The sequence below is a fragment of the Rutidosis leptorrhynchoides genome, chromosome 7 (genome assembly GCF_046630445.1).
Source record: "Rutidosis leptorrhynchoides isolate AG116_Rl617_1_P2 chromosome 7, CSIRO_AGI_Rlap_v1, whole genome shotgun sequence".
Lineage (NCBI taxonomy): Eukaryota > Viridiplantae > Streptophyta > Magnoliopsida > Asterales > Asteraceae > Rutidosis > Rutidosis leptorrhynchoides.
In genome coordinates, this window is record NC_092339.1 from 363,788,982 (window position 1) to 363,855,000 (window position 66,019).

General features: G+C 34.0%; 2 protein-coding genes across 3 annotated transcripts; one reads left to right on the plus strand and one right to left on the minus strand.

Annotated features, from left to right (window-relative positions):
- Positions 1-31,998: 31,998 nt before the first annotated feature.
- On the minus strand, positions 31,999-32,988 carry LOC139860470 (ethylene-responsive transcription factor CRF2-like). Its single transcript, XM_071849223.1, has one exon. The coding sequence runs from the start codon at positions 32,986-32,988 to the stop codon at positions 31,999-32,001; it is 990 nt and encodes a 329-aa protein (XP_071705324.1).
- A 2,058-nt stretch (positions 32,989-35,046) lies between these two features.
- Positions 35,047-36,483, plus strand: LOC139857107 (uncharacterized). Of its 2 annotated transcripts, XR_011762341.1 has the most exons (5): positions 35,047-35,159; positions 35,421-35,559; positions 35,835-35,934; positions 36,162-36,286; positions 36,454-36,483. XR_011762341.1 is itself a non-coding variant. In XM_071845831.1 (4 exons), the coding sequence occupies exons 1-4, from the start codon at positions 35,060-35,062 to the stop codon at positions 36,195-36,197; spliced, it is 375 nt and encodes a 124-aa protein (XP_071701932.1). In that variant the 5' UTR covers positions 35,047-35,059; the 3' UTR covers positions 36,198-36,381. The 2 variants fall into 2 exon arrangements, 1 of the variants encoding a protein (XP_071701932.1); XM_071845831.1 differs by lacking the exon at positions 36,454-36,483 and having other exon boundaries at positions 36,162-36,381.
- Positions 36,484-66,019: the final 29,536 nt, after the last annotated feature.

Here is a 66,019-nt window from a genome sequence, read left to right on the forward strand (position 1 = left end):
TTGATGTAACTTTGGTTCATCAAGCTACTTGCAACACTTAAATGAGTTGTGCTACATGTCTTAGACTTACACAAGTGTTATTATGGTCAAACCTTGGTTAAGATGATGCAAACACATTAACGAGTTGTACACTTGAAGCTATATGCATCAAGGATGAATACCGTGATAAGCATCGAGCACCAAGAACCCACCGGAACCTACTGTTTACTATTTTTTGGAACAGACCCAAATACCTGGGATACTGTAAATTTTATTTCAGTTAGCTCTGTTCGAGTAGATAATTTTTCATTTAAGACTCGTCTTAATCCGAGTTACGGTTTAGGATTTATGGCCCTTCGATCGTCACTATGTCCTTTTAACGTTGTGCTGAAAATTCTGACCTACTCGCACTTAGACCGTCACCACGGTCAAACGAAGACGAGTTTGCTTCCGGAATTTTTACCACAATTAGAGGACTCATATACGGAGCCATGTCCACTGGTCACACCTTATTTCAGTAGGTATAGAGGCCGTGGTGACTGATCGAAGTCAGCCTTTGTTTTAAACTCTTTTCATGAATGAAACTTACTTTACACCTTTTGTTTGATGATGAATGATGATGACCTTTAAGACCCAATTTACATACATTTAAACCTATTGGGACGACTTACTGACTTAGTACTTTTGACTTAGGTTGAGGACTTTCCGGACCTACATACTTGCTTACTTCCCGACTCGACTTTACTACTACTTTGCCACTGTGAGTTATAGCATCCCTTTTTACTTTAACTATTTTGGGAACTGAGAATACATGTGCATTTTACATTTTACATACTAGGAACGAGTACTTAAACTTTATATATGCTTGGGTTATACAACGGCATAAACATTCCCTTTAGCTCGGTAACGTTTAGTCATTGGTTTTTGAACCGGTGAACGCGAATCTTAGATATGGATCCATAGGGTTTAACATCCCCACTCGGACTAGTAGCGCTAGCATTTAACGGGTGTTTAATACTTCGTAAACATATGCACTCGCCAATTGTACTTTCAGGGGGTTATAAACGTTAAGTTAGTTACCAAGTGCCCACGGTTAAACATATACTTTATCATACTGTTTTAAAACGCTCTTTGTAGCACTGAAATCTCGTGGCCTACCTTTCATACTGTTATTCTTAAACTATAGCTCACCAACCTTTGTATTGACGTTTTTAAGCATGTTTTTCTCAGGTGCTTAAGGTTAGCCGCTTTCGTTTTTGTACTAGTCTTGCTGTAGACACCCGCAGCTTTAGAGATGTCACCGCATGAACGTTTATCTTGCATTCATAAACATTATTACTTTTGAAACTATGATTTGTAACGACCTAAGGGTAACGCACTATTATCTTTGCTTCTGTTCATAGAAGCATACTTTTGATGTAAAACATTCGACGTTAGTTATGACATCACCTTTTACCATGAATGCAAATGTATTTTGAAATAGCATATAGTGTTTGACCTTGTAATGATCCTGTTGTTGATGGTCCGTACATGATGAATTAGTACGGGGCATCACATTTGGTATCAGAGCATTGGTTGTAGGGAATTAGGTTGCATTAGTGTGTCTAAGACCGACCCGAGTAGGATTCACTAATAGGACTAATCTACAACTTGCTAGTTTACTTGTTTTCGCTAAACTTACTGCATGTTGTTGCTTAATTTAACTGCTATATGCCGTTTGCTATTACATGATTTCACTACTGCATGCTATTATTTGCTTTCGATTGCATGATACTTGTCGTTATTGCCATGCTACTTACTGTTACACATGATTTAGACTGTTGTAGTTACTTGGCCTAATACGTGCTTGCTTTATGACTTACTGACATGGAAAATTTATTTTTCCTTGTTCAGATGTCGGATATTTCACCTGCTATCATTTTGGGCAGTGATTCAGACACTTCAGCCACTTCACCTGCCACTGTTGCCGCTCCCCCGATCCCGTCAGCGACACACTCTAGTGACCCAGGCGCTTCGTCCTCCGGAGCTAGTAGTCATGTACCTGCCCCAGTGGTTACCTCTAACGGAGCCGAGGACCCCCAGGAGATTCCAGCTCCACTTGCCCCCGGACCCTCGGAGCCACAGCACCATCCCGGTGGTGCTGTGATTCCCGCGGATCTTGGGGAAGGTCCAGTCCGTAATGAGCATAACCATTGGTGCCGACACCTTCCTGATGGACGTCTCGTGCCGATCCCGCCTTTCAGATACCGACTGATGATGGCTGCCCGAGGAGAGCTAGTACAGCCACCCGTGCAGCCACCTCCACATGATTCAGATGACCCGTCATTCGATGACTCATCCACAGATGACTCTAGTAATGATGACTCTGACGAGGAGGACCCTGATGATGCACTTGTACAGCCACCCTACACCCCGCCGAAGAAGCGGTACCGTTTCGATGGTATCGTCATTCTAGGGATTAATGGAGGTCGAGCATTCACTGACGCATATGGTCGGCGTCGTAGGGTTACCGCCCATAAGCGGCTTGTGCCGTATCCTGCTGATCCCTTCATCCATAAGCCTTACCGCTTTGCAGCCTCTACTTCTGGAGCCGGACCGTCTGCACCACCAGCTCCACCAGCACCACATGTGCCAACTGCACCGCCTGCCCCACCATCCCCCTCTGTTGAGGAACTGATGAGGGAGGTGGAGATCCTCCGTGCTCGGGTAACTGAGCTCGAGGACCAGATGTCCCATGTATTGGACATCCTACACCCACCTTCACCGTAGGGCTTTTGTAGTAGATTTCATTATGTAATCTAGTTGTAGTTTTATGTATTACTTATGTATTGTACGAACCTTTACAGATGTATGCAACTTATTATTAATGAATGGAACTTTGTGTTGTTTACTTTTTGCACAAGTGTTCTGTTTACGTTACTGTACGATGGTTTTGTGATATCGGTATCTAGTTGCTCTACTTAATTAACATGTGTTGTGTTGTTTACATGTTGGTTGTTGTATACTGTATTATTATATATTGAATGCTGGATTTTGACTTGAGTCAAAAATTTTGTTTAGAACACCATGGCCAACGGACGATCCACACCTACCGCAGCCCAAATCGAGGATATGATCAATGAACGAGTCACCGCAGCTTTAGCAAAAAGGAACCTCCAAGCTCCACCGCCGCCACCACCGGTTATTCAGCCCATTCGTAATGGGTGCACGTACAAAGAGTTCCAAAGCTACAAACCCCACAACTTCAGCGGAACAGAGGGGCCGGTTAGTCTCACTAGATGGTTTGAGAAATTAGAATCTGTGTTTCGAGTTAGTAACTGCTCAGAGGCGAATAAAACCAAGTTTGTTTCATGCACGCTGTCTGACGGCGCACTAACGTGGTGGAACACGTTGGCTCAAGCAAAGGGTATCGATGAGGCATTTGCTACCCCATGGGAGGAATTTAAAGGGGCCCTGATTGAGGAATATTGCCCTAAAACCGAGATCCAGAAGATGGAGATTGAGTTTATGCAGTTGAAGGTTGTGGGAAATGACCTCGATGGTTACAATCGTAGGTATTTGGAACTAGCCCTGATGTGTCCTACCATGGTTACCCCGGAGTTCAAGCTTATGGAAAGATATTTGTGGGGACTTCCTAAGTCCATTAAGGGAAACATCACCTCGTCTAAGTCACCTAATGTCCCGGAGGCAATGCGCATGGCGCATACTTTAATGAACCAAATCATCAGCGATGAACCGAAGAAGGCCAAGTCTGAAGCGGGTAGTAGTGAGAAGCGCAAATGGGATAACAACAGGGGATGGACCTATGATCAAAATCCGGCGAAACGACATGAGGGTTTCAGAGGAAACAACAATGGTGAGAACTCCAACCCCAACTACAAGGGAACCTTACCACAATGCAAGCGGTGCTACAAGTACCATACTGGGTATTGTAACGTTGTTTGTGAAAAGTGCCAACGGACTGGACATATCGGTAAGGACTGCACGGTTACCACCCTGAATGTGAAGGCGAACCCCAATGGACCGAAAAAGTGCTACAAATGCGGACAGAAGGGCCACTTCAGAAATGCGTGTCCCAACAAAAGAAAGGACGGTGGACCACCGCGTGGTAAAGCTTTCAATGTTAATGCAAGGGACGCCCGAGAGAACCCCGACTTGGTGACAGGTATATTCACTATCAACAATCTTTTAGCTTCTGTCCTATTTGATACTGGTGCCGATAGAAGTTATGTATGTAGACACTTTTTCGATAAGATTAATTGGTCGTTAGTCCCTTTAAAAGAGAGTATGCTTGTTGAGGTCGCCAATGGAAAACTTGAGAAAGTTGACCATATTAGTCGAGGAGCTATTATCAACATAGCTGGTGTGGATTTCGAAATTGATTTGATACACATCAAATTGGGAAGTTTTGACGTGATCGTCGGTATGGATTGGTTGACCAAGATAAGGGCCGAAATTATCTGTGGAGATAAAGCTCTTCGTATACCACAAGGAGATGGTGAGCCACTGATTATTTACGGAGAGAGATGTACCTCGAAGCTGAACCTCATTAGTTGCGTGAAAGCGCAAAAGATCATGAAGAAGGGACGTCTTGCTGTCCTAGCACATGTGAAAACGGTAGAAACTGTGGTGAAGAGTGTGAACGACGTTCGAATTGTGAACGAATTTTCCGATGTCTTCCCTGAAGAATTTCCTGGATTACCACCGCCGAGAGCAGTAGAGTTTCAGATCGATTTAGTGCCAGGAGCTGCACCTGTAGCTCGCGCACCTTCAGAAATGCAAGAGTTACAGAGCCAATTACAAGAACTGTTAGACCGTAGATTTATCCAACCAAGTTTCTCGCCTTGGGGCGCACCTGTCTTATTTGTGAAGAAGAAGGATGGATCCTTCCGCATGTGTATCGACTACCGTGAACTCAACAAATTGATGATCAAGAATCGGTATCCTCTTCCCCAAATTGACGATCTTTTTGATCAACTACAAGGATCGAGCGTTTACTCCAAGATCGATTTGTGATCCGGTTATCACCAGTTAGGGTAAAAGAAAGCGATGTAATGAAGACTGCATTCAGAACTCGTTATGGTCATTATGAATTTCTCGTGATGCCATTCGGTTTAACCAACGCACCTGCCGTGTTCATGGACCTCATGAATCGTGTCTACAAGCCATACCTGGATAAGTTTGTCATCATCTTTGATAATGCTAAAAACGAACATATATTTCATAGCATTATTCCTCAAGAAAGACAAGCTTTTAGTTGCAATTGTCCTATTTACAAGTGATATTCGTTTAAATAATAAAAGGTGAAGACAAAAGGCAGATTCGACGAATTGAAGACGCAAACGACCAAAAAGCTCAAAAGTACAAAACACACTCAAAGAGGTTCCAATTATTGATAAGAAACGTCTCAAAATTACAAGAGTACAAGATTCAAAACGCAAAGTACAAGATATTAAATTGTACGCAAGGACGTTTGAAAATCCGGAACCTGGACCAGAGTCAACTCTCAACGCTCAACGCAACGGACTAAAAATTACAAGTCAACTATGCACATGAATATAATATAATATATAATTAATTCTTAAAATTAATATATATATTATATTATATTATAAAACCGTCGGCATAAAAAAACAAAGACTTTTGAGCCTCCCCAGCTGGCCATGCGATCGCATGGCCTTGAAGGGTAAAGCCCATGCGATCGCATGAGCCCTTTTTCCAGGCCTGTCCTATAAAGTTCGCGAGTTTTGGACGCAAAAAACACATCTTTTTCTTCTCCTCATTCATACGTAGTATATATATATTTATATTTTAATTTTAATTTTAATTTTAATTCTAATAATAAGGGTATGTTAGCAAATGTTGTAAGGGTGTAAGTCGAAATTCTGTCCGTGTAACGCTACGCTATTTTTAATCATTGTAAGTTATGTTCAACCTTTTTAATTTAATGTCTCGTAGCTAAGTTATTATTATGCTTATTTAATCCGAAGTAATCATGATGTTGGGCTAAAAATATTAAAATTGGGTAATTGGGCTTTGTACCATAATTGGGGTTTGGACAAAAGAACGACACTTGTGGAAATTAGACTATGGGCTATTAATGGGCTTTATATTTGTTTAACTAAATGATAATTTGTTAATGTTAATATAAAGATTTACAATTGGACGTCCCTATAAATAACCATATACACCTGATCGGACACGATGGGCGGGGTATTTATATGTACGAATAATCGTTCATTTAACCGGACACGGGAATGGATTAATAGCCACTAGAATTATTAAAACAGGGGTGAAATTATGTACAAGGACACTTGGCATAATTGATAACAAAGTATTAAAACCTTGGGTTACACTCAGTCGACATCCTGGTGTAATTATTAAACAAAGTATTAAAATCTTGTTACAGTTTAAGTCCCCAATTAGTTGGAATATTTAACTTCGGGTATAAGGATAATTTGACGAGGACACTCGCACTTTATATTTATGACTGATGGACTGTTATGGACAAAAACCAGACGGACATATTAAATAATCCAGGACAAAGGACAATTAACCCATGGGCATAAAACTAAAATCAACACGTCAAACATCATGATTACGGAAGTTTAAATAAGCATAATTCTTTTATTTCATATTTAATTTCCTTTATTTTATATTTAATTGCACTTCTAATTATCGCACTTTTATTTATTGTTATTGTATTTAATTGCAATTTTAATTATCGTACTTTTTAATTATCGCAAGTTTATTTTATCGCACTTTTATTTATCGCAATTTCATTATCGTTATTTACTTTACGCTTTAAATTAAGTCTTTTATTTATTTAATATTTTACATTTGGTTTTAACTGCGACTAAAGTTTTAAAATCGACAACCAGTCATTAAACGGTAAAAACCCCCCTTTAAAATAATAATATTACTTATATATATATTCGTATTTTTATAAATTAAACTAATATAGCGTTAAGCTTTGATTAAAAGATTCCCTGTGGAACGAACCGGACTTACTAAAAACTACACTACTGTACGATTAGATACACTGCCTATAAGTGTTGTAGCAAGGTTTAAGTATATCCATTCAATAAATAAATAAATATCTTGTGTAAAACTGTATCGTATTTAATAGTATTTCCTTGTAAAATTTAATAGTATTTTATACCCCTTAGCTTTAACTATCAGTCTTCATAGATGATATCCTCATCTACTCCAAGAGCGAAGAAGAGCATGAGCAACATCTTCGATTAGTGCTTGAACTCTTGAGACAAGAGCAACTTTATGTAAAATTCTCCAAGTGTGAATTTTGGTTGAAGGAAGTCCAATTTCTGGGTCATGTTGTGAGTGACCAGGGTATCAAAGTTGACCCTGCCAAGATTGAAGCTATCAGCAAGTGGGAAACCCCCACTACTCTGACGCACATTCGCCAATTTCTAGGTCTCGCCGGTTACTACCAAAGATTTATTGAAGGTTTCTCTCTGATTGCCCGTCCTTTGACCGTGCTGACTCACAAGGGGAAGAAGTTCATTTGGGAACCCGCACACGAATCAGCATTTCAAACCTTGAAGAAGAAGCTAACCACCGCACCTATCTTATCACTTCCTGAAGGCAGTGATGATTTCGTCGTTTATTGTGATGCTTCGAAAAGTGGTTTTGGTTGTGTACTGATGCAACGATCAAAGGTTATTGCCTATGCTTCTCGTCAACTGAAGATTCATGAGCGGAACTACACTACTCACAATCTCGAACTTGGAGCCATTCTCTTTGCATTAAAGCTGTGGAGACACTATCTTTATGGAACTAAGAGCACTATTTTCACCGACCACAAGAGCCTCCAACACATCTTTGATCAGAAGCAACTGAATATGAGGCAATGTCGATGGATCGAGACGCTGAACGACTACCATTGTGAACTCCGTTATCACCCTGGCAAGGCCAATGTTGTGGCTGACGCTTTAAGCCGAAAGGAGAGGACGGCACCTCTTCGTGTTCGGGCACTGAACATCACCATACATTATAATCTCAACAGCCAGATCAGAGTAGCCCAAGATGAGGCTCTCAAAGAGGAGAATATATCTCACGAACATTTGAACATTCTTGTCTCTCGATTCGAGGTTAGGGAAACTGGACTCCGATGTTATGTCGGAAGAATTTGGATATCTTGTTATGGAGATCTACGAAACCTTATATTAGATGAAGCCCACAAGTCGAGATATTCGATTCATCCCGGAGCGAGCAAAATGTATCACGATCTTAAGGAACAGTACTGGTGGCCGAATCTTAAGAAGGATGTTGCAACTTATGTTGGGAAGTGTTTGACTTGTTCGAAAGTTAAGGCCGAACATCAAAGACCTTCCGGGTTACTTCAGCAACCGAAAATCCCGTAATAGAAGTGGGAAAGGATAACAATGGATTTCATCACCAAGCTACCAAAGACGGTGGGCGGATACGATACCATCTGGGTTATCATTGACCGTCTTACTAAATATGCACACTTCTTGGCTATGAAGGAAACGGATACGATGGAGAGACTTGCTCAATTATACATCAAAGAGGTTGTATCTCGTTATGGTGTACCTTTATCGATCATCTCAGATCGCGATCCCCGTTTTGCTTCCAGATTTTGGCGTTCCTTACAAGAAGCCATGGGAACCCGTCTCGACATGAGTACTGCTTATCACCCACAGACCGACGGGCAGAGCCAACGAACTATTCAGACTTTGGAGGACATGTTGCGTGCATGTGTCATTGATTTTGGAAAGGTCTGGGAAAGGCATTTACCGCTAGCCGAATTCTCGTACAACAACAGTTATCACTCTAGTATTAATGCCGCACCTTTTAAGTTAGTGATAGTAATAAGGTTGGGTTAGTCGAGTATTTTTAAGTTCTATAAGTCATTTTTTTTATTTCTTATTTTTCGACGCCTTTTATTTTTTCGATCTTTTCTTTTTCGACCTTTTTCGACGCGCTCTTTTTCTTTCTTATTTCTCGCTATTCTAGTTTTAGGACATAGATTTTTTTTTTCTACTTCTTATCTATACTTCTTAAAATTACGAAAATTTATTTTAAGTGGTTCAATTGATAGACATCAAAATTTTATGGTTCGTAGTAATAGTTGGATTTGTACGTGGACCGGGTTATTGGAGCCAAACAGTCCTCAATTATATTGAGACCAAATGAATCCTGCCCCTCTGCTGCATCTTTTGGATATTCGAAACGTGGGCAAAATCAGAAAAGTCTATTAATTATATAACTTATATAATTTTTCTTTCCTTTTAAAAAACTAATAGGATATTCAGTGAATGCACCGAGCAAGACGTTCACCACATTTTGTACGTTCACCACATGTAACTCGATCAAGACATCTAGCTAATATTACCGCCGTTGATTTTTCTTTAGAATCGTCATCCAGTCGACCAAGTACTCCAATTCAAATTTCCGATAATCCATTTTTTGAACCCGACCTCACAATTGAGAATCCGGGGAATATTCAGGGACAATTCGTAGATCATGAACCATTAATTTTTCCTCCGGAACCACCAATCATTCAAACAGAGATTGTTGAGGAATGAACCATTAAATCAGAATCCTCTAGTGATTCTGATTCAACAAATTCAATCATGGAAAATCTGGAACCTTTAAGTATGGAAGACCGAATGAGAGCTAAACGCACTGGCCAGGGTCACGCAATTACTCATCCTGACATCAATGCGCCAGATTATGAAATCAAAGGACAAATTCTACACATGGTGACTAATCAATGCCAATTTAGTGGTGCGCCGAAGGAAGATCCAAATGAACATCTTTGTACCTTTAATAGGATCTGCACTCTATTTAAAATCCGAGAAGTGGAGGATGAACAGATATATCTCATGTTATTTCCCTGGACTTTAAAGGAAGAAGCCAAAGATTGGTTGGAATCGTTACCTGAAGGGGCGATCGATACATGGGACGTTTTAGTTGAAAAATTTCTTAAACAATTCTTTCCGGCATCTAAAGCCGTAAGACTTCAAGGAGAAATTGTTACGTTCACACAGAAACCAAATGAAACTCTATATGAGGCGTGGACAAGATTTGGAAAGTTATTAAGAGGATGTCCGCAATATGGTTTAGACACCTGTCAAATAGTACAAATATTCTACCAAGGATGCGACATCACTACAAGAAAAGACATTGATATAGCAGCTGGTGGTTCTATTATGAAGAAAACCGAAACAGATGCTTACAAAATTATTGATAACACTGCTTCCCACTCACATGAGTGGCACCAAGAAAAAGATATCGTTAGATCATCTAAAGCAGCTAGAGCCGATTCTAGCCATGACTTAGATTCCATTTCCGCAAAGATAGATGCTGTGGAGAGACGAATGGAAAAGATGACTAAAGATATCCACTCAATACGAATTAGTTGTGAGCAGTGTGGAGGACCACATTTGACAAAAGATTGTCTCAGTATTGAATTAACAATGGAACAAAGAGAGAATGTTTCATATCTAAACCAAAGGCCTGGAAATAATTATCAGAATAATTATCAACCGCCAAGACCGATTTACAATCAAAATCAAAATTATAACCGAAATATTCCATACAACAACCAACAAGGTCCTAGCAATCAACAAGTATCTAACAATACTTACAACCAGCAAAGACCTAATTTTCAAAACAAACCACCACAACGCGATGATAAAAAGCCGAATTTAGAAGATATGATGACGAAGCTAGTTGAAACTCAAACGCAGTTTTTCACATCTCAAAAACAAACTAATGAACAAAATGCTCAAGCATTTAGAAATCAACAAGCTTCTATTCAAAATTTGGAACAAGAAGTAAGTAACCTAGCAAGGTTAATAGGTGAAAGAAAATCGGGAAGTTTACCTAGTGATACAAATGCAAACCCCCGGAATGAAACAGCTAAAGCCATTACCACAAGAAGTGGTACAACACTTAAACCACCTGAAATACCTGTAACTTCTGATGAAGCTATTCCTACTCCACAAGAACCACAACCTGATCAAGATAAGGAAAAAGAACCGGTAGTTGAAAAGATTAATGAAGATAACACAGTTAAGGCTAAACCTTATGTTAAACCATACCAACCACCACTTCCTTACCCGAGTAAAATGAAGAAAGAGAAACTTGAAGCCGAACAATCCGAATTCTTGGATATGTTTAAACAGATAAATGTAAATCTTCCTTTCATTGATGTAATTTCAGGAATGCCTAGATATGCTAAATTCTTGAAAGATCTAATCTCAAATAGAAAGAAAATGGAAGAACTCTCGGCTGTTACTATGAATGCTAATTGTTCAGCAGTGCTGTTGAATAAGATACCAGAAAAACTATCTGATCCAGGAAGTTTCACAATTCCATGTTTTCTGGGTAGTCTTAGTTCAATAGAAGCATTGGCAGACTTAGGTGCTAGTATAAATTTAATGCCGTATTCACTATACACTAAACTAGACCTTGGAGAATTGAAACCAACAAGAATAAGTATACAACTAGCCGATCGATCAATAAAATATCCTAGAGGGATAATGGAGAACATGCTAGTTAAAGTTGGTACTTTAGTATTTCCAGTAGATTTTGTTGTTCTGGACATGGAAGAAGATTCTCAAGTTCCTCTCATATTAGGAAGACCATTCTTAAACACGGCTAAAACAATGATAGACGTGTTTGGTAAGAAACTGACCCTAAGTATAGAGGACGAGAGTGTTACCTTTTCAGTTGATAGAGCAATGCAACAACCGCAATCTGCAGATGATACATGTTATTATATTCAAACTATAGATTCACATGCAGAATTGTTAGAAGAATTTCCAGAATTACAAGGAACATGAGAATGTTCTTTAGGAGAAGGTAATGAACCACTTAATGAAGCTGAAATGTTAGCTACACTTATAGCTAATGGATATGAACCAACAACAGAAGAAATTCAAATGCTAAAAGAAGAAGACAGATATCGATACAAATCATCGATAGAAGAACCTCCGAAATTAGAGTTAAAGCCACTTCCAAACCATTTGGAATACGCTTATTTACATGGTGAATCTGAATTACCTGTAATAATATCGTCTTCTCTTACTGAAAATGAAAAATCACAACTCATTTCTGTGTTGAAAGCTCATAAACCAGTCATTGCATGGAAGATTCATGATATTAAAGGAATAAGTCCTTCGTATTGCACACATAAAATCCTTATGGAAGAAGGTCATAAAATGTATGTGCAACTCCAATGAAGACTAAATCCGAATATGCAAGATGTAGTTAAAAAAGAAATTATTAAACTGCTAGATGCAGGTTTAATTTATTCAATCTCTGATAGTCCATGGGTAAGCCCAGTTCAATGCGTGCCTAAGAAGGGTGGCATGACTGTCATTACAAATGAAAAATATGAGCTTATTCCTACTAGGACTGTAACAGGATGGCGTGTATGTATTGATTATGGAAAATTAAATGACGCCACCAGAAAAGATCACTTTCCCTTACCTTTTATTGATCAAATGTTGGAAAGATTAGCCGGAAACAGTTACTAATGTTTTCTTGATGGATTTTCCGGATATTTTCAAATTCCAATAGCACCCGAAGATCAAGAGAAAACCACGTTCACGTGCCCTTATGGTACTTTTGCTTACAAACGCATGCCATTTGGACTTTGCAACGCCCCTGCAACCTTTCAAAGGTGCATGATGGCGATTTTTCACGACATGATAGAAGAATGCATGGAAGTTTTCATGGATGACTTTTCAGTCTTCGGTGATACATTTGAATCATGTCTAGTTAATCTGGAACGAATGCTTATTAGATGTGAACAATCAAATCTAGTTCTTAATTGGGAGAAATGTCATTTCATGGTTAAAGAAGGCATCGTTCTTGGACATAAAATTTCAAAAGAAGGAATTGAAGTGGATAGAGCTAAAGTAGATGTAATTGCTAAACTTCCACATCCCACCAATGTTAGAGGAGTTAGGAGTTTTCTAGGGCATGACGGTTTTTACCGACGTTTCATAAAAGATTTTTCTAAAATTGCCACTCCTATGAATAAACTCCTAGAAAAGGATGCTTCATTCATCTTTTCAGATGAATGCATCAACTCTTTTAATATTCTTAAAGAGAAACTCACTAATGCGCTGATCATGATAACACCAAATTGGAATCTATCGTTTGAACTAATGTGCGATGCAAGTGATTTTGCAATGGGAGCCATTTTAGGACAAAGGATTGAAAAACGATTTCAACCTATATATTATGCTAGTAAGACGTTACAAGGAGCACAAACGAACTATACAACTACTGAAAAAGAACTCCTTGCTATTGTCTTTGCTTTTGGCAAATTTCGTTCATATCTCGTTCTAGCAAAAACGGTGGTCTATACCGACCATTCTGCTCTTAGATACCTATTTTCGAAACAAGATGCCAAACCAAGATTAATCCGTTGGATCTTACTCTTACAAGAGTTCGATATTGAAATCCGAGATAAAAGAGGAGCAGAAAATCTCGCAGCTGATCATCTTTCTCGTCTTGAAAATCCTGAATTAGAAGTTCTTAATGAGTCGGCCATACAAGACAACTTTCCTGATGAATATCTATTGAAGATAGATTATAATGAAATTCCATGGTTTGCAGACTATGCAAACTACTTAGTATGTGGATTCCTTGAAAAAGGATTATCGTACCAAAAACGAAAGAAATTCTTCAGTGATATAAAACACTATTTCTGGGAAGATCCACATTTGTTTAAAAGTTCTCCCGATGGAATAATACGTCGATGTGTATTTGGAGATGAAGCTAGTAAAATCTTAAACCATTGTCACATAGGACCAACAGGAGGGCACTATGGGCCTCAACTAACAGCAAAAAAAGTTTATGATGCTGGATTCTATTGGCCTACAATTTACAAAGACGCACACCTTCTTTGCAAATCCTGTGATGCTTGTCAAAGGACCGAAAAAATAAGTCAACGTGATGAAATGCCACAAAATGTCATTCAAGTATGTGAAGTATTTGACATTTGGGGTATTGACTTTATGGGTCCATTTCCAAAATCTCATAATAATCTCTACATTCTCGTAGTCATTGATTATGTATCTAAATGGGCGGAAGCACAAGCTCTCCCAACTAACGATGCACGAGTTGTAATCAACTTTTTAAAACATCTTTTTGCAAGGTTTGGAACACCGAAAGCTTTAATAAGTGATCGGGGTACTCATTTCTGTAATAATCAACTTGAGAAAGTTCTCAAAAGATATGGAGTAACTCATAAAATCTCCACTGCTTATCATCCACAAACAAGTGGACAAGTTGAAAATACCAACCGAGCTTTAAAACGTATTCTAGAAAAAATCGTAGGATCAAATCCGAAGGAATGGTCCATTAAATTGGAGGATGCACTCTGGGCTTTTAGAACAGCCTACAAAATTCCAATTGGAACCACACCTTTTAAACTCGTCTATGAAAAAGCATGTCATCTTCCAGTAGAAATTGAACACAAAGCATTTTGGGCTTTGAAGACATGTAATCTTGATTTACATGAAGCCGGACGTCTATGATTAAGTCAATTAAACGAATTAGAAGAATTAAGACATGAAGCATACAAAAATTCGTTAATCTATAAGGAAAGAACGAAGAAATGGCATGATAAATGAATCAGAAGTTCAAAAGAATTTAAAGAAGGAGACAGAGTTCTTCTTTTCAATTCACGATTCAAGCTATTTCCTGGAAAATTGAAAACAAGATGGTCTGGACCATTCATAGTCAAAAGAGTTTTCCCATACGGAACGATAGAATTAATAAATTCAAATGGAATTGAATTTAAAGTTAATGGTCACAGAGTTAAACATTACATAGATAATCCGATGGAAGTCGACAACGAAGTTAATCACAATTTCGATACCACAGCAAACTAAGTGTGGGGAGAATCAAGTCTTTAAAGGATAATATGTATTTCTGTTAGAGTTAGATTTTCTGTTTTCGTGTAGTTCTCGAAAATGGAACCCGAATGGTCTTTCCCTAGCAGACCCTAAAGAACTAGTCTTCTCCCCCCATTCTGAATTTTTATTTTTTTTAGGTTTTTACGAAATGAAGACTTCCTGTGAACTAAACCATGGTCTAATGCTACACGCTTTGATCAATAAACGTAATAATGACACACTTCAGAGTGAAATAGTATCAGAAATCAGAGAAAGATTGGACGGAGTAAGAAAAGAATCCAGATGCGAAGATAATAAGTTACAATTTGGTAAAGGAAAATCAAAATCCGCAGCGAAAAGAAGAGCACGACACCTTGAAAGATGTCACAAATGCGGAAAATGGTCACATGGAGGTAAATATTCAAATAATCAAACCTATTCAAATACCGAATTTGTTACTTTATGCAGAGATGGACCGTTCATATGTTTAGAAGAAAAAATACTGAATGCTCGAGGTTACGCCTATGTAGCTATGAAAAATCAATTAAACCGACTATCTTATGAATGGGATAGATCGTATCACTAAGAATACTATCTCACAGGTAATTCTGTAAAGTTTTTATTTTTTTTATTTTTATTTTTAACCTTTTGATAATAAATGCTAATTTGTTCGCTATAAAGTATTAAATTGGTATTGAATAAAATTAGGTTTGGCAACCGAAATTATTGATATCATACAAAAATTTATTACATCACTGCGAAATTTAACGTTTATTCTTAAGGTATAAATATCTTTAATCAATCAACCCAAAATATTTCAAAAATTCGTCATGAGTTAAATTAGGTCATGGAACCGAAATTACTTTACCGAAAAGAGGGGCGTATATTTTTGATAATATTTGATTGATTAAATTGGAAAAAAAAGATTTTTAATTTTATTTTTACCATGTTTTAAAATTAATATATAAAAATTAAAATAATATTGTAAACTTTTTAAAATTAATATATTTAAAATTGTAAATATTTGAAAAATTAATCTTTTTAATATAAGTTTGTATGTATAAAAACAAAAATATAATTTAAGTTTGGTGTGAATTTTTAATTTTTAAAAAAATGTGAATTTTTAATTTTATGCATATTTTAAATTTAAGTTGTGTGAATTTAAAAACAAAAATTTACTTTATTTCGCTAAGTTAAAAATATGATTTTTAAAATTCGTCGTGAGTTGAAGACTAGGTCGTTGAACCGAAATTGCTTTACCCGAGGGAGGGACGAGAACTTTTATTATCATTATTTTTAATCTTATTGAATTAAAGTATGCCAAAAACATTAAAAAAAAAAACCCCAAAATCTTTACTTTTAAAACCGCGCTTTGATTTGACAAATTTTAAAAATTTTGTCAAGGGACAGACTAGGACAACGATCCGAAACGCCCTCGCTCCTAAAGGAAAACAAAATTTTTAGAATTTTATTAATTATATGTTTTAGAAGTTATAAGGTTTTGTAAAAAAAAAATAAATAAAAAAAAAGGGCAAAGTACTGTACCCGGGACTCCATGCGATCGCATGGAGTTTGGCCTTTGCAGCCATGCGATCGCATGGCCCTGGAAATCAGGCCAGACACAAAAGTCTCAGTCGACCTGCTTCTATCTCACACCAACACACACACAACACATACGAAAATACTCTCAAATCTTCATCAAAATTCACCAAAATCCACCGTAATTCGTCATTTTTCTTGCTCTAATCATGCCTAGATTCTCATTCTTCAGCAAAATGGTAAAAATTACACCCCTAAACTCTATAAATTCCTAGTTTTTGTGATAATTATCAATTTTTTTTACCTAATGCAATTTTGTTAATTTCTAGTGTAATTAGTGTTAAATTGTTAGTATTTTATGCATGTATAACCTAGATTGATGCTATTTAACATGATTTGAAGCCAAAAACTTCAAAATTTATAGAAATCTAGGGTTAGTGTTCTTGAGCAATTTGGGGCTTTTTGATATAAACAGGTTATGGTCAATTTTTGTAATGAATTATTGCTAAATTGAGTAGTTTAACATGTTTAGATAGTTAAATGATCCAAACATTGATCCTAAACATGATTTTTGAAGATTAAAGTGGACTTTTTAAGTCCAAAATTCATGAACTTGATTAATTTGATGTAATTGCCATTTGAGACTTGTTTAATTATTAGTAATGACTATTTTGACATGTTATTTGAGTTAAATGCTTATGAACTTTGTATACATTTTCATATGTGCTTATTTGAAAAGTGTAGAATTGTGAAAAATTGTGAAAATGTGTATAAGTTTAAATTATGATTTAACATGTTATAGTGATTGTTTTAAGTTGTTATTTTGCTAACACTAATGCATATTTGGATGCACAAATTTTGTGTTTAATGTGTTTTGCAGAAAGCCGATACTGGAGGTTCAGGAGCATCATCATCTAGACGACCAGCACCAGCACCAGAACCAGAACCTGAAATGCAACACGAACAAGAACCACAACAAGAACCACAACAACAGCCTGATCAGCACATACCTTATTATGATCCGGTACAGTTTGTTGATGAATTCATAGTATTCCCAATGAGTCCGCCAGTAGAATTCCCAACGATTCCTGAGCACACTCTGCATCCTAATCTGAGATTTGATAGGAGATGGAGAGATTACGAGACATATCAAAGGAACAAATTCAAATTGGTAACAAAAAATGTAGAGGTGCCAAGGGTAATCGATTGGGCCCCTTTGGAAACGGTCCATCTAGCTGACCGTGTTAGACAGCTTTTGGTACAAAGGTATGGCAGTTCTTCTTTTACAGATTGGGAAAGTCTTTTCACCATTCGTATACCTGTATATAAGGAATGGTGTGTTGAGTTGATGAGTACTGTATCACTTGATACAAATATAGTTAGAATAGATGATAGAAGATTTCTTAGGTTTATCCTTGGCGGTAGGATGTACAGAATGTCCATGCTGGACATGGCCAGGGCCTTACAGATATATACTCCTGGTGAGTTGCTATTACCTGATTGTACAAATTTGATTCATTATGGTAAAAGGGTAGATAGTAACTTTGACGCTGACGCCATTTGGAGGCGTATGTCACATTTTGATGTTTTTACACGAGCAGGAGGACACTCCTATACACATATTGACAGAGCCGAGCTTCGTATTATTCATAGATTTTTGGCTAACTCGATTACACAGAGAGGTCACAATAAAGAAAAAATTACCTTACATGGTTTATTCTACCTAAAGTGTATTTGGGATCCTAGAAGCTTTGTCAATATCCTTTACTGTGTTGCTTTTTATTTATCTAAAATGGTAGAGGGAATGCAGGAAGGGAGTATAATAGGAGGAGGTATTTTTGTTAGTCTCATTGGAGAGTATTTAGGTGTTGATAGGAACCAAGGGGGTCCATTACAACTTTGTAGAGAACAGGTTGAGCCCTTAGGATTGAAAGTTTATGTGGGTGCTAAGGTATTGAAAAGTAGACGTAACCAGGCAGTACCCTATGAGGGATCTCATCCTCAGGTAGAGAGAGGCTCAGACGAGGAAATAGAGGAGGCGGAAGACATTAGGGATGTCTTTCGAGATGCTATTCTTATTCATGTTTAAACTTATGTTATTGAATATAGTTATGTAATCTTTATCATTTTTATTATTATTGTGTACTAATATTTCACATTTAGGATTTGAAAGTGGGATATTAAGTCTCATTTCAAATTGCCATGCATGTTTATATTTGTATGTATGTATGTATATTGTAAATTGTACAAAACAGGGTAAAACAGCGCATTTTCAAAGACTGTCATTAAGTTCAGCAAAAGCTACTAATTTTGACGACAAGATGACAAATAAATGTGATGTAACAACAGACGGAATGAATAAATGATATGCACCATTTATCATTCAGCAAACAAACGCCAATATGTTTGGAAACTTTAGTAAAATTTAATCATTTCTACGCTAATCACCCTCAATAATTTAAATTGTTACTGATTTCTTGCAAATGAGGGCATTGCAAGATCTTAAGTGTGGGAAGGGGTAAAATTCTTTCGGATTTTTAAAATTTTTATCTTAAACACTTGGTTACCATTAAAAATACTAGTAACGTAGTAGTTGTATTAGAATCTAGTGCTCTCTAATAATAAAGAACAGCCCTAGTCTTATATACTGACTACCCAATTCTAGTAAAAATTTTCAAAATTTTCAATTAAATGAACTCAAAATCATGTTTATACATATTTATGAACGATAAAACTAGGTGTTAACACCGAAATTATTGTTACCTCGGAAAGGACATAAATTGAGAAACAAACCAAAATGTTAAAATTCATTTAAAATGGAATAGAGGACAATAAAAAGGAAAATAAAAGCCAAGTGTGGGAAAAATTACCAAGTTATCTTAAACATATGTCACATATTTCTGTAACAAATAATTAAAGATACTTTTGCTTTGGACTAAACTAAACTGTTTTACCCGATGAAAGAAAAGAAGAGATGGATCTACACGATAAATCAATTCCATCGTTAAAAGGAAGTAAAGTCTTTCGAAAAAGAAACGCGCTTCTTGATTTAGGTCATGAAGTTGTCGTCCAGACCAGCTGTAGGTTGATGAAAAATCTAGAAAAGTCATCTCTAAAATCAACAGGGTCGCCAAGTGGTCAGACTTATCCTAACCATGAGAGGATATGTCTTGTAAAATGGGGGGCGCCGTGCAAATTAGCTTGATAAGACTAATGAATCAGACCCCCAGAAAGGATAATCTCCTTAAAAGATCAAAAATCAGCTTTTAAGACTGATATTACTCAATCCTTGAGATTGTCCTTAAAGATTGAGAATTCAAACTCTTGGAATTCAATGATATCTAAACTCGAGCTTGAACGAGAAAATTTTTTGATCAAAATTACAAACCGATTTGTTTTCTGAAAACCCATTTTCAATGCGTTCATTACCATTGAACGTAAAATCCTAGGAATTCACCTGGAATTCATTAGGTCATCTGAACCAAATCGGGTGTCAACCGTAAGAACGGTGGTTGCATAGCATGGTCAAAGACAGGACCTTGTGCCAGACCGGAATATTATAAGGGTGAGCTTTACTATTGCTTCTACAAAGGATAGTAATTGCGTCCGACACGTTATAGACCATAATTAAAAGCATGTCAGGGGACATTGCCTTAACAATTGCTTGTTCAACACTTTCCTTTACAACCGGACGGTAGTTTACCGAAAGGTAATATACGGAGCAAGTATACTGGACGTGTTGTTTTCCTAATACAAGGTTAGCAAGTGGGTGACACAAAACCACAAGTTTTGAGCTAAAATTTTCAAATCTGAAACCCACCAAACCCACAAAAATATTTTGCAAACACCGGTGAAGGGTTATTCCGGAAAACTTATCTAGGGTAAAAACTAGATTTAATTTTCAAAAGATCAAATGTTTTCATACAGATCCAATTTCCTTAATGGATCTAAATTTTATAGTCATGTGGGACTGTAAACCACATCGTTACTACCATTGTTTATACCGCCGTAAAGAAATCACTGATGTACAAAGTGTGAAGAATAAAGAAGTAATTCTAGTATTTCAAAACTATATTGCTTGAGGACAAGCAACGCTCAAGTGTGGGAATATTTGATAATGCTAAAAACGAACATATATTTCATAGCATTATTCCTCAAGAAAGACAAGCTTTTAGTTGCAATTGTCCTATTTACAAGTGATATTCGTTTAAATAATAAAAGGTGAAGACAAAAGGCAGATTCGACGAATTGAAGACGCAAACGACCAAAAAGCTCAAAAGTACAAAAGACAATCAAAGAGGTTCCAATTATTGATAAGAAACGTCTCAAAATTACAAGAGTACAAGATTCAAAACACAAAGTACAAGATATTAAATTGTACGCAAGGACGTTTGAAAATCCGGAACCGGGACCAGAGTCAACTCTCAACGCTCGACGCAACGGACTAAAAATTACAAGTCAACTATGCACATGAATATAATATAATATATAATTAATTCTTAAAATTAATATATATATTATATTATATTATAAAACTGTCGGCATAAAAAAACAAAGACTTTTGAGCCTCCCCAGCTGGCCATGCGATCGCATGGCTTTGAAGGGCAAAGCCCATGCGATCGCATGAGCCCTTTTTCCAGGCCTGTCCTATAAAGTTCGCGAGTTTTGGACGCAAAAAAACACATCTTTTTCTTCTCCTCATTCATACGTAGTATATATATATATATATTTATATTTTAATTTTAATTTTAATTTTAATTCTAATAATAAGGGTATGTTAGCAAATGTTGTAAGGGTGTAAGTCGAAATTCTGTCCGTGTAACGCTACGCTATTTTTAATCATTGTAAGTTATGTTCAACCTTTTTAATTTAATGTCTCGTAGCTAAGTTATTATTATACTTATTTAATCCGAAGTAATCATGATGTTGGGCTAAAAATATTAAAATTGGGTAATTGGGCTTTGTACCATAATTGGGGTTTGAACAAAAGAACGACACTTGTGGAAATTAGACTATGGGCTATTAATGGGCTTTATATTTGTTTAACTAAATGATAATTTGTTAATGTTAATATAAAGATTTACAATTGGACGTCCCTATAAATAACCATATACACTCGATCAGACACGATGGGCGGGGTATTTATATGTACGAATAATCGTTCATTTAACCGGACACGGGAATGGATTAATAGCCACTATAATTATTAAAACAGGGGTGAAATTATGTACAAGGATACTTGGCATAATTGATAACAAAGTATCAAAACCTTGGGTTACACTCAGTCGACATCCTGGTGTAATTATTAAACAAAGTATTAAAATCTTGTTACAGTTTAAGTCCCCAATTAGTTGGAATATTTAACTTCGGGTATAAGGATAATTTGACGAGGACACTCGCACTTTATATTTATGACTGATGGACTGTTATGGATAAAAACCAGACGGACATATTAAATAATCCAGGACAAAGGACAATTAACCCATGGGCATAAAACTAAAATCAACACGTCAAACATCATGATTACGGAAGTTTAAATAAGCATAATTCTTTTATTTCATATTTAATTTCCTTTATTTTATATTTAATTGCACTTCTAATTATCGCACTTTTATTTATTGTTATTGTATTTAATTGCAATTTTAATTATCGTACTTTTTAATTATCGCAAGTTTATTTTATCGCACTTTTATTTATCGCAATTTCATTATCGTTATTTACTTTACGCTTTAAATTAAGTCTTTTATTTATTTAATATTTTACATTTGGTTTTAGCTGCGACTAAAGTTTTAAAATCGACAAACCGGTCATTAAACGGTAAAAACCCCCTTTAAAATAATAATATTACTTATATATATATTCGTATTTTTATAAATTAAACTAATATAGCGTTAAGCTTTGATTAAAAGATTCCCTGTGGAACGAACCGGACTTACTAAAAACTACACTACTGTACGATTAGGTACACTGCCTATAAGTGTTGTAGCAAGATTTAAGTATATCCATTCAATAAATAAATAAATATCTTGTGTAAAATTGTATCGTATTTAATAGTATTTCCTTGTAAAATTTAATAGTATTTTATACCCCTTAGCTTTAACTATCAGTCTTCATAGATGATATCCTCATCTACTCCAAGAGCGAAGAAGAGCATGAGCAACATCTTCGATTAGTGCTTGAACTCTTGAGACAAGAGCAACTTTATGCGAAATTCTCCAAGTGTGAATTTTGGTTGAAGGAAGTCCAATTTCTGGGTCATGTTGTGAGTGACCAAGGTATCAAAGTTGACCCTGCCAAAATTGAAGCTATCAGCAAGTGGGAAACCCCACTACTCCGACGCACATTCCCCAATTTCTAGGTCTCACCGGTTACTACCGAAGATTTATTGAAGGTTTCTCTCTGATTGCGCGTCCTTTGACCGCGCTGACTCACAAGGGGAAGAAGTTCATTTGGGAACCCGCACACGAATCAGCATTTCAAACCATGAAGAAGAAGTTAACCACCGCACCTATCTTATCACTTCCTGAAGGCAGTGACGATTTCATCGTTTATTGTGATGCTTCGAAAAGTGGTTTTGGTTGTGTACTGATGCAACGATCAAAGGTTATTGCCTATGCTTCTCGTCAACTGAAGATTCATGAGCGGAACTACACTACTCACGATCTCGAACTTGGAGCCATTGTCTTTGCATTAAAGCTGTGGAGACACTATCTTTATGGAACTAAGAGCACTATTTTCACCGACCACAAGAGCCTCCAACACATCTTTGATCAGAAGCAACTGAATATGAGGCAATGTCGATGGATCGAGACGCTGAACGACTACCATTGTGAACTCCGTTATCACCCTGGCAAGGCCAATGTTGTGGCTGACGCTTTAAGCCGAAAGGAGAGGACGGCACCTCTTCGTGTTCGGGCACTGAACATCACCATACATTCGAATCTCAACAGCCAGATCAGAGTAGCCCAAGATGAGGCTCTCAAAGAGGAGAATATATCTCACGAACATTTGAACATTCTTGTCTCTCGATTCGAGGTTAGGGAAACTGGACTCCGATGTTATGTCGGAAGAATTTGGGTATCTTGTTATGGAGATCTACGAAACCTTATATTAGATGAAGCCACAAGTCGAGATATTCGATTCATCCCGGAGCGGGCAAAATGTATCACGATCTTAAGGAACAGTACTGGTGGCCGAATCTTAAGAAGGATGTTGCAACTTATGTTGGGAAGTGTTTGACTTGTTCAAAAGTTACGGCCGAACATCAAAGACCTTCCGGGTTACTTCAGCAACCGGAAATCCCGTAATAGAAGTGGGAAAGGATAACAATGGATTTCATCACCAAGCTACCAAAGACGGTGGCGGATACGATACCATCTGGGTTATCATTGACCGTCTTACTAAATCTGCACACTTCTTGGCTATGAAGGAAACGGATACGATGGAGAGACTTGCTCAATTATACATCAAAGAGGTTATATCTCGTCATGGTGTACCTTTATCGATCATCTCAGATCGCGATCCCCGTTTTGCTTCCAGATTTTGGCCTTCCTTACAAGAAGCCATGGGAACCCGTCTCGACATGAGTACTGCTTATCACCCACAGACCGACGGGCAGAGCGAACGAACTATTTAGACTTTGGAGGACATGTTGCGTGCATGTGTCATTGATTTTGGAAAGGTCTGGGAAAGGCATTTACCGCTAGCCGAATTCTCGTACAACAACAGTTATCACTCTAGTATTAATGCCGCACCTTTTGAAGCATTTTATGGCCGCAAGTGCCGATCTCCTATTTGTTGGGCCGAAGTAGGCGAAAAGCAAATCACCGGACCCGAGGTAGTCCTTGAAACAACGGAGAAGATTGCTCAGATTCAAGCTAGATTTAAGATGGCCCGTGATTGCTAAAAGAGTTATGCCGATCTTAAACGTAAAGACTTTGAATTCAATGTGGGCAACCGTGTAATGTTGAAGGTTGCACCTTGGAAAGGTGTGATCCGTTTTGGAAAACGTGGAAAGTTAAACCCACGATATATTGGTCCTTTTGAAATTTTGGAACGTGTTGGACCCGTTGCGTACCGTTTGGATCTTCCAACTCAATTGAGCTCAGTTCATCCTACCTTACACGTGTCAAACTTGAAAAAGTGTCTTGCTGCACCCGAACTCATCATACCGCTGGAAGAACTTACCATTGACGACAAACTCCACTTCGTGGAAGAGCCTGTTGAAATCATGGACCGTGAGGTCAAAACTTTGAAACGCAACAAGATTCCAATCATCCGAGTACGATGGAATGCCAAACGAGGACCTGAGTTTACTTGGGAGCGAGAGGATCAAATGATGCAGAAGTATCCTCACCTTTTCCCGACTCCTCCATCTACCTCAACTTAAAATTTCGGGACAAAATTTTCTTTAACAGGTGGGTAATGTAACGACCCTGGATTTTCCATCCTTTAATTAATAATGTTTATTATTAATACTTGTGATTTAATGAATGTATTGATTATATACATTTACTTGTTACCATACTTGACTTTTAAATGCCCAAAACGTCTTTGTGACACACGTACATTACACGAATAATATTTTCGAGTATTATTTACATTCATGATTAAGTTTTATTAATCATTTTTAATTAACTAGTGCTAATGGTTAATTACTTGGGCTTTATGGATTTTTTTTGTTACATACTTGGTCTTTTATTAATGAACTCATGATTAATGGACTTAAGAGCCCACCCTACACACTTAATGGATTAATTACCCCATTAATTTCATGTAAGTATCACATTAAGACTTAACTAGTTGATTAATACTTATGGAATCTAGTTACTAGTATGGTTACACATCTTTCCCATGCAAATACCCCTAATTACCAACTTTTGAGCCATAGGTATGCAAGAGACTAGTGGACTAATCCCTCCCCCTCCCCTTTTGTAAAACCGTCGGCCATTGTGAGTGTAAAAGGGGATTCAAAATTTTTTTTGTTACATATTACTAGTATTACTCTTTCATTTTACACACACACAAATTACTTGCAAGTTCTCTCATCTTTTCCTCTCATTTCTCTTTAATATTGTAAGTAACAAGAACTTCTCTTCTTCCTTTTCTCTTGTCCAAAACCGAATCCCAAACTCATCATCATCATTCTTTGATTGTTGTTTTGTTACTTGTTCTTGTTTGTAGATTACTTACTTGTTGTTGTAGTTGTTACTTACTAGTTACAAGAATCAAACTACCTAGTTTGATTCTTCATATTATCTTGTATTTACAAGAACACACAAGAACCTAACTTACTAGTTAAGTTCTACACTTAATGTTTTAAAAGATTAAAGTTCATGTGTTGTAAAATCATTACTTGAATTCATGTTAGTAAACTTAAAAGTTTACTTCCTTAAAGATCAAGACTTTGGCTTGAATCTTTAAAGTATGAACAACAATGAACTAGTTACTTGTTTATTTAGATTATATCTTCATTTCCTAGCATTTTAAATTCATGATTTATGTTGTTCTTGGTCAAGTGTTACTAGTTAACTTTGATCTCATTTTTCTTGAACTAAAGTTAACTTTATAAGTTCAAGAAGATGGAAGTATAACTTTCTAGTTATAACTTCAAATACTTATGAAAGATCTAAGTTTCTATAGCTTATGGTCTACTTATTTTGTCATAAATAAAAGCTTGTAAGCTTACATACACTTTACAAGATGAAAATCTAAGTTTTGTAACTTATGGTTTCATTAAAGTAAAGATTCAAGTATTATTATTTAGGATTTAACTTAATAACTTTAGATCTAGACCTTTGGGTCTTGGATCTTCAAGATCTAACTAAGAACTATGTTCTACATCTTAAGATCTTGATTAGTTAGTTTACTTTCAAGTTTGTAGTTCAATATTACTTTTATAGTTCATGTATGTGTCGGATCTAAGATTTTGATGTAACTTTGGTTCATCAAGCTACTTGCAACACTTAAATGAGTTGTGCTACATGTCTTAGACTTACACAAGTGTTATTATGGTCAAACCTTGGTTAAGATGATGCAAAGACATCAACAAGTTGTACACTTGAAGCTATATGCATCAAGGATGAGAACCGTGATAAGCATCGAGCACCAAGAACCCACCGGAACCTAATGTTTACTATTTTATGGAACAGACCCGAATACCTAGGCTACTTTAAAGTTGATTTTCAGTTAACTCTGTTCGAGTAGATAATTTTTTGTTTAAGACTCGTCTTAATCCGAGTTACGGTTTAAGATTTATGGCCCTCCGATCGTCACTATGTTCTTTTAACGTTGTACTGAAAATTCTGACCTACTCGCACTTAGACCGTCACCACGGTCAAACGAAGATGAGTTTGCTTCTGGAATTTTTACCACAATTAGAGGACTCATATACGGAGCCATGGCCACTGGTCTCACCTTATTTCAGTAGGTATAGAGGCCGTGGTGACTGATCGAAGTCAGCCTTTGTTTTAAACTCTTTTCATGAATGAAACTTACTTTACACCTTTTGTTTGATGATGAATGATGATGACCTTTAAGACCTAATTTACATACATTTAAACCTATTGGGACGACTTACTGACTTAGTACTTTTGACTTAGGTTGAGGACTTTTCGGACCTACATACTTGCTTACTTCCCGACTCGACTTTACTACTACTTTACCACTGTGAGTTATAGCATCCCTTTTTACTTTAACTATTTTGGGAACTGAGAATACATGCGCATTTTACGTTTTACATACTAGGCACGAGTACTTAAACTTTATATATGTGTGAGTTATACAACGGCATAAACATTTCCTTTAGCTCGGTAACGTTTAGTCATTGGTTTTTGAACCGGTGAACGCGAATCTTAGATATGGATCCATAGGGTTTGACATCCCCACTCGGACTAGTAGCGCTAGCATTTAACGGGTGTTTAATACTTCGTAAACATACGCACTCGCCAAGTGTACTTTCAGGGGGTTATAAACGTTAAGTTAGTTACCAAGTGCCCACGGTTAAACATATACTTTATCATACTGTTTTGAAACGCTCTTTGTAGCACTGAAATCTCGTGGCCTACCTTTCATACTGTTATACTTAAAATATAGCTCACCAACCTTTGTGTTGACATTTTTAAGCATGTTTTTCTCAGGTGCTTAAGGTTAGCCGCTTCCGCTGTTGTACTAGTCTTGCTGTAGAGACCCGCTGCTTTAAAGATGTCACCGCATGAACGTTTATCTTGCATTCATAAACATTATTACTTTTGAAACTATGATTTGTAACGACCTAAGGGTCACGCACTATTATCTTTGCTTCTGTTCATAGAAGCATACTTTTGATGTAAAACATTCGACGTTAGTTATGACGTCACCTTTTACCATGAATGCAAACGTATTTTGAAATAGCATATAGTGTTTGACCTTGTAATGATCCTGTTGTTGATGGTCCGTACACGATGAATTAGTACGGGGCGTCACACAAATCCTCACTCTTGTACATGGATTACATGTATGCGTATGTTTCAATCGTGATTTTTGTGAAAGAATTATAAAAATTATGTCTATAGATCTATATATAAGATAAGTGCGTGTGTAGTAGAGATGGCAATGGCCAACCGATCCGGTGGATATCCACCCGATCCACCCGCTTCGTTATGGATATGGACGAACCTAAATGGATATGGATACGGATATGGATGAACCTAAATGGATATGGATATGGACATGGATGAAAAGTTTCATCCATGGATATATCCATTACCACCCGAAATACATATACAAATACATAAATATAGATATATGTTTACATATTTACTATATATTTTGTTTTCAACCTTATAATTAAATAACTATAATATATTACAATAAAACACGCATATCTAATAAAATAAACTTACAAATTTCATATTTAATTTTTTATAATTCATGTTTTATAGTAAAATAAAATATAACAAATTTTGTTATATTTTGGACAAAGATTACACATTCTCACGGGTAGATCTTAAATATGTAATGTTATATTTATTTGTGCTATACTACATTCTTATTTTCATCGCATATTAGAAAATATAATAACATTTTTATAATATCCATTTGATATTCATTAACCCGCTTAATCCACTGGATATGGATATGGATGGATGACCTGAAACTAAACGGATATGGATGAACAAAGACTAAATGGATATGGATGTGGATACGGCATCACCCGCTCCATATCCGATCTATTGACATCCCTAGTGTGTAGGTAGGTAGTATAAGAAATAAAACTAACATATAGGATTTCAAAGTTAAAATCATTAAGGATGAAAGAAATATAAATTTAATCGATTGGAAGAAGGGAAGGGATGTGAGAAGGAAAAGCAAAAGAGAGATAAATGGGGTATTAGGGGAAATATGAAGTCATTGAATGGTTTAGAGTTATTTCAGACGGGGAATGGTTCAGAGGTTTTTTTATCTCGTTCAGCACCCACCCTTCATTCAGATACACAAATCAAACACACTGAACACTTAACGATTCAGTGTTTAGATCTGAATGCTTCAATTTAGAGACAAACAAACACACCCTAAACCTTGCCATAACTTAAATCTAGATTTTAACTCAATCAAACCATCATTTGAAATTTGGCTTATTAAAATTGATACTTGAAACAATTCAATCTCAACTTCTAGTTATAAAATGTGAAATCGTCTTAGATGTATACCTCTTAGATGTATACCGTTTGTCTCAATATTAAGAGAAGTGGTGTACCACATGCAGTAAATGTGATACAAAATTCTAAGACGTAGAGCTAAAAGGATGCATGACAAAACAATGAAACATGGAGCATTCATTCCATTTTAAGCTAGTAGTTAACGTTTGCGGGTCACGTGTTGTAACACGTGCCTTGCATCACATAATGGCTTAGCTTAACGCCGTTACAACCCCTCTATCTCAAAAAATTTAAAACTCGTCCGTTAACTTAACTAATAACGGAGTTCTTGGCAGCACCAAACATAAAATAAATTATAAAGTTTATAAATTTATATATTTATATATAGTATAAAAACGAATTAAACCCTAAATAAAATACTCCGTAACTAGTTATTGAACCCTCGTTTCGCGCCGGGGGTTCGATTTTTAATGTATTTAATTGCGTTTAGTAAAATTATTTGGTGGCTAACGATGATGTCGTTGAAGCGCAACTCGAGTCGAACTAAAAGGTATAACCCGTGAGAGATTTAAATGTTATTTTAAATTAACAATATATGTGCATCTCCGCGTTTCGTTATAGAATTGTCGACTTTTAAAAATTTAACGCAAAATCAACGTGTATGAAAAGTACCCCAAATATTTAGCTTTTTTTAAAAAGCGTCCGTTTTGAGTATAGCTAGTGACATTGTGTTCCTAAAATTATTTCGAGTTTAACGATGGCGACGGGAAAATTTAACTCGTTGCGAGCGAGAAGATATGACCCGTTGAATATTTGGGTGGAGTTTATTTAAGATTTTTTTTATGAAAATGGTTATTTGACACTTTACCCCCTATTTGGGGGGTCGATTTGAATTTTTCAAAAAAGTGTGGGGCCTTTGTTGGTAAAATGAAATTTAGTTAAAATAAAAAAAAAGTGAAAAGTCGAAAATGCCCTGATACTATTCATAGCTTTTGTCTGTTAGTTAATAGGTAAATAAATACATTTATCTCCGTACAAAAAATTTTGCCAAAATAGACCTATTAATCAGCAAATGTAACACCGGCCATTTTTTTTTTTTTTAAACACACAGCGGAAGACTTTATTAACAAACACAATATAAGTCACGTCATTACGTTTAAGTTTACACAACGGTGTTACGTTATCACAAAACATTATTTATACAAAAGTCCACATCAGAGTTGGGTTGTCAAACATGTCTTCTGCAATAGCACCTTTTCCGACTAGCAGTACCTAAACCTGCAAGGGGAGAATATGTGTGGGATTAGCGCACAGCTAAGTGAATGGAATCTATCTAACAGATATAGCTTAAGCCACACACAAGCTATATACTAACAACAACACTTGCTAACTACCAACTAGCATACAATAAGACAATACGAGGATCGGCGGCTTGTACGAGCACACGACTCCCAGCTGATCGGGCCTGAGTCTACCGATAGTCCCTGCTACTCAATTCACAGTATAGTTATCCAGATGCAGGGGATGCATCATTCACACTATACTCCACAATCAGTAGCCTATGGACCCAACCTCCCCTAGGCACGGTTGACCTCATACGGACTCTAACCTCTCCTAGGCACGGTCTCGAGTCCCCAGTCTCCCTAGGCCCGACTGGTGCCATTCACACAGTGTACACATAATTCACATACAACATCAGGCAAACGATATTATTCTATCATGGCAATTCCTACATTATGCATGGTAAAAGAGTCAACCACAGTAGCATGATATGCTACTTAAACTCTATCCGCAGATAGACCCACTCACCAATTACCAGCAACTGCTCAGTTATTATTTCTGAGCTTCTTCCTTGTCCTTATCTCCTGAGAACAGCAAAAACCAAGTTAGAATAGTGTTCCCATCAAGATTAGACACACTGACAGCGAATTATAGCAAATTCATAAAAAAAATGCGTCCGCTAAAATTTTCATGCTTAACACTTATGCACTTTCAAAATTTACATCCTGAACACCAAAATATAAACGGGCAGCATAACGGCTAGAAAAAGGCACTTTGGTAAAACATTCTGCCCTGTACACACAGTCGGTCGACTGTCGACACAATCAGTCGATTGACCTGTCCAGTCGGTCGATTCATTGGGTAATACATCAATCGGCCGAAGGCAAATCTCAGTCGGTCGGTTCACTCGCCAGTCTGTCGGTTCACCCTCAGTCCGTCCGACAGTCGGCCGACTGTGTTCATCTTCCTCAGAAACTGAACAAAGGCTACGGACTTCACGATGAAATCCTCAAATCTCGATCTAGAGCTCGTCTTAAACACCAAAATCGACCACAAACTTGTTTACTACTTGTTATAGACTCAAAACTCACAACAATTTGACCATAACAACACTTAAATCACTTGTTTTGACACAAATTCAAGTTTTTTACAAAACTCACACAAAACCAAGAATTTAACAACGAGTTGAATACAAAAACACATGTTACTTACCTTGATAGACTCAGTAATCTGTAAGAAACAAGATGGTATGAACAATTTGAGCTCTAAAACACAATTTAGGAATTAGGGTTTGGTTAGGTGGGAGGGATGAAGGTACGGGTGTGTGTGGAAAAATTCTAGAAATGGAAAGAAGAAGACAGTACACTAGTCACATATTTGGGATTAATTCCCACACTGAGCAACACACGGGTATATACCAGTTATCTGATATCTTTCGCACAAGATTAGGTAACCCAAACGAGGTCCAAATAAAATAAACAAACCTGTTCTGGGACCCTTGTCACAAACTGGTCATAACACAATTATAATAAAACACTAATAAAATAATTAAAATAAAAATCACTTAAGACTAAGCACAAACCCTTAGGACAAAATGGACAACTTACAACTAGCCCGGGTTTCAGTCTGTTACAGCAAATAACCCGAATCCGTTGCTTTTATAAAGCAACAAGAGGATCCGACCCAAATATATCACGAAAGTCTTGCATGTACTCATTAGCGGGCCAAGGTGAAGATCCGAAGCCGAAATCATAACCACATCCGAGTAACATTTCAGCCGGGTCTGATCCTTCGAATTCGGTACCCGAAAATGTAACCGGGTCGTATATATCTCTTACAAAATCCGAGAAATCAAATAAGCGACCGGGTGAAAAATGCCCGTCAAACGGTTGAAACACCGGAAAGTTCGACGCATTAGTTCCTGTAACTTCAAAACCGTCACAAACGACGTCGTGTAACGGACTATGCTGAGCTGACTCAGCCGATTCGGCCATAAACTCGTCATTTGAAGATGAAGAAGAACGTAGCACAGATTTCGGAGAAGATAATTTATCATTCATTTGCCACTCATCACCGGAGTTGTAACCGGAATCAACCGACGACGATTTTTTGATGGTTTTCGGTGGTGGAATGGTAAAGTTTGTAAGCGCGTTAGATCCACGCAACTGAATAGCCGCGTGATCGTATACCATTGCAGCTTCTTCAGCTGTTTCGTATGTTCCCAACCATAACCGAACCCGTCGGGTCGGGTCTCTAATTTCCGCAGCCCATTTCCCCCATGGTCGTTGCCGTACACCTCTATATTTTTTACCCGTGGTAACAACTTTCAAACGTTTCTTTTCACTTTTTACCACCGCGTTTCTCCTCCGACTCTTTCCGTTACGAACACCGTTAATATTAACGGAAACGTCGGTTTCACAACACGTATTAATCGTAACCTCGTTAACTAATTTCTTCACTCTTTTAATTGTAAACATTTCATTTTCGTCACCGGAGCTGTCAGTGGCGTACTCGTCGGTGACGGTGATTCTCACAATTTTATCGCCGGAGTTTATTTTATCTGATTTGTGGAGCATTGTAGTGTAGGTTTTGTGCTCGGTGAATTTAACAGAAGACGGTAAAACAGATTTATTTGTTTTTATTTCCATTTAAGAAATAATAAAAATGTGATTATTTAATTATTGTGTTTGAGTGACATTGAAATGAAGTGGGTGATGATGAACTGATTTATATATAATGTTTAAAGGGGGATTGAGTTGAGATTCGCAAACGATAGAAGAAGAATAAAAATTAAAAAGAGGGAAAGATTAAAGGGGAAAATAAAGGTGCTATAAAAAGATGGAAAAATTAAAGGGTGGGGGGAGAAAAAACTTCTTTTTTACTGCCGGAAAAAGGAATCAAGGAATAAATTGTGGTTTTTTTCCGGTGAGTTTTAAGTTTTTTATTTATTACTCCGTATTTATTTTATACTTGGTGTTTTTCAGAGATAGAGGTAGAAAGAGAAATGGTGGTGAAGGTTTGTGAAGAGGATAATGAAAATTTCAAAGGTGCAGTGAAGAGGGAAGTGGTATCCCTAGCTTGCTTTTTTATAGGATCCTGCATACCTTTTTTTAGTCAAATTAGTTAAGAGTGTTCATCAGTTCGATTTTCGATTTGTTCGGTGTATTCAGTTTTGAATTTTTTTTTTGAGTAAAACTGAAAATCGAACTGAAACCAAATTCAAAATAAAAACTGAACCGAAACCGAATTCGAAAAAAATTCAAAATCATGAAAAAAATTCAAAATCATGTTAGTTTAAATGTGGCGTTACTGATGTCTTACTTATTTACAACCGAAAACAATGACCTATTATTAAATTATCAAGAATTCAATGATTTATTAATATTTACAGCTTAATTGTGACGTTTATCAATTCCGTTACTAAGAAAATGAACACAATAATTTGAGTAACATAAATATATAATGATGTCACCTAATCGTCATATGAGAACCTATTTGAATGATTGAATTCTAAAATACAATGACATTAAAACACAAATATTCAAATTATATATAATAAAAATTTTGAATTTGATTTTTAGTTTAATAGAATCCACAATTTTTAAAAATCAAACCGAAAATCAAATTCAAATTCGGATTCGATTTTACTCGAACAAATAACAAATACGGAGCAGTGGAGCACTAACAATAAAACCCCAGTATCCTGTCTCCGACCAATTTAATTTTCGCTATCTCATCATCAAAATCAAATCGAGAGTAAATACTGTAAATGATCTATTTCAATTTGTGCTTAGGAATTCAAATCCGAAAATGAAAATGAAGATGTCTCCAAGCAGTTTTATCAGATGTTCAGATTCATTCATCAAGAGGCCGTTGAATAAGCCAACGAGATGATTCGGTAAATTTAAATCACAATTCATGTTTAGGGTTTACATGATCAGATGATGTATATATTGTTTTTACTTTTTTTTTTTATTGATTGATAAATAGGAGTTTAACATTGAGAACTGAAGTTATAATTAGTGGAAACTGAGAAAATGTAATTGAATTTCTAATGTCCCTTTGCCCCATTATTATCAATTTATTCTATATGAAAATAGCTAATAAAACATATCAAATGTTTGATAATAACTAAAATAATTAAGCGCCGAATGGTCCAAATTTTGAATGATTTAATGGTTATGATTGAACTTGATTCTATTTGATAATTATTCTGAATGAATGAGATGAAAGATGTAAAATTATTGTATTAATATTTTACAAGAATAAATAGAAGAATATATACTGTTGTTTGATAGTTTTTTTAATATAATAGGAGGAGGATATTAATAGAAAATATAGGTGTTAAATAGTTAAAGAAAGTAGTTAAACTCGGAATGGTTGAGCAGACATTTTTTCTTGTCATTCAGAGCGCGCTAAATGTTGAATGGTTCAACACTTGGTGTTGATTTGTTCGAATAAGAAGCAATCAAACACAACCATAACGTGCAAAATGTGTGATATCTAAACTTTTTGCTCCGGTTATAATTTATAATATTCTATATTCTATTTTGCACATAAAAGGATTAACGTTTATTGAAATGTCATGATTTCAGAATGTAACTGGTCAATAAGTGCCTACATGAACTACCACATTGGCAGCGACAATGATGTGGACTGCCATATGCCCATATAGGTGGAGTTGATGATGTTGAATGTCACATATTCAAAGGTGATGCCATGGATGCATACGTTGGCTGCCATGTAGGCACTAACCTGCTGACTAGTCACACACCTTGTACCTCCATCAAATGTTACAGTAGTTGCGAAATTGGCTCTTGTAAGCGTTTTTCGGAGCGACAGCTTATTTGATATCCCACATTTTTGGATATATATTTTCTAACTTTTTCATGTATGAATATAACTGGATGTAAATGTTAATGTGATATTTTTTACATATAATGGTCAAGATAGTGAGGTAATAAGGTTAAGTTCTTTGTGAAGATTACCTGCCAGATTTATTTAACTTTTTACAATATTGCATAAATCAGTAAATTCCATTTTACAACATTTGATAAACTGTGTCAAAATGTTTTTGCAGTGAGTATTCCATGCACCTTAATGCTTCTCCGATTAATGTTCTTCAAGCTCAGGATCGAAGATTTAGTTAATACAATGAGACAAACAAGATCAAAAGATCTATTAAATTATGACAGGCTGTTAGCGCTCGCATTGTTCAGGTATAAGTCTAACTTTAATTGAACTTATTTACTTTCCATCGCATAAAAATCACTCTTGGATCGTTGGATCTTTCAATTGGACGCAAATCCGACTCATTTGTAACTTTTAGATCTTTTAAAAGTTAAGATCTTTTATGAACGAAACACAATAAATTTGAACAATGTGTACTAAAAGCGTTGAACGAACCTACGCACATTAATGCACAAACTTTAGCATTCTAAAAGTGTTGATATTTGGAAGGAAATGTTTTTATAACGAGTTTTGAAATTGACAGCTTTGGAGGTGTACTTTTAGCTTCTCGATACGGTAAGATTGTGCTCGAGAACACAGTTGATGCTAGATTGGATGTTATATTTCGTGGAAAGTTTCCAGAGGTACGCTTATATTTTCTATCTTTATAATAGTTAAGATAGTTATAACATTGGTATTTCACTAATATAAATATAAATAATGATATAGGCTCTTTTTGGTATCTATTATGTAGTACGTTACACTTTTACCTGGTAGTTTAGCTAGTCAGATGTAATTGAGATGATTTTCTAGTTACTGTGCGACCCGTAAATGATTGATTTGAGTCAGGTTTTTGCCTGTTTCTTTGCAGATTCACCAACTATTATTTGCTCAGTCTGCTGCTTAAATTGGATATGCAGTATCATTTATCGAATTATTGCTTGAAGTAGTCAGATTATCGAAGCAAACATGCATAAAGAACGTATCTACCACTAGGTACTTTCCTCATATGTTTTTCTCCAGTAATCTCTCAGTTTCGATAGATATTTATATTTATTTTGTTAGCCATTCAACATGATGTTTCTCCCTACCTGGGTAAACAAAGTGATTGGAGCTACAACGGTTGCTTATTTCTGAGTCATCTTCATAAAATGACCTTGCAGATTTTTTGTTTGACGCATTTGCAACAGACATTGCTCATTTGTTGAATAAAATACCTCATTTTCTGGTAAATCTACTTCAAATTTTATCTCTTATGATCTGTTTGGTCTTTTCAAGTTAATTTCTTTCGACGTAAAGTTTTGTATATGAGTTTTGTTCAATAGAAACAGTTAAATGTCTCATCTATTTTTTTTTCTTTCTTTTTTGCGGTAAGGGGATAATAATGACACACACGGTAAGAAGTTACATAGTAAATAAACTGTAAAAACCTTAATAGTAAAGTTGACACCGCCCTTCCCCAAGAACATCTTGAGAAAGTCAAAGGAGTGTCTCGTCTCATGGTCCATAACCAAATGAATTTTACTTGGTTTTGACGGACTCGTTCATCTTTAATGAATTTGTCCTGGTTTTATAGTATTCGTTTTGTTTTTTCTTTTACAAAAAAATAAGATCAATACCTTTGATGGTAAAGGCCTCACCTCTCCAAAACTTTGTCTCAATCGTAGTTTTTACATAAATATCTGTATGTACAAAAAGAGTACTATAATTATTAAAGTGTCAATTTTACTATGTTTGAAGCCCACAGAATAAAGAAATGATGTTAACTTAGCAAACCCTTGTTGATTTGCTTGTTATACGGGTTGGTGATCTAATTGTAGGACCGATCAACGGTCATGTATGAAGTAGGAAATATCATCTTATTTAGGGAAGAAAATATTGTTTTTTAATCAATAAGGAATGAAAGTTAGTTAGTCACTTGTAATTAGGATTATTTAGAAAAGATAGATTCTTTCTTTGCTTTTATTATCCTGCTTGATTTTTGTAGAAAACTTCAATATATAAGGGATATAGTAAGTATGGAATTATAGATTGCGAGCTGATGATTTCATTGATAATAAACGTTTGTATATATACAAGTACGATGAGAGGTATAAGGTAACAACTGTAGCTATTGTATAGGTAATTAGTTAGGATAAATATAACAAGCCAATTAGTTTCATGATGACCAAATCACGAGGAGGTGATAATATGCCCTGCTGGATGGCGCTACCATTGGTGACCTCAATCTTCGACCAAAACTTGAGGAAAGAGCTAATATTCCGGACACTAAACGTACCATCTTGAATTTTTTTTACGAATAAAGTGATAATTCAAGGCAATATGTTTCATTTTGCTATGAAACACATAGTTGGCGCAAAGATAAGTTCCTCCAATGTTATCACAGTACAAGGTTGGAGGAGAACCCGAAGGAATACCAAGCTCAACCAACAAGTTACTTATTCACAAAATCATTGAAAACACCAAGACACGTGGGTTGATCTTTCTTAAGAAACAAACCAAAAAGGATTGTGCCCTTTATCTACCTGAGAAGTCCCTTTAATGCTTGCCATTGAAGAGCAATAGGATGATACATATATTGCAACAATTTGTTGACCACAAAGAATATGCCAGTCTTTGTCATAGAGAGATATTGAAGCTGACTAATTGTTTTCCTAAACAGTGGTTCATCAACTGGGAGAGGTTTTATCCGGAATAAGAGAAAATGAAGTACTCATCTGTGTCTGTTTTGCCCCGTCCATGTGATGACCAAGTAATATGTCGTGGATATGGTTACATTGAGACAAGAATAAGCCCGTAGATGTTGGATAACCTCAATACTAAGAAAATGATTTATGTCACCGAAATCTTTATGAGCAAACCTATCATGAAGTTATTGCACAAGTCGGTTTAGAAAAGACACATCGTTATGTGTTAAGATAATGTCATCGACATAAACTAAGAAACAGGTAATGATGTCAGGCGCCTTATAGACAAAAAGAGATGTGTCAGGTTGTCACACGGAGTTAGTGAAATCAACAAACAAATGAAACTTCTTAAGTTCCATGTTCCATGCACGGGTGCCTACTTTACGAAACTTACATAGTGGGTTGAGACATGTACACGTCCTCAGTGAGAGTACCATTTAGAATGTGTTGTTAATGTTCAATTGTCGAAGTGGCCAACTGTTAGATAGCACAAGAGTGAGTACAACGCAAGTGGTTGCTGGTTTGGTGACTGGGCTGAAATTATCATCTTAATCTACACCGAAGCGTTCCTGAAACTCCTTTACCACTAATCAAGCTTTGAACTTGTTGATTGAGCCTTCAAAATTCCTTTTAACCAAACACCCATTTATTTCCAAGGACATTTTGATCAGTTTTAGGTACCAAATCCCATGTTTGATTTTGAAGTAGTGCATTAAATTATGTAGACATTATTACATCCCCTCATTCCTTATGCCTAAGTACTTGTGATACACATTTGGGTTCAAGAGGGACATGTAGGGATGCACCGTTACATGATTTATGAATTTGGGATTGTAATATTTTGTGTTTAGTTTTCGTACACGCCCTGTCTGAGAGATGGTTGCACGAGTGATAGAGCTTCTTGAGTGGGTTGTGTGGGAGATGGTTGCACAGATGATGGGGAGCAATTGAGTTTGTGCCAAAGTTACTGGATGGATTAGGCTTCATGATAGTGGGTGTAGCTGTCTGTAGTTATATTGTGGTTGTACTGATGTGGGGTTGGATGGTGAAGGAAGTGAAGATAGTGAAGATGGTAGGATACGTGGTGTATCATCAGATGTATCATGATTGGGAGTAGAATCGGAGAGGGTTGATGGAGTGTGAGATGTAATATCAGGCAAGAGAGAATAATCAACATCATATGTACCAAGGAACACACAAGCAGTAGATAATGGTTGTAGTTTTGCTGAGGTGTATGGATGTAACCAAAGGTAACATAGACAACCCAAAGATTTAATTCAGTGTGATTGGGATGGCGGTTTAAGAGAGCTCCAAGGGGTGTGCGATTGTTCAAGGTAGGTATTGAAAGGAGATTGATTAGATATTCCGCTATGGTTATAGCGTATGGCCAGAATTTTAATGACATACTAGCATGTTGAAGTAAAGCACAAGCATTGGTTATCAAGTTTCTATGGCGGCGCTTTGCAAACCCGTTGTGCTCAGGTGTGTGTGGTGGAGTGGGATTGCCATGAGTGTTTATAAAAGAGTCAAAACCCACTTACTCACCTGTATTATCCGAATAAAAAGTAGTAATTGGTTGGTGGCATAGATTTTCCACTAGGCGCGGGAATTGCGAAATATTGATGCAACATCTGATTTTCTTTGTAATGGGATTAATACTTGAAAATCCGATCGATAAATGTGACATACTACCGGAATTTATCATGGGATAATTATGTTGGACCCAAACATTGTATACAAAATTTGCAAAGGGAACTTACAAGTGATGAAGTTTCAAAAGGCAACATGTGAATTTTATTACGATCACAAGCATGACAGTTGCTAACACCATACAAGGAAAAGGAAGGAGGTAGAAGGTAAATTTACATTTCTAATAACAATTTACAATATGCGAGAAGATGGGTGGCCCAACCGATTATGCCACTTATTATTCACGATGATGGAGTTAATTTGTGGTGGAATAGATTCGCGCGGGTAATATAGATTATTGTTGCCTTTTCCACGAAGAAGCCATGCTCCTCTATTGCATTCTTATCATGGAGCTCATCAGAAATGATTGTAGAGTCATGAGCGCGCACAACATCACATATAATTTTTGTAATCGTTCCCAAGACGATGAAGAATGTGGAGAACTTAATTGTCTTCATCAAATACCATGCCATCTGCAATGTTACACATCTCTTGCAAATTGGTGGTAACATATTATCTTCGGAAGAGTTTTCTTTTGATCCTTGTTTGAGCGAGATGATTCGGGTTCAAGATTTGTTGGCATATAAAACATTTACGCTCTCTCATTCTTCCTTGGTCGTAGATAATGAAAATATGTGAGCTTAAATTCTAGGCGAACAACTTCCAAGAATGGCACTTAGAATGACTTGATCCTGCCTAAACCACAATGTATAAGCATGATTGATTTTATTGCTAAGACTTTTTGTGGAGTTTCATTTGAACCTTTGATATACTCAAGGATGTCGCATTCGATTAGGGTGGAAAAGAGTTGTCAATGCCATACGACAAAGTTTTGTTGAGCGAGTTCTGTGGGAGATGTGTTAGGGATTAAAGTTGCACGGTGTCAATTGCCGATGAAGAAGGTGCCATTAGAGGTATTGTTGATGAAGCGCGAGATTTGGGTTAATATCTTGGCGTGTTTAAGTGTGTACATGCTCTGATACCATATAAGGGATATATGAAGTATTAAGTATGGATGTATAGATTGCGAACTGATGATTTATTGATAATAAACGTATGCATGTATATAAGAACATGAGAGGTATAAGGTTCAATCCTAGCTATTGTATAGGTAATTAGTTAGGATAAATATAACAAGCTAATCAGTTGCATATGGACCGACCAAATCACGAGGAGGTGATAGAGTCGCTAATACAATACGTGTTTCCATGGTATTCGAGCATTCTGTCTCGGTATCTATTGTCTTTGTTAGTCTCAGAGCTCAGTTGAATCTCAAAAAGAAAACATTTCCTAAATTAAGTAGTTTCTTGATATTTGTTAGGTAAAAAGTGATCAATTTGTAGTGGTCATTTAAATCATATGGACTAACTTAGCCAAAAAAATCAATCACCGAATTCGCTGCTGATTTTTCAACTAGTTGTACTTAAACGTCATCCATGCATCAAATCATTTCCATGTTTTGTGTTTTCAGTTAGCCTCTAGCTTCAAGATCGTGAACACCGATTGTCTCTGTGGCAACCATATCAAACATAAGGCAGTTATATTGTCTCTGTGGCAACCATAGATAGTTTATGTTTAGATGGTCGCTTTTTAGGTGCGAGTTTCCCCGTTTTTCCATTTCTTTTGTATTCTGTTGAGGGCGTTTTCCTTCGGAAAACAACCTCGTTTCTATATGAGTTTTAGTTATTTTGCCGGGAAAAAAAAAAATATAAGGCAGTTATGGTTGCCTCTGAAAAGAATGAAACGATGACTAAATGTGTATGTAATTCTAATATTGAAAATTTTAAATAACAACTAGCCGCAAATTTACTTGCTACTTGTTAGATATCAAACAAAAAGATAAAAAAAAGATCCTCATATTCAATGGTGATAGCAAACAAATTGAAAACTCCGTTTCGCTTGTTATCATGTTCGTTTAAGCTTAAGAATCACACAATTTATACTTTTTTTTTATACTTTTTGATTATCTAATCGAGAACATGGATGATCATGTTGAGTAAATCTCTTGCACAACAGAATCACCATGGGATAACTATTTAAGTGGTTCAAAAAGGGTAAGATTGATTTATAGAAAATGCCCAGGGATAGAATGTGCATAATTTTGTCATTCATTCACGGCGTATATTTAATCCTGCAAACCGAAAGATATAGAAATCTTCACACAAGAGCAACCCCTTTCATCAGTTGTCCTAGTCGACCAGTCAAAGATATAGAAAACTTCACACAAGCGCAACCCCTTACATTAATTATCCTAGTCGACTAGTCGAAGTTATGCAGGTTTTTGAAGGTTTTGTTTCTAAGATTTAAACATTATATCGGCGTGTTTTTTTAAGAAAGACAACTCATACACCCAATGCTACGGATTAATTTAAGATTATATGTATATAACCGCTAAAAATACGATTATATATAATTGTCACATTGAGGACTTGAACCCTCTAACACTAGCTTAATGTGTTTGTTCTTTTATAATTTAGTTTAGATTATTTTGTTTACTCTGTTCATTGATTCATATGGTCTTTTAAACTTGTATAATATAAGAATATGATACAAGATTAGGAAGACAGACCAGCTACCATAATATTTTCAATTATATACAAACCGAATTGACATTTATCTTTTTTACAATAGACAGTTATCATAGTTTTTACAGTTCTCATGTAAATAACAGTGGTTAAGTGGTTAACTGATGCAGTAAAATGTGACTTATTTCTTAACATGATATTCAATGAATAAGAATAATAATGTGAACAATGTTATTTCATTTCATTTCAATATATACTACTACTCACGTCAAAATATTGTCGTCTAAGTATTGTACACGACACACAACCCCTAAACCACTATACAACACCCAACCCATTTTATTATTATTATTATTATATATTATTATTATTATTATTATTATTACTCACGCCAAAATATTGTCGTCTAAGTATTGTACACGACACACAACCCCTAAACCACTATACAACACCCAACCCATTTTATTATTATTATTATTATTATTATTATTATTATTATTATTATTATTATTATTATTATTATTATTATTATTATTATTATTATTATTATTATTATTATTAATTTTTTTTTTTTTTTTTCTTTTTACTTTTTGTGGTTTCCTTTATATTGTTTGTAAGATTTTAAAATCCAAGTGTACACAACCAACTACCTAATTTAACAAATATATTACTCAGTAATTAATAAAACCATGAAAAGATTTTTTTTTCTCTTAACGACATCTATGAAACCGTTACCACTATATTAATTAGTAACCGTTGTTTATAACTGTTTAAAGCATGTTATCGACAACCCCAATGATTGTCAAATCTTTTTTTTTAAATACAACATTATCATTATTTATTAGGAACATTTCTAATGACAGCTCCATAAGTTGTTATTAAGAAATTAGGACATGTATTATATTTTTGTACTCCTAAAATTGCGGAACACTAATGGTATCGAATAATATTAGACAATGACCGCCAACTAAACACAAAGCCACAACAACCTAAATGCATCCCAGCAACGCGCAAGCCGTTTCGTTACTTGTTTTTATTAATTTGCCATTAATTACAATAGTTTGTGATGGACAACCCCATCTTAGATGGATACAGTAATTACACTAGACTGAATCTCAAAAGTATAAATGCGTAATTCATGTTTAAAAAGTAATAAAATTTGTACTTTATGAGGCATGATGTTATAAACTCAAGCAAAAAGAATGTGAAACTTGAGTCATCATCGCGAGTTAAATCTTATCTATCTTACCCATTATGCATGAAGCCAATTAAAGTCATTCAACAAAGTGAGTTTGAACTAGTTAATTATAGATTATCAAGTGTAAAAAATGTGATTGCAACATTAATCATGTGAACATAAACTCACATAAAAACAATATGAACGTTGTAAAATTTTACCATAAAAGCTGACATAATTCCTCATTTCATATCACCATTTCATCTCTTCAAGTCTTTCAATCTGTCTCGAAAATGGACAGAACTTTTGATTCGCGAAATGTGAACACTTGGAGCCAACAAATTGTAACAGAAGAGGGTGTTTCCGAAAGGCGAAAAGAATTTTGTTGCAAGTTGTGCACTAAAAAATTCTCGACGGCGCAGGCATTGGGTGGTCACCAGAACGGTCATACAGCTGAGCGAGAGTGGGCGAAAAAAATCGAAGCGATTAAGAAACCTAATGATCCCAAATCACCTAGCCCTAAAGGCCTTCCTAGAACTCAACATCTTCCTTTGACTATCCTCCCAAAGCCACCAATTAATCACCCAAACTATTTGCTTAATTATCCGAAACCAACCATAGGGTTGACTTCAGGACAATCTAGCCAATCAAATGTCACATTGCCCCAAAGTCGACCAGTGTCGACTCATGGTGGGCTGGGGTTGATGGGGCCAAACCCCTTACTAAGAGGTCATGGTGGTGGACCACAAGGTGGTAATAGCGTTCCTTGGGGGCGTGCTCCTACTTTTCAGGGGATGGTTGGTAGTGGGAGTAGCAATGACACCACTTGGCGTTTAGGAGCTGGAAATATTTGTTTCGTTAATGGAGGGTATGATGGTGCTGGTAGCAGTAGCAGTAGTAATAGTGGAATAGGTGGTCAGAATATTTTGGAACTTTCGTTAGGCGGAAGTAGTCGAGTTGATGAAGATACCGTCAATGATGATGATGAGAATGACGGTAGAACGATTGATTTTCTGTCGAGATTTGGGAAAGTTAACGGTGAAGACTAAGAAAACAAATGAATTGTGAATGATATGATGGTGCTTTGGTTTTAAATTTGGATCTTTATTATCTTATGTTCGTTATGTTATCTTTTCTTAAAGTTTTTATTGATCATGTTTTTCGTTTTTTAGAACTTAGTGATAATGGAATGCTAATGTAGTCATGATCTTTGGTTTGAATAAAATTTGGTAAATCGTCATTTAGCTTCACCGAATCTACTTTTCTTTACTTCATTGTATATGTAATATTATTTAATCTTTATATCAAGTCATTTATTAGTTTTAACATAATAATATCTCGGGTAATCTAAATAGGTAAATTTAACATTGAACAGCCGGCCTAAAAAATGAAACCACTAAGTTTATAGGTTTACAAAAAATAAATATCAAAAATCCTATCTAGTACTGTAAGCCCATGAGTTTAACAAGATGTCTTGCTTCTAAGATCATTAGTTATTTAGTACTGTAAAATCAATTGGTAGTAGAAGGAGATTTTGTTTCTATCTATATTCATTGTGAGACTTTGGTTTGCAAAGCAACAAACCTCCCCTTAAACCCAAGTCCATTCGGGTCTCCCCTCCACTGAGAGGTGCGCCATTTGCGTCGTCCACCGCATCCAGACTATATAGCTAACTCTGATACCACTTGTTGGATCGAATAGCCCAGCAACGTGTCTTACATATAAACTCGTAAATTTCTTAGTACTCTAAAATCAACTGGTAGTAGAAGAGGTTCCCCTAGACTTATAAGCATACATATGTCCCATAATAGTTGTTTTATTAAAGCGGAAAATACGCCAATCTTCTAACTATTTATTATGTGAGGTGAGTTTCATAGGTTAGGAGTAGAGCTATACGTTGACGCGATGGGTCGTTAGGGCAAGTTAAGCACATAGATTATGTAACTTAATAATTTTTTTTTTCATCGTTTTTCATCTATTAAGAAAACCTTTCGGCTCTGGCCTGCAAATATTTTTCATTTCGGTTAATTTTCTGATTTACTCAAAGATTGAGCTAGGTAATTTTGTTTTTCCTACAATAAATGTAGGTCTCAATTCTAGTTTTAGGTGAAATTCAATTTGTTCATGGTGAGTCCAAGATTTTCTTTGTCGATTAATCACGATCACATATGCTACAAGGAAGCAGGGTTTTAGACATCATCATCAATTTTTCATCTTTGACGATAAATAAAACATGAGCTACTAAAAAACTATCTATCTACTAAAAAACTAGTTAAAAAGATTAAAAATGATTAACGCAAAAGCACACATATATTTCTTTCCTTCAATCTATCACGAAATATTAATCTACTTCAATTCTTATGGTTGCGTTTTGGCGAGATTAAGAAATCATTGCATTTGTATTACTTACTACGACGGAGGTGTATGATTAAAACATATAAAAACAACTGTACTTGGAAAATATTGTGTGTATCTAGAGTTGAAAAGCTTATTTAGATATTTACGATGTACTAGTTTCTGTTAATGTTAGTCACGCGGCAGGGTCGGATTTGAGGGCGTGCAACACGTGCGCTTGCACAGGGCCCATAATCCCAAGGGGCCCATAATCAAAAAATATACAGTACTAATGAAAAACTTAACTTAATTTTTGTATATACAAATGGCCTATCTTTTGTTGATTAAACAGGGTTCATATGAAAAATTGAAATTGACGGGACGCCCGGAAGCTTTAACTCATGTTCGTTAAAGAATGGTATACTTCGAAGTAGGATATCATCATATCAATTCTGTTTTGGGAAATAAATTTGAAAAAATTATCACTTGATCCTGTTTAAGTCGACACATTTAAGAACGAGAATTGTTAAACTTAATATATAAAAGCAAACTTAGTTTAGAATTTATTTATTGCATAATCTCATTTGTGGTATTTCTGGATGTTTCAGATTTATAGTGTAAAAAGTTATAAACTAGAGGGTCTGGATGTTATTCGTGGATTCTGGAGGACTACAGATGCTAAAGTGTTAGATGTTGAAGGGCCGTTGTTGACAGAGTCAAAGGTTGATGGGCTTTGACACATTCCAGCAAAGTTGAATGGCCAATATTAGACCTTACGTCAGTGAAATTTCTGCTTGTTCACTATACTAGTTTAACACAGTATATATAGTGACCAAAATGGTCATGAAAATTGGATCCTTTGAATACGCGAAAGAATGAAATAAACTCAATTGAAGGTTAACTAATCTGCGAATAATTTTTACAAGTACAAAGATTAGTTAACCTTCAAATGATATTCTTATTTTACGACTATTTGAACCGGGTATAAGTAATCTCGGACCTAGACCCGATAAAGAAAATGAGTCCCAAACCGGAACCAAATACCCGACAGGTCCCATTTATTACTAACTAGCGGGTAAACGGTTTTACCCACGGATTTTCAAGTCCGCGTTTACTTATCAACTATCGGAGATACAGGTCTCTACACGGGTATCGAGGTCTTTATTTTTGTCATCCCTTTCAACAGTGCTATCAAAATGAGTAATCTATAAAATAACAAATTTGTCAAGAAATACTACATTGGATTTCATGTTTAAAGTATCACAAAATTACACCTTTAAAACAAAAACATCCGAAAAAAAAAAAAGATATCATAAAAATCAAAGACATAAAAAGGTAGCAATTAAGACACTTATTTGCTACCACATTGAGACTCCAAATGAATACATGGAAATGGATCGAATATATGGAAATGGATCTGCAAAAATATGGAAGTATATTGAATTAACAAATAAAATTAAGGTAACAAATGAAACACTAAATTATCAAATAGAAGAAAGGTAACAATAAGAAAATAACAGTGAATTTGACCTACCTTTTATGCAAGGCTGATTTGATAACAGTTATCATGAAGATCAACAAGTCATCATCCATCAAGTATTCCAACCTTCATCAACTCATTGCAGTCATAATCAATCGCTTGATAATATGCTTCAGACTCTTTTGAACAAGTTGTAATAGATATAATACGATACAACATTATTAATATAGTTTACATATAAATGGCTATAAACACAATCAAATAAATTATTACCTCTTATTTCACCAAACAATCAACTTTGTGCACACATTAATGCTTCCAATATATCCGGATGAAGGCGACTACGATGAAGACTCACTAATCTGCCACTTGTGCTAAATGATGACTCGAAAGCAATAGTTGTGATCGGAATTGCTAATACATCACGAGCAAATTTTTGAAGAGTTGGGTACTTCACGTCATTTGTCTTCCACCAAGCTAGTATATCATGATTCATATTTGGTGGACAAACTTTCTCTTCAATATAATGGTCAAGTTTCTCTTCAATATAATGGTCAAGCTCCTATTTACTGCTTCCTAAAATATTTAAAACAAAATGTGTATATATATTATATACAGACAATCATTAAAGATAAAAGATATAAAATATAGTAAATTAGTAAATTACATAAACAGCAAACTTAACCTGATGTGTTATACTCTACCACATATTTGACAACTATTCATCACATGTGGCAGAGGATAACACATCAGGTTAAGTTTACTATTGTAGTTTACTAATTTACTATCTTTTATCTTTAATACATGTGTACATAATATATATATATATATATATATATATATATATATATATATATATATATATATATATATATATATATATATATATATAGAGAGAGAGAGAGAGAGAAGTATTTTTTTGGGAGGAATTGGGGGAAGTAAATTATTTTTTATTTTTTTTTTGAATTTTTTTCCAAACATAAAGATCACATGAAAATATGAACATTTAAAAAAGATACTTTGTGACGAATTTTTATTATTTTAGCGGGAAATCGCTTGAAGAAATAAATAATAACATTCATTATAAGTAATATTTTAATTAGAGTTTATTTGCATCGTTTTGTTTTCATCTTGTGTGAAGTATTTTTTTCGAAATTTAGCCCGATTTAGAGTTTAGGGTTTAGTGTTTTGGGTTTAGTCCCTAAACCCTAAATCGTTCGTGTTAAAAAATTAATCTAAACCCTAATTTCTAAACCTTAAACCCTAATTTCTAAACCCAAAACTCTAATTTCTAAACCCTAATAGCTAACCCTAATTTTTAACCCCCTAATTTCTAACCCCTTAAAAAAAACTCAGAAGCAAAATATCCATTGCAATGAATGTTATCATTTATTTCTTCGAGCGTTTTTCCGCCAAAATAATAACATTTATCACAAAGTGTCTTTTTTAAATATTCATATTTTCATGTGAATGCTTGAAGAAAAAAATTATTTCCCTCCAAAAAAGTAATTTCCTCTTGATTAAAACAATATGTATGTATATATATATATATATATATATATATATATATATATATATATATATATATATATATATATATATATATATATATATATATATATATACACTAGCTTGGTGGAAGACAAATGGCTTGAAGTACCCAACTCTTCAAAAAATTGCTCATGATGTATTAGCAATTCCGATAACAATTGTTTCTTCAAAGTCATCATTTAGCACAAGTGGCAGGTTAGTGAGTCCCCATCGTAGTCGCCTTCATCCGGATACATTGGAAGCATTATTGTGTGCACGAAGTTGGTTGTTATGTGAAATAAGAGGTAATAATTCATTTGATTGTGTTATATAGCCATTTTATATGTAAATTATATTGATAATGTTGTATCGTATTATATCTATAGCAACTTGTTCAAAAGAAGTCTAAAGCATATTGTAACACGATTAATTATGACTGCAATGAATTGATAAATGTTGGAATACTTGATGGATGATGACTTGTTCATCTTCATGAAAACTGTTACCAGATCAACCTTGCATAAATGGTAGGTCAAATTCACTGTTATATTCTTATTGTTATCTTTCTTTATTTGATTATTTAGTGTCTCACTTGTTACCTTAGTTTTATTTATTAATTCAATGTACTTCCATATTTTTGCATATCTGTTTCCATGTACTCATTTGAAGTCTCAATGTGGTTGCAAATCAATGTCTCGGTGTGGCACCAAATAAGTGTCTTAGTGGTAACCTTTTTATATCTTTGATTTTTATGATATCTTTTTCATTCGATTATTTTTGTTTTGGAGGTGTAATTTTCTTATGCTTTAAACATAAAATTCAATGTAGTATTTCTTGACAGATTTGTTATTTTATAAATTATTTATTTTAATAGCATTGTTGAAAGGGATGACAAAAATAAAGACCTTGATATCCGTGGGGAGACCCTAATCCCGAATAGTTAATAAGTAAACGGGGACCCAAATACTCGTGATGAAAACTGTTTATCCACTAGTTAGTAATAAAAGGGACCCCAGGTATCTGATCCGGGTTTGAGACTAGTTTTCCTTATCGGACTCGGGTCCGGAATTACTTATACCCAGTCAGATGTCATCCCTAACTAATGGAGTAATACATTATTATATGATTTGAATATAACTTATTAAAATATGTATAACAGATATACACACTAATTATTCAATTTAACGACATTGCTAGCATTTACTAGCTACAGATCGGCCCGCACGTTATTGCGGGTACGTTTCATTTGGTTAACATAGGCTGCATTACTGTGGGATATGATTTCGTTTTATAATTTAAATACAATTTCAATCATTTATAAAAATAATACGCATATCAACGATCGTTAAAAATACCCTATTTGTTTTTTTAGTATTCCTTTTCGAGATATAAAAATTAATGTCATGAATAGTTAGCATTACTTGTGGTCGGGGAAAGCTAATAAAAAAAATATTTTGTATATATATAGTTAAATATATTAAATATTAGTTAAAAAACATGTTAAATATTTTGTCACTAATTATTTTTAAAACAAAAAGAATGTTAAATATATAGTTAGTAAATAAAGAAGAATGAGTTAAGCCACTATATGTCGAGGATGTCGTATGACATAGTCAAACGACTAATTCATGCGAGAGTAAACGACTAATTCATGCGTGAGTATGAAAATATAGTCATATAAAGCTTTAAAATGATGATGTTATCATTAAGCTAATTACTCTTTAATTTTTATAATGAAGATGTCATAATTATATATTAATTTAATTATAAATATAATATAATACAAAATCTTTTATAAAAGGAAATACTAATTTCTCCTAAAATGTAATTTTAATTTTCTAAAAAAAATTTAAAAGGCATTTATTATTACTAATTATTATTATTATTATTATTATTTGTAAAAACAACGACAAGTTTCTTAGTCAAACGGGTCATTAAAATAAATGACTTTAGCATTTACATTCACTTAATACCTAAAACATGTCATTAAACTGTTTCGTTTAAACAAACCCGTGATTTAACAGGTCATTTCACTAGTTAGTATATATATATCAAACGACTAATTCATGCGAGAGTAAACGGCTAATTCATGCGACAGTATTAGTATATAAAAATATTAAGTTAATATTAATATTAATATTAATTTAATATTAATATTAATTTAATATTAATATTAATATTAATAACAACATTTATTAGCTTAATAAAAATGGTTGACTAAAATTACTCTCAACGATGATGCAATTGTTAGGATAATTAAAATGACAACTTAGCACACATAATTGCTGCCTGTAAAAGTTAAAAAATATTTGATCACTGTCATTCATGACTTGAATAACGAAAAATATCTTGGACCACACCATGACAAAACACTGTTTCACTATTCACCGATAGTAATTAGGGGTATTTTCGTCATTTCCCTTTTTTTGTCCCCAACGATAAAAGAAGCAACTTTCGTAAAAGAACCAACCCTTCAATGTTACCAAAAGATGTCGAAAAACAAAATTTGTTTACAAAAAAATCAACTAACTTTTTTTTTTCTTCTCTCTTTTCTTCCTCAACGATAAAGAGGCAACTTTCATAAAATGAACAACCCTTCAATACTACCAAAAGATGTCGAAAAACATTCTTTTTTACAATATAGGTCAACTAACTTTAAAAAAAAAACGAACGCTAAAAGAAGCAACTTTCACAAAATAAACAACCCTTCAATGTTAGATGTCGAAAAAAAAATTCTTTTTTATAAAATAGATCAAGACTTTTTTTTTCGCATTCAAAACGGAGCCCCCGGCGCGAAGCGAGGGCTCCACAACTAGTTTAGTTCAAATGACCGGTTATTAAATTAAAATATATTTTTTTAACTACGAAGTAATAACAAAATAGAATATATTATTATAATTATAATAATAATAATAATAATAATAATAATTAATAATAATAATAATAATAATAATATTATTATTATTATTATTATTATTATTATTATTATTATTATTATTATAAAACCTTTTGTTAATTATTAAACAAAATTAAATTTTATTCTAATCATCAAATGATATTAGATGAAAGAAATGTTATAAAATAAAAAAACCTAGTTAAATGTGATAAAATAAAACCATCGAAATCTTTCTCCTAGATGCTATTGCCATTGGGCCGAATAAATATGGATAAATAGTATAATTGTTGGAATTATCTTTGAATAAGGATGAGATCGGTTCCGGAACCGTACCGAATAGTACCACTACCAAAATTGGATAAAATGGAGAATTAAAACCATACCGAAATTTCAATACTGTATCGGTTTCGGTACCGGTACGGGACCGGTATTTTTTGGTTTAGTACCGCAATTTTTGGACAATGGTATAGATAATACGAGTGACGTGGTATATAAATTATTTTTTCCCAAATATATATAGTGTAAATTATTCGTTAAAGAACAATGATATATTAATAAGATGAAGATGAACATGCGATAAACAAATATAAGAATAACGAATTCGTTGGATTCTGCTAGTTGCCCGAGATGTAATCTAGCTGGGGAAGACTTGAAGCATGTATTCTTCGAGTGTCAAAGTTCTTTGGATTTGTGGAGGTTGCTTCGAAGGGTTGAGTTGTAACATGCCGAATTTCATGTCATGGAACGAGTTTGAAACTTGGTTCAATGCTTGGCCTGCTAATTCTGATACGAAGATGAAGGTGATGGTTTCGGTGGTGACTATGTTGTGGATTATTTGGCGGTGTCGTAACGTGGTTGTCTTCAATGACACTTTGGTTAATCGGAGTAATTTATTTTGTTTCATTAGAATGTATTCCTTCAATTGGCTAAAAAACAGAAGCAAATTAGTTTCAAATTGGAACTCTTGGCTTCTGAGTCCTTTGTAATTCTCTAGCTCCTTGCTAGTTTATTTTTATAAATAAAATATATTTGCCGTTAAAAAAAAAAGAATGACGAAAAATATTGGTAAACAAAAATTGCATACATGTACTATCTATTAAAAATAGAAAAAATTCGTGTAAAATTCGTCTAAATAAAGTTTAACAAAAAAAACCAACTAAGCTTCGGACGTCGTCCAAATGAACGGCAGGACGGCGTCCAAGAAATTGGGACGTCGTCCAAATGAACTGCCAGGGGCTGTCCCCGGAGTCCAACTTAAGCGAACGGAAAACCCGCTTTCCGACACTTCTAATCGAAATGACTTTCACAACACGTTATAATAATTAAAACTAAGAGTTTTTGATGTGCGTAGAGGTGTATACAAAATAGTTATATATTTACTAGGAAATACTATTGAAAACGATACAATTTTACACAAGTTATTTATTTATTTATAGAGTGGATATACCTAAACCTTGCTACAACACTTATAGGCAGTGTACCTAATCGTACAGTAGTGTAGTTTTTAGTAAGTCCGGTTCGTTCCACAGGGAGCTAGCCAAGTTTAACGCTATATTTTTAAAACTATATTTGTATAAATATAAATATAAATATAAGTAGTATTATTATTATAAAAGGGGTTTTTTACCGTTTAATGACCGGTTTGTCGATTTTAAAAACTTTAGTCGCAGTTAAAACCTAATGTAAAATATTAAAAATAAATATAACTTAATTTAAAGCGTAAAGTAAATAACGATAATTAAAGTGCGATAAATTAAAATGCGATAAATAAAATGACAATAAATAAAATTGCGATAATTAAAAAGTGCAATAATTAAAATGACAATAAATTAAAGTGCGATAATTAAAAGTGCAAATAAATATGAAATAAAGGAATTATGCTTATTTAAACTTCCGTAATCATGATGTTTGACGTGTTGATTTTAGTTTATGACCATGGGTTAATTGTCCTTTATCCTGGATTATTCAATATGTCCATCTGGTTTTTGTCCATAACAGTCCATCAGTCATAAATATAAAGTGCGAGTGTCCTCGTCAAATTATCCTTATATCCGAAGTTAAATATTCCAACTAATTGGGGACTTAAACTATAATTACACCAATTTTCCTTGTATATAATTCACCCCTGTTTTAATAAGTCCATTGACTATTAATCCATTCCCGTGTCCGGTTAAATGAACGATTATTAGTACTTATAAATATCCCGCCCATCGTGTCCGATCGAGTGTATGTGGTTATTTATAGGTACGTCCAATTGTAAATCTTTATATTAAATTAACAAACTATCATTTAATTAAACAAATATAAAGCCCATTAATAGTCCATAGTCTAATTTTCACAAGTGTCGTTCTTTTGTCCAAACCCCAATTATGGTACAAAGCCCAATTACCCAATCTTAATATTTAGCCCAACATCATGATTACTTCGGCTTAAATAAGCATAATAATAACTTAGCTACGAGACATTAATTTAAAAAGGTTGAACATAACTTACAATGATTAATAATAGCGTAGCGTTACACGAACAGAATTTCGACTTACACACTTACAACATTCGCTAACATACCCTTATTATTATTAAAATTAAAATTAATATATATATATATATATATATATATATATATATATATATATATATATATATATATATATATATATATATATATATATATATATTACGTTGAGAGATAGAGAAGAGAAAAAGATGTGTGATATTCAGCCGAAAACTGCGAAATTTATAGGATGTCACCAACTTTTTTGCTCCATGCGATCGCATGGAATTTGGTCTTTCTGGCCATGCGATCGCATGGCCTGGGATTCCAGCTCACATTCGTTTGTTTGCTTCTTGCCGACGGTTTTATTAAATAATATAATATATATATAATTTTAAGAATTAATTATTTATTATATTATATTTATGTGCATAGTTGACTTGTAATTTTTAGTCCGTTGCGTCGAGCGTTGAGAGTTGACTCTGGTCCCGGTTCCGAATTTTTGAACGTCCTTGCGTACAATTTAATATCTTGTACTTTGCGTTTCGCGGCTCGTACTTTTGTAACTTTTAGACGTTTCTCATCAATAATTTGAACAACTTTGATTGTACTTTGTACTTTTAAGCTTTTTGGTCGTTTGCGTCTTCAATTCGTCAAATCTGTCTTTTGTCTTCACCTTTTATTATTTAAACGAATATCACTTGTAAATAGAACAATTGCAACTAAAAGCTTGTCTTTCTTGAGGGATAGTGCTATGAAATATATGTTCGTTTTTAGCATTATCAAATATTCCCACACTTGAGCGTTGCTTGTCCTCAAGCAATATAGTCTTGAAATAAAAATACTAGAATCACTTCTTTATTCTTCACACTTTGTACATCAGTGATTTTTATACGGCGGTATGAACAATGGTAGTAACGATGTGGTTTACAGTCCCACATGACTATGAAAATTTAGATCCTTTAGGAAATTGGATCTTTATGAAAACATTTGATCTTTTGAAAATTCAATCTAGCTTTTACCCTAGATAAGTTTTCCGGAATAACCCTCACCGGTGTTTGCAAAATCTTTTTGTGGGTTTTGTGGGTTTCAGATTTGAAAATTTTAGCTCAAAACTTGCGATTTTGTGTCACCCACTTGCTAACCTTATATTGGGAAAGCAACACGTCCAGTATACTTGCTCAGTATATTACCTTTCAGTAAACTACCATCCGGTTGTAAAGGAAAGCGTTGAACAAGCAACTGTTAAGGCAATGTCCCGTGACATGCTTTTGTTCATGGTCCACAACGTGTCGGATGCAATTACTATCCTTTGTAGGAGCAATAGTAAAGGTCACCCTATAGTTTTTCGGTCTGGCACAAGGTCCTATCTTAGACCATGCTATGCAACCACCGTTCTTACGGTTGACACCCGATTTGGTTCAGGTGACCTAATGAATTTCAGGTGAATTCCTAGGATTTTACGTTCAATGGTAATGAACGCATTGAAAATAGGGTTTCAGAAAACAAATTGGTTTTAATTTTGATCAAAATATTTTCTCGTTCAAGCTCGAGTTTAGATATCATCGAATTCCATGAGTTTGTAATTCTCAATCTTTAAGGTCAATCTCAAGGATTGAGTAATATCAGGCTTAAAAGCTGATTTTTAATCTTTAAGGAGATTATCCTTTCTGGGGGTCTGATTCATTAGTCTTATCAAGCTAATTTGCACGGCGCCTCTCCATTTTACGAGATAAATCCTTCTCATGGTTAGGATAAATCTGACTACTTGGTGACCCTGTTTGATGCTGAGGTCCGTGAATTTTCTGCTGATTTTAGAGATGACTTTTCTAGATTTTTCGTCAACCTACAGCTGGTCTGGACGACAACTTTCTGACCTAAATCAAGAAGCGCGTGTCTTTTTCTGAAGACTTTACTTCATTTTAATGATGGAATTGATTCATCGTGTAGATCCATCTTTTCTTTCAAATGTATTACAGTAAATCGGGTAAAACTGATTAGTTTAGTCCAAAGTAAAAGTACATGCAATAATCTGTACCACATATGTGATATGTGTTTTTAAAGAAATTGGTAAATTCTTCCCACATTTAGCTTTTATTTATTCTTTTCTTTGCCTTTTTATTCTCTTCTATTCCATTTTAAATGAATTCAAGCGTTTTGGGTTGTTTCTCCATTTATGTTCTCTCCGAGGTAACAATAATTTCGGCATTAACACCTAGTTTTATCGTTCATAAATATGTATAATCATGATTTTGAATTCATTTAGTTGAAATTTTTTCAAATTTTCACAAAATTTGGCAATTAAACTAAGTGTAAACCCGAGAGAATTTATAACCCTTTCTCACACTTGAGATCATGCAATGCTCTCATTTGCATGACATCATACTATAATTATAAATTCATGAGGGTGATTAGTGTAGAAAAGTGATTAAAAATACCCAGTTTGCAAACATATTATTTTATATCACATTTGATATTTTGCGTCTTGTCGTCAAAATTAGTAGCTTTTGCTGAACTTAATGTCAGTCTTTGAAAGTGCGCTATTTGACCCTGTTTTGTATATAAGATAAACTAAAAATATATATATATATATATATATATATATATATATATATATATATATATATATATATATATATATATATATATATATATATATATATATATATATATATATTTATAAAACCTTTATTTATTAAAACAATTTAAATGAATAATTTTTTTTTGTTTCCTTTTACTTTAGGTAGTTTCGGTATGTTTACCTAGTCCGTCCCTCGACAAAATTTAAAATTTGTCGTTTTTAAAAGCAAAGATTTTTGGGTTTTTTTAATTTTTTTTGGTATACTTTAGATTAATAAAATTAAAAATAATGATAACAAAATTTTTTTTCACCCCGCCCTCGGGTAAAGCAATTTCGGTTCAATGACCTAGTCTTCAACTTACGATTAATTTTAGAAATCATTTTTTTTAAACTTAATGAAATAAAGTAAATTTTGTTTTTAAATTCACACAAAACTTAAATTGAAAAAGCGTATTAATTTCATACAAAACCTACAAAACAAAAATTCAGAATGGGGGGAGAAAACTAATTCTTTAGTGTCTGCTAGTGGAAAAGACCAATCGGATTTCATTCTCGAAACTACACGAGAATAGAACAACTAACTCTAGATAGCGTTTTCTTTTTAGAACATTTGAATCTCCCCACACTTAGGTTGCTGTGGTGTCGAAATTGTGATTTACTTCATCGTCAATTTCTTTTGGACCATAATCAACTTGCATATCTGTGACTTTTGCTTTAAGCCATTGGTCGGATTCCTGTGTAATATCCACAAATTCAACTAGTTTCGCCTTTTCTTTAGGCGAAAGATTGGATACTAACCGGTTACATAACTTAAAGTTCCCCTTGGTTCTAGCATCGCGAATCCGTTTAATAAGTTTCTTCATTGAACTATTAATAACGGAGTCATTTAATTTCGTATCAACAACGGGGTTCTTTGTTATCAGGTCATCATTAGGTGTTACTTCATTTTCCCCATACTTAGGCGTTTTATTATTGTTAAGCACTACCGTTGGAGTTGGTAAATCAATATGGTTTTTACCAATCGTTTTTGTTGGTTCAACGGTTTTGGTTGGTGGAGATTTAGACTTTCGACTCACAAAGATGATCGATTTTTCATCATCACTAAGTGTCATTCTACCCTCTCTTACATCAAATTATGCCTAGGTGGATGCTAAGAATGGTCGACCTAAAATTAGAGGAATGTTTGAATCCTCTTCTATGTCAATGACAATAAATTCGACTAGAAAGGTTAAATTAGCTACTTGAACGGGTAGGTTGTCAGCAATTCCAACTGGGTGCCTAATGGTTTGATCAAAGAGTCGAACACTCATTTTCTTTAGACTTAACTCACCTACTCCTAATCTCTTATATAATGAAAGAGGCATAACACTCACTCGCACCTAAATCTGCTAGTGCATCATACATGACACAATCACTAAGTAGACAGGGAACAATAAATTCACCCGGATCACCCAACCTGGGTGGAGGTTTTGGTGGAACTGTCTTTACCGGGTTTATCTTTACGGTTTTTGTTTCTTGTACTTTCTTATTCTTCTTCTTCTTTCCAGAGGTATCACAAACTTTATTACCTATTACTTGCTCATATTCAACTCCTTTTCTTGGAAACGGGATGGGTGGTCTGTATGGTGCCACCACTGGCTTTACATACTCGGGTGGTAGTGGTGGTGTAACTTCTTCATTGTTACTCACATCTAAAACCTTCCCATCTTCTAATGCTGGTTTTTCAGAATTCGTTGAAACCATATTAACATTCTCATTTCGAGGATTTACTTCAGTATCACTCGGTAGCTTTCCTTGTTCCCTCTCACTTATCATGCTAGCAAGAGTACCTACGTGTTTTTCTAGATTCAAAATGGAAGCTTGTTGAGTTCTTAATGACTGATCAAACCTCTCATTTGTTTGGGTTTGAGATGTAATAAATTGTGTTTGAGATTCCATTAGCTTTGCCATCATTTCTTCTAGATTTGACTTTTTCTCTTCGGTTTGTTGTGGTGGTTTATATAAGCTAGGTCTTTGTTGATTGAAAGTGTTGTTTTGAGTTGGTTGTTTATTCGGACCTTGTTGGTTATACGAGTTATTGTTTGGCCCATTTGGCTTGTAAAAAATGTTTTGATTTCGATTGAAGTTTGGCCTTGACGGTTGATAATTATTTTGATAATTATTTCCCGGCCTTTGGTTCATGTAGGAAACATTCTCACGTTGTTCCATCGTTTGCTCAATGTGACAATCTTTCGTTAAGTGTGGTCCACCGCATTGCTCACAACTGATTCGTATTGCGTGAATATCTTTAGTCATCTTTTCCATTCGTCTTTCGAAAGCATCTATTTTTGCGGAAACGGAATCAATGTCATAGCTAGAATCGGCTCTAGCCGCTTTAGATGATCGAAAAATATCTTTTTCTTGATGCCACTCATGTGAGTGGGATGCTGTGTTATCAATAATTTTGTATGCTTCAGTTGCGGTTTTCTTCATAATGGAACCACCAGCTGTTATGTCGATGTCTTTTCGTGTAGCAACGTCGACACCTTGGTAGAATATTTGTACTATTTGATAAGTGTCTAAACCATGTTGCGGACATCCTCTCAACAACTTTCCAAATCTTGTCCACGCCTCATATAGAGTTTCATTTGGCTTTTGTGTGAACGTAACTATTTCTCCTTGAAGTCTCACGGCTTTAGATGCCGGAAAGAATTGTTTAAGAAATTTTTCAACTAAGACATCCCATGTATCAATCGCCCCTTCAGGTAACGATTCTAACCAATCTTTGGCTTCTCCCTTTAAAGTCCAGGGAAATAACATGAGATAGATATGTTCATCCTCAACTTCTCTGATTTTGAATAGAGTACAGATCCTATTAAAGGTTCGAAGATGTTCGTTTGGATCTTATTTTGGCGTACCACTATATTGGCATTGATTAGTTACCATGTGTAGGATTTGTCCTTTGATTTCATAATCTAGCGCATTAATATCTGGCTTAATAATAGCGTGACCTTGGTCAGTGCGTGTGGCTCTCATTCGGTCTTCCATACTTAGAGGTTCCGTTATTTCCATATTTGAAATTGTTGAATCCGAATCACTAGAGGATTCTGATTTAATGGTTTGTAGTTCAGGAGGAATGATTAGTGTTTCAGGATCTTGGAATTGTCCTTGAATATCCTCCGGGTTTTCAATTTTGAAGTCGGGTTCAAAAGATGGATTATCGGAAATTTGAGTTGGAGTACTTGTTCGACTTGTCGATGATTCTAAAGAAAAATCAATGGCGACAATATTGGCTAGATGTCTTGATCGAGTTACAGGTGGTGAACGTATAAAAGTTGGTGAACGTTTTGCTCGGTGCATTCACTGAATATCCTATTAGTTATAAAAGATAAAAATTATATAAGTTATCAAATTAATAGACTTTTCTGATTTTGCCCACGTTTCGAATAGCCAATAGATGCAGCAGGTAGCCAGGACCCTTTAAATCAGAAGCCCACAACTCGCCACTAACAAATCCAACTATTATTACGAACCAGAAAATTTTGGATGTCTATCAATTTAACCGCTTAAAATAATTTTTCGTTTTGAAATTTTAGAGAAGAAATAGAAAATTCTATGTCCTAAAAACTAGAGCGTATAGGCTTAAGAAAGAAAAAGAGCGCGTCGAAAAACGTCGAAAAATAAAAATCGAAAAATAAAAAATAAGAAAGAAAAACGTCGAAACTTAAAAGTCTAAAAACTAAATCTAAAAAGTTGCGCCTAAAGGTATTAAAGCTTAAAAGGAAATATATATCTAAAACGGCAATAACTTAAAAAGTACTAAAATCTTAAAACGGCGTCGCAAAATTTTAAAGCACCTAAATCTTAGTCTAAAGAAAAAGCACTTAAGGGATTTTACGGCAAATCCTAAAAATCTAGAAATAAAAACAACTATGGCAAATACTAAATTAAAAACTAATTACGAGCGAAAAACATATAAATTACGAATTAAACTAATTAAAAAGATACAAAAATAAAAAGATATAAAAAGTGATAAAATTACAATTTTATAAAAATATTATTTTTATATTATTATTTTATAAAAGTATTAAGTTTATAAATTTAGTAAAACTAAATTAAAACTAAAAATACAAAAATAATAAAACTAAAATTAATTAATTAAATAACTAACCCTAATTAAGGTTTTAATTAATAATAATAATAATTAATACTCCGTAATTATTGCTGTACCAGGTTCAGTAGGGCGTGTCAGGTTACCTCATGCGATCGCATGAGGTTTCCTTGTTAATTCCATGCGGTCACATGGTTCGTGGATCCAGGATATTGGGCCGCTACAGTATTGTGGCCCGATTTTTTTACTTATTATTATTTTTTTTCTTCTGTTTTTATAAAATATTTAAATAGAATAAATAAAAACTTATATTTTAAAAACTAAAATAAAAATAAAGAAACTTTATAATTTTATATATATTTTTAACAAACTCTTAAAAATATATAAATTTTGTTTTTGTTTTTTTTATATATTATTGTTATTTATAACAATTAAAACGTATTTTTACAAAAAGAAGTTAAAACTTAAGAAAAATCTTTTTTTTATATAGCGTTTCGCTTTCGGCGTTTAAGCAGTCCCCGGCAGCGGCGCCAAAAATACTTGATGTGCGTAGAGGTGTATACAAAATAGTTATATATTTACTAGGAAATACTATTGAAAACGATACAATTTTACACAAGTTATTTATTTATTTATAGAGTGAATATACCTAAACCTTGCTACAACACTTATAGGCAGTGTACCTAATCGTACAGTAGTGTAGTTTTTAGTAAGTCCGGTTCGTTCCACAGGGAGCTAGCCAAGTTTAACGCTATATTTTTAAAACTATATTTGTATAAATATAAATATAAATATAAATATAAGTAGTATTATTATTATAAAAGGGGGTTTTTACCGTTTAATGACCGGTTTGTCGATTTTAAAAACTTTAGTCGCAGTTAAAACCTAATGTAAAATATTAAAAATAAATATAACTTAATTTAAAGCGTAAAGTAAATAACGATAATTAAAGTGCGATAAATTAAAATGCCATAAATAAAATGACAATAAATAAAATTGCGATAATTAAAAAGTGCAATAATTAAAATGACAATAAATTAAAGTGAGATAATTAAAAGTGCAATTAAATATGAAATAAAGGAATTATGCTTATTTAAACTTCCATAATCATGATGTTTGACGTGTTGATTTTAGTTTATGACCATGGGTTAATTGTCCTTTGTCCTGGATTATTCAATATGTCCATCTGGTTTTTGTCCATAACAGTCCATCAGTCATAAATATAAAGTGCGAGTGTCCTCGTCAAATTATCCTTATATCCGAAGTTAAATATTCCAACTAATTGGGGACTTAAACTATAATTACACCAATTTTCCTTGTATATAATTCACCCCTGTTTTAATAAGTCCATTGACTATTAATCCATTCCCGTGTCCGGTTAAATGAACGATTATTAGTACTTATAAATATCCCGCCCATCGTGTCCGATCGAGTGTATGTGGTTATTTATAGGTACGTCCAATTGTAAATCTTTATATTAAATTAACAAACTATCATTTAATTAAACAAATATAAAGCCCATTAATAGCCCATAGTCTAATTTCCACAAGTGTCGTTCTTTTGTACAAACCCCAATTATGGTACAAAGCTCAATTACCCAATCTTAATATTTAGCCCAACATCATGATTACTTCGGCTTAAATAAGCATTCTAATGACCCGTCCTAATCCATCCGGATGAAGTCCATATCGATTATAAACGATTCATAATAGTTGGTTACATCGCGAGGCACTTGACCTCTATATGATACATTTTACAAACATTGCATTCATTTTTAAAAGACAAACTTGATTTACATCAAAAGTTGACGGCATGCATATCATTTCATAATATATCCAACTATAATATACTTAATAATAATCTTGACAAACTCAACAACTCGAATGCAACGTCTTTTGAAATATGTCATGACTGACTCCAAGTAATATCCCTAAAATGAGCAAATGCACAGCGGAAGATTTCTTTCGTACCTGAGAATAAACATGCTTTAAAGTGTCAACCAAAAGGTTGGTGAGTTCATTAGTTTATCATAACAATCATTTCAATAATTTAATAGACCACAAGATTTCATTTCCAGTTCTCATAAATAAACGTCCCATGCATAGAGACAAAATATCATTCATATGGTTTGAACACCTGGTAACCGACATTCACAATATGCATATAAGAATATCCCCATCATTCCGGGATCCTCCTTCGGACATGATATAAATTTCGAAGCACTAAAGCATCCGGTACTTTGGATGGGGCTTTTTGGGCCCGATAGATCTATCTTTGGGATTCGCGTCAATTAAGGTGTCTGTTCCCTAATTCTTAGATTACCAGACTTAATAAAAAGGGCATATTCGATTTCAATAATTCAACCATAGAATGTAGTTTCATGTACTTGTGTCTATTTCGTAAAACATTTATAAAAGCAGCGCATGTATTCTCAGTCCCAAAAATATATATTGCAAAGGCATTTAAAAAGGGAATAATGAAACTCACCTAATGTATTTTGTAGTAAAAATACATAGAACGACATTGAACAAGTATAGGGTTGGCCTCGGATTCACGAACGTATATCATTTGTGTATATATAGATTAATACACATAATCGTAATCGAGCAAATTTATATAATTTATATATTACTTGTGATATAAAGGTTATAGTAATAATTTATATACTTATATATTATTATCATAGTTTTTACATATTAAAAGTTTTGCTTATACAATATTTATTATATCATTACATTAATAATTTTAATAACTAATATTTATATTTGAATTATCATTATACATTTATTAGTATAAATGTATTAAGTACTTGTTAAAATATTTTTAATACATAATTTATATCAATATGTTTAAACACCCAAAGTTTTTAATATGTTAATATTTTAAGTAAATACATATTATATAGTTATATGAAAATGTCATATATTATATTATTAATAAATATTTATGTACTTGTTAATATGTCATTTTAAAGATATATGCTTATATATATATATATATATATATATATATATATATATATATATATATATATATATATATATATACATAAACTTATAATCAATGTATCTTGTATTTACTACTGATATTCATAAATAACAAATTATATACTTATTTTCCATTAAAACCATGTTCATAGAGTTTACTTATTCGTATTTGCATCGTTTTAAATAAAATTTTACATCATTACATATCTATACTTCTACGTATATCATATTTGTATTTATTATAAATATCGTGGTTATATCCATAGTGTTATCTTAATATATCATCACTTTAATTATACCTAATATAACCACAATCATACATTTTCTTATACATATTTTAATAATCATGATAATTATAATAATAACAAATAATAATAATAATCCTAATAATAATAATATTTAGTGATATTATTTAATAATAACTAAAATGATGATAATAATAATAATAATCATATACTAGTTTTTAACATAATAATAATAACAATTTATAATAACAATAACAATTAATAATGATAACAATAATAATATAATAATAATAATTAATAATAATGATAAATTTTTAGAAATTAACACTACCTCACAAGTTCTTCTAAAAAGAAAATGTGCCAAACCAAATTCGAACTCATGACCTCTTGAACACCCGCACACATCCTAAACCATTCCTCCGTCCCACACTTTTCTGATTATATAATCATACCCAAATTATTTAAACCCGTATTTGTGATCTCCCTTCTTCTTCTTTACAGCAACTGGATCGACCAAGGACACCAATCTTAATAACCATAGATTTAAGTTCAAATGGTTTAGGATGTGAAATTAATTCTTAAACGTTTTATTAATGGGATAATAATTCAACAAACACGAAAGAGAAAAAAAAATTATATACAGCGATTGCTGTGTCGACGGTTTGAACAAAAAAAAAATTTGATTTTGAGATTAGCAACGTTTGAGACAGAAATTATAAAACGAAATAGGTTTCAATTCACCTCCTGAAACTATTGGACTCATTAATTTAACCTAATTCATCACAGAAATCTCAAATTTTACGAAGAACGTATTAGTTGACTTTTGAAAATAAAAGTTTGACTCCCAAAATTCGTGATCAATAGAACGAATTGGATACTGATTTTTTCAGATAGTTTTAGTGAATAAATCCTAACATATCTCCATTTATACATTTTTTAATTTTAAACAGATTTGAATTGTAAAAAAAAAATTACGCGAGCAGAGAACCTGCTTGTTCTTCTTCATATTTCAGTTTTTATCACTTGCAAGTAGTAGTAATTGAGTATAAGGTAATTGAATGATTAATGAATTAACAAAGATTGATTGCTAATAGTTTTGTAGGGATTCATGTGTCTCCATCAAATCACGGACGAGGGAAAAAAAAAACACAGAAAGAGAAGAATAATAGAAGAAAATATAAAAGTGAAAGGAATAAAAAATTACGCGTTATATAACTCTATATATCTGTATATATATTATATTTTCTTTTATAGTATTATTTATTTATTATCTGTTATATATTTTTCTGTTATATAATTAAATGCATATCCGCTATAACTGAATTATTTATTTATCTGTTATTCAAATCTGTATATATTTATATGTGTATTTATAAAGCATATAACCAATATTAATAATAAATATATAAAAGTAATAATAACTAATAATTTTAATCATTCTTAACATTTATATTTAAAATCTTTATTTTAATAATTATAGTCTTTTAATTATAATTATGACAATGTTAATATTAATAATACTAATATTAATATTAATACCAATAATAACATTGATGTAATGATAATATTACTAATAGAACTATATTTTTTTTATAATTAAGTTTAATATATTAGTATTCCATATTATTGATTATGTCATATAACTCTATAATATACCTTTCATAGTAACTTATATTGATTATTAAATTTTATACACTTTAACATATATGACAATATACATTTAATAATAGTTATTTATAGAAATTATATATGTTTATATATAGATTCATTTTTAAATTTACACTTATTTATTTTGTATCCTATTTTACACATTTAATTCTAATGTTTATTGTTACCACTTATTGTATATTACGTTATTTAAACAAAGACACTTTATTAATCAACCTTTATTATATCGAATCAATTACGTTTATGTAAAGTATTATTCCTCTTATACTTTGTTGCCGTTTTTTAATTATTATTTATATATATTTGTATAGGCACATCAAGTTAACTATAATTGTTCGTGAATCGTTGG

Coding starts and splice junctions, on each gene's coding strand:
- LOC139860470 (XM_071849223.1), bottom strand. CDS start 32,988: ATGGAAATAAAAACAAATAAATCTGTTTTACCGTCTTCTGTTAAATTC.
- LOC139857107 (XM_071845831.1), top strand. CDS start 35,060: ATGGATGCATACGTTGGCTGCCATGTAGGCACTAACCTGCTGACTAGT. Junction 35,160..35,420: donor TAGTTGCGAAATTGGCTCTT/GTAAGCGTTTTT, acceptor ATGTTTTTGCAG/TGAGTATTCCATGCACCTTA. Junction 35,560..35,834: donor TTAGCGCTCGCATTGTTCAG/GTATAAGTCTAA, acceptor TGAAATTGACAG/CTTTGGAGGTGTACTTTTAG.